This window comes from Cavia porcellus, unplaced genomic scaffold, assembly GCF_034190915.1.
Source record: "Cavia porcellus strain 051 isolate PalLab524CR breed Dunkin Hartley unplaced genomic scaffold, mCavPor4.1 scaffold_2, whole genome shotgun sequence".
Classification (NCBI taxonomy): domain Eukaryota; kingdom Metazoa; phylum Chordata; class Mammalia; order Rodentia; family Caviidae; genus Cavia; species Cavia porcellus.
Window position 1 is genome coordinate 116,917,612 of NW_026947485.1, and position 72,089 is coordinate 116,989,700.

General features: G+C 39.1%; 2 protein-coding genes and 3 pseudogenes across 2 annotated transcripts; 1 reads left to right on the forward strand and 4 right to left on the reverse strand.

The window, feature by feature from the left end:
* Positions 1–5,935: 5,935 nt before the first annotated feature.
* On the reverse strand, positions 5,936–6,851 carry LOC106025621 (olfactory receptor 5B12-like; annotated as a pseudogene).
* Positions 6,852–8,980: 2,129 nt separating this feature from the next.
* On the reverse strand, positions 8,981–17,977 carry LOC134475264 (uncharacterized). The gene is made up of 2 exons (XM_063245251.1): positions 17,410–17,977; positions 8,981–12,020 (listed from the first exon to the last, which is right to left on the reverse strand). Exon 2 carries the CDS (start codon positions 11,951–11,953, stop codon positions 10,079–10,081), a length of 1,875 nt encoding a protein of 624 aa, XP_063101321.1. The 5' UTR covers positions 11,954–12,020; positions 17,410–17,977; the 3' UTR covers positions 8,981–10,078.
* Positions 17,978–25,139: 7,162 nt separating this feature from the next.
* On the reverse strand, positions 25,140–36,325 carry LOC106025620 (olfactory receptor 5V1-like; annotated as a pseudogene).
* An 8,665-nt stretch (positions 36,326–44,990) lies between these two features.
* Positions 44,991–45,940, reverse strand: LOC106025618 (olfactory receptor 5V1-like; annotated as a pseudogene).
* An 18,295-nt stretch (positions 45,941–64,235) lies between these two features.
* LOC106025617 (olfactory receptor 14I1-like) lies at positions 64,236–65,186 on the forward strand. The gene has a single exon (XM_013143257.1). It carries the CDS (start codon positions 64,236–64,238, stop codon positions 65,184–65,186), a length of 951 nt encoding a protein of 316 aa, XP_012998711.1.
* The last annotated feature ends 6,903 nt before the right edge of the window (positions 65,187–72,089 follow it).

Sequence of the window (72,089 nt, forward strand, 5' to 3'; positions counted from 1 at the left end):
AAATTGAAGATAGGTGGGATTTAGTGGAAATATAACAGACAAGATTTAGTGAATGTTATTTCCTTGAAGTCACAATTCCAGAGGGTCAATTCCAGAGCATGGTGAAAGCCATGTTGCTGTCATGCCGTCTTACAGGTGGGTCTTACTGTTTTGGCACTTTGTGCTGATGTAGAATGTCCATAGCTATTGTCACATCACTATATCCCAGAGAATCATTCTAGTTGATAAAGTAGTGATACTATGGAGTTACAGACAAGGAAAATACTTAAAGCAACGATTACAAATTCAGAAAACTGATCATTAAAAATGAAAACCTCAGAATTCAAGGAAAATCACAGAAATATTGGTGGATCACATTGGTCTTGGTGAAGAGAAGCCTGAAAAGAGCACTTATGTGCATAGCAGAGTAGACCAGACCAGAGGCCTATGAGCCAGCTGTGACCTGGGAGCACAACTCGGGGTGATAATGAGCCATAGTGCAGATGACAGCAAATGCCCACATAGTGGACATGACCACCTGGAATGCAATCTCCACTGCTCAAAAAAAGCATATTCATAAAAATCTGTGCAGTGCACACTGTCAGAGAGACGGTCATACTGCCCGTCTTGGAGCAGTAACTGAGATGCTGTTGAGGTCCAGTAGAGATAAACTACTTATGAAAAAGTACATGGGAGAATGCAGATGTGTGTCTGTCTACAGGTCACCTGAACCCAAACATCTGTGAGATTCCCAACATGAGGCAAGTTTTCTGCTATGTTTTCTGTGCCCTTAAACTTTATTTATTCCCCTTCAGGTCTTCTGATGAGCTGTATCTCATCAGACCATCAGCAGTGATGTACTAAATATCTTACATGCTACTTTCATGTTTTTTTAAAATTTTGCCTTTTCTTTCTGTCTACTCAGCCAGCGTGTGTACAGGAAAGAGTGCATGCTTACTGTGGAGACATGGCAAGGTTGAGCTAGGGGACTCCATAACCACAAACATCAAGTTTCAGCCATGTTGATGTGTAGGTAGAGAGGAAAAACATCAACATGCATTTATCACTAGTGTAACAGCTTGTCTTGCTTCTCAGTGACTCCAGGAAACCTCACGCCCCTCTAGAAACACCACAGACTATTGATCTCAGAGGATTACATCACCTAAAGAGGAGACACAAGATATTAACAAGAAAATCACAGGAGATTTCAGTGATAGACCAGAAGCCCAGGCTGATCACCTAGTTCAGCCAGTAGGTTCAACAGCTTCAGACACAGAAACAGCCCAGTTGCCCCACTGGAGCTGGAGGAGAGGCAGAAAGTCAACCAGGTAAGAAACTGCATCTCTGCCTGGGTTGTGCAGGTACCTCTTGATTCACCCAGAATTCTTGCTTGGCTCACCAGAAAAGTGCTATCCCTCTTCAAGAACACTTGTGAAACTCATAAATCATGGCCACTTCCTGAGGGGTACATTACTCAAGATAAGGACACAAGGTTAGCAAGACGCAGGAAACCATGACACTTCTAAGAGGAACTGATGAAATTCCAACAATAGCTGCCAAAGAAGGCAGATCTGGGAAATGACAAAGAATTCTAAATAATCTTAAACAGTTAGTGACCTTAAAAGCACACCACACAAGTATGAAAATTAGAACTATAATACAAAATCAAAAGGAGAAGTTTCATGGATAAGTAGAAACAACTAAAAAGAAGAGAGTCTTGGGCAACAGGATCAGTCTGGGAAACACTGTTGAGAAGGACCTGTGGGCTCCAATGATATGAGAAGTTCGGTGACCTCCACCCAGAGTGCAGGACATGATCCTTAGATGGACAAGTAACAAAGGAGAGAAAAGGAAGGCAGAAATTCAGGGGAACCATGGACCACTCCAAAGATGCACCAAATACACACACCGCAGGGTAGGAATTTGGAAAAGGAGGAATTACACAGAAACCCAGTGAGCACACATAAAAAAATAGTGGAAGAAAAATTCTGTCCTGGAAATGATGCCATCATGAAGGTGCAGAAAACCAGGAAACTCTAACCAAATGTCACCCGGAGAAAAATGCAATCACACACATAATGAGTAAATTATCAAAAGTCAGAGTCAAGGGGGAAAATGAGATTGCAAATCTAAAATAAACCCCAACCATGTGGGAATTCCAAATGATCATCAGTGAACTCTGCAGCAAAAATCTCATTAAACCAAAGACGGTGAGCTGATAGTCAAGACCTTGGATGGAGGAAAACATAACTTTCCAATGAAACATGATTGACCTAGCAAACTATCTCTCAGATATGACAAAGAACAAACTATTTCCCAGTTCACAACAGCTAAGAGAGTTCACAGGGCCAGCCTTATAGTAATGTCTGAGGGCATCCACAAGCTGAGGCTCTAAGGCCATCAGAAACACATTCTGGATAGTCAGACAAACAATTTTACAATAGGGCAATGTTTAAAGGACAGAAATATTCAGAACTATAACAAAAATTATGAGAGAATGTTTAAAGAAAATTATGCAAATTCTCACAGCAATAGATAAAATTTGGAAGAGGAGATAAAAGTTTATTTCTGTGCTTAACCAAACAGCTTCCTTAAATAAATATAGACTGTTGTATGTGTAACATATTGCATATCAACATGGTGGTAAACAATATGGGACTTCAATATATTCTACTCTGACAGAGGCTTATTCTGCCTACTTTCAAGCTGTCTATTCAGAGAAGCTAAACACTGTTTTAGACTCAGGATGGGCCCCACAAAGTTGTCCTTTTGTAAAATGTGTTTACATTTAAATGAACAGTCTACACAGCGAGCAATCCACATCAGGATATCCAGAGGTAAGACAGAGTGCTGCAAGCTGCTGTTACCTGGGGGTGTTCCTCCATAACAAGACCACCCTTGCTTCCTGGCACCTCTCCTACTAGAGCCTCCCTCACCTGACCTCCACCTCCCTGTAGAAGCCCAGATCTGGGCACTTCTTTTTTCTCCAGGTAACTGTTCTCTGTCCAAGTCTTCTTGAGTCTCTTGCTGTGGAAATGTGTCTCCTGTGTTCACACATAATACAACATTAATATTTTTATATGTGAATCTGTCTTCCATCCATGTGATGAACTAAAATCATCAATCTTACATAATTAAAATGTAAATTTCTTACACTTCCAAGAAGATGTAATTGAAGATACAATGAAAACAAAGTTAGAACTGAAAATGCTGCACTTGGGACAGAAGCACTGCTGCTGCATTGTCCAGGGAGCCCACTGGGATTATTAACCAAGCTCCAAAACAAACTACGAAGTTTAACAGAAGGGAGATGCTTTGTTTGTAAAGAGGAAAAGAAAGGGAGGCAAGGAGAAGATAGGTAGCTACCTATCTTAGTTACTTTTTACTCATTGCTGAGACAAAATACCTGAAGCCCAAAGTTGAGAAAGGAAAGGCTTATTTCTTAGTCTTTTTTTAGATTTCAGTCCATACTCAGTTGCCTTAAAGGCAGGGTGGCATGGCTGGGCCACAGTTCATGGCGGCTGCAAACAGCAAGGCAGAAACCAGCAAAGAGCAAGACACACCTTCTTCCTGCCATTACATTACATGCTGGCGCCACCCCTAGGCCAGTGTAGGACACACACCCCCAATGCAAGTGCTAGACAATGAACCAATCACAAATGCACAATGCAAATGCATGAGGCTTGGGGGCCACCAACATAAACCATGACATTCTGCCCCTGTCCCTTAGGATTCATGTATATCCTTTATACAAAAGACATTTAGTCCATTTCCAAGAGTTTCCAAAGTCCTAACAGTTTCAGCATTGCTGAAAAGTCCAAGCCCCAAGTCTATGATCTATGGCTAACTCTTAACTGTAACCCCCTGTACAAATGAAACAAGGTTAAATATTTCTGAAATGCAAAGGTACAAAATAAACATTACTATTCCAAAAGTTACAAACAGGGGAATATAAAGCATTTGAAACAAAGCAAGTCCAACATCCAGCAGGGCAAACATTAAGTCTTAGACTTTCCTGCTCAGCATTTGAAGCAATCTCATTGCAAGCTCCAAAAGACTTAGGTGATTCCACCCTCGTGGCACTTCCAGGGATTTCAGCTCCCACAGCTTTTCTCTTAAATCATTCTGCTCACTTTTTGCACCTTTCCTTGGGTGATTCACTTCCTAGCTTTCCCACACTTCTGGGGTCTCCACTGCACCTTTGGCTTCACCTTTACATCTTAACAAATTGCCCTCTCAGGGGCACACTGCTTGGCCTCCCAGGCCCTTTGCATTCGAGGTGGAAGCTGTCTTACTCTCAGAATTTGTGCATTTTCCTAGCACCTAAAATCAGCACCTTGTGGATGCCACCAAGGTCTGTTGCCAACAGGAGCAACAGCCAGGCTTTTCTCTCTCTTGGTTGTAGGGGTAAATTGCCTGGATCATTGTTCTCTGTGAACCTGATTGTGAAGAAAAGCTTCTCTATGTTGCCACCATTCTGAAACCTCATGAGGCCTCTGTCACTATTCTGGAAACTCATGTGGCCTCTGATGCCATTCTGGAGCATGGTGCTCTGCAGCTTTCTCCTCTGAGCAATTTCTTTCACTTTTGCATTTTTGAGGCTGCAAAGAGTTGGAACCCACTGCTTCCTGGGATGCCCCAGGGCCATCTTTCTTATCTCTCTGTTTCTCCTCAGCATTCAAAGTCTGAACCCTATCTTTACAATCAACAGCCATCCTAGAATTTTCCTTCTGGCCAAATTCACAGAGTTGTAAATTACCCTGCTGCACCCTTTGCTCTTGATTTGCAACATAAAGCTGGCTAAAAGCCCCCAACAATAGCCATGCCACAAATCAACATTGAACTGCTTTGAAATTTCCTTATCCAGATTAATCAATCAAGTACACAATGCAAATTAATCAAGTGCACAATGCAAATGCATGAGGTCTGGGGGCCACATAAGCCATGACACTATCATAAGGATGATTCAGGATAGGGATCATCAGAAAGATGGAAAAGCCCTGGGTTCTCACAGATTTTATAGAACCTGAGTGAAATTTGTCCCTACCTGAAACCCTTAAGAACTGGCATAGCCTCTTGGTATCTCTGTCTGACTCTATTTCTTCCAGTGATCTGTGTATGACTTATTTCTGTCTCTTTGTTTACTTTTCCTTGACCTCCTCTCAGGACTTTATCTTTGGTATGGGATGGGCAGAAAATTGGCAAGAAGTGCCATATGCATGTTCAGCACAGAGATAGCAAGGGAGCATGTGGGAGACTACTGTACTCTATAAATACAAGATAATATAAGGACTCTGGAGTGGACTACATATTAACATTAAAGGTGAGAGCATGTGCATACACAGGTATGCACATATATACACACATTTGCATATAGGTAAATATGCATTTTGGATGGCATGCTTAGTTTGAGTACTTACTGTCTGAAAGTTAATGCCACCACTTTTGCTGCCCTTCTGTTCTACTGGAGATGGGAGTGATTTATCTGCTGTGTGCAAGGCTTTTTCTCTATGTCCTGCCTGTCAGACCTTCTCTTTTGGTTCCTTCATGCAAGTCCAAAGGTCACTTGGTGCCTTTTTAAAATCTAGTTCTTCTCTCTTTTTCTACTGTATCTTTGATCAGCTCCATTAGAGTTTATTTTAACTCCTTCTAGTTAGGATTAGGTAGAAGATCTACAGAGACCATTATTTTCTCATCTCCATCCTTTTCCCTACAAAACCATGTCACAATGAAAAGCCAACAAACCACATAAAAAATCTGTAAGACAGATACAAAGACTAAGCCTTCACTTTAAAGATATACAGTTAGTTCTAACTAAAGAAATACCTATCATGTCTGTGCATTTCTAACATCACCAGGTAACTATGTCCCACCTAGAGAAACATTTTTTCCTAAGAATTTTTCCTAAGAATTCACTTCAAATAGAGTAGTGATTAATTCTGCTTTGCAATCACTTTTACTGTGAACTTCCTCTACCACACACAGCCCTTGTGAGGGCCCTTTTCACCTCCATATTCCTCAGGCTGTAGGTGACAGGGTTGAGCACAGAGTGATGACCTCAGAGAGCACAGAGATGAGCCTCTCTGTGGTTTTGACTGGAGGAGGGGTGGGTGTAGGTGAAGATGGCTGTGCCATAGAACAGGCAGACCTTCACGAGGTGAGAGGCACATGTGAAGAAGGCTTTGCATTTCCGTTCTGCAGTCTGGCTCTTCAGGCTGGTGGAAATGATGTAGACATAGGAGATCAAGGTGGTCAGGAAGGAAATTAGCCCAGAAATACCCCGCACCACTAAAACAAGCATTTCAGCCACATATATGAATGAGCAAGACAGGGCCACCACTGCTGGGATGTCACAATAGTACTGGTCTACCAGATGGGACCTGCAGAAGGACAGTCTGAAGGTGGATACTATGTGGATGGTGGAGTTGAGGAACCCAACAACCCAGATTTGCAACACCTGCTGGACACAGCGATCCTTGCTTTTGATGACAGAGTAGTGAAGAGGAAACGTATAGCCAAGTACTGGTCATAAGCCATTACAGCCAGCAGGCAAACCTCAGTCCCAGCCAGGACCACCATGAAATACAGCTGCAGGGCACAACTAAGGAATAAAATGCTGTGGTCCTCAGTCATGAGGTTCTGGAGCATCCTGGGGACAGTAGTGGATGGGCAGAATATGTCTAAGAGGGACAAGTTTGCCAGAAAGTAGTACAATGGCATGTGCCAAGGGCCAGGAGGATGTCCCTGTTTCCTGCCAAGGTGACCAGGTAGATGATGGCAAAGGCCACAAAGAGAGGTTTGCACACCTCAGGGAAGTCAGAGAACTCAATAAGGACTAAGTGAGTCATCGTGATGACACTGTAGATGTCCATCTCCTGTGTCCAATGTCACTCTGGAGGAAAGAAATCAGTCAACTCAGGATAAGAGGGCAACCAAAGACTTCAGTGCTGAGAAATTCTTAGAAAACTATTGATGTGTGGTTGGTGATGAATAATGTTGGTCCTAGTTAAGTAAGAAGTTTAAGCTTTTAAGGTACTACACTCACATTTCTTGACATATTTATTCTGGATATTAATCAGGCAGAACGCCTGAGAGTACTCTATAGACTCATGAGAATTGGTCTGTCACCATTCTGAGTCTTCAGAGTTCACTCTCTGAGTTTCAGAGATTTCACATTTTACTGAAATGCACTTCATTAGATCTTATATATCTCAATGTGTGCAGTTTTACACATCCTCCTGTTACTAAAATATTTGAAGATAGAAATAATCTACTGAATATTATTGTGCTGCATATTTTATGTGTTTGAGTATTATATACATTATTTAGTATTTCACAGATATTTATTGTAGATGATGTGTGCATGTATTTTTAAAAATAATGTTTCAAAATGGGAAACATAAGAATGGAAAAATCGAAGTCATTGCAGGCTGAAGAGCTGCAAGAATGATATGGCACATATTCAGAGTGTCTCGGTTGTAAAGCCACAGTACAGAATGCTTTGGAAATTCAAAATCATATTACTGAAATAAAAATATTAGCATTTACCTTAACAGTGCACAAATCAGAGTGTAAGAAACTTGCTAAATGTCTATGAATTAGTATTCTGTGGAATTTTTCTCTAACTTTAAAAACAACATTTCTCTTTAAGATGATATGTATGTGATGGTAAACTCATGGACAAAATTTGGTTAGGAAATAAAATGAAAATCTACTCTGTACACACCCCTTCGAGAACATTACGCTTGGGGAAAATTTCAGTGCTTTCTATTTCCAATTAAAATAGAAAATTAATACTAATGATGCTTAAAAACTTATTAACCTAAAGGAGCAGGAGTACACCTACTCTAGATTAAAGAAGATCCTAGGAAATATAATATCTGCACATGATTTTTGTGACTACTTGGTATAAGTGTGTAATGATAAGCATTCAAATATAATGACAACCAACATGATGAATGTATATCTAACATTATATTTCTACTGGAAATTGTCTACAAAATGAACTTTTTAATTCTTTTTCATTTATTCTTTGTGTATGGTCAGTGATAAATATGTTATATGCTATGATTTACTTTTCATTAAATAGTTACTTCAAGTTTTTGCTATATTAAGAAAGTAACATTAGCCAAATGAGCAAAAATATCATACATTGTTCTTAAATATGAACAAAATTAAAATTATATTATATTTATTATTTCATCACCAAAGATATATTACTATAAATAATAGAGATGATATTACCAAGAAAATCTTTCAGCAAGAATAATACAGGATGATCCAGCCTATTGATTGGAACAGTTAATAAAAGTAAACTCATAACTTATATTTAGTACCTATGATATTATATTAGACCCACTTTCCCTAAGGAAACCTTACAGCAAGGAGTCTAGAGGGAATAATCCTCTCTTGTCCAAAAATCCAAATTATTTCCAACATATGAGTGAGGAACACAGAACCAATAAATTTAATGTAAATCAGAGGTGATTTATTTTCATTGTCATGGCCTAGGAAAAAGTTAAAGGAAGATTTTTCAAAATTGCATGGCAGAAAATAATAAATGTATATATGCTAAATATTCTGTCATTACATGATCAGTCTTTCAACATATGTTTATGACATCAAATTTTTATGAATATGCACTTCCATGGTAGATTGAAAAACTTAGGTGCAGTTTCATTCATGATCACATGCTTTCAGTTTGCAAGACCATGTACCACCCAGATAAAGAGCCCCACTAAGAACAGTTTAGACTCGCAGTGGGTAGAAAAGCAAATCCACTGAATCTGTAAAATATAACTGGGGATTCTATTGAAAAAATGGTTAAATAATAAATATCTTTATTGACAACTAACTACAGACTTGTAGTTATATCATCAAGGTTAGGGAATATGAGCCAAGGCTGCCCAGTTTAAGTTTTCTCTTTCTAATTTATTAGTACATGTTTGTGATGTGTCGGTGTCGATCCCGGCCGGCAGGAAAAAACACACGACACGAGTAGTCGGCGGACAGCCTCTGGTTTATTTTCTCTCTCCGTACGCCCTGTTCCGGGATCTCGGATCCCGCCTGAGGGAAGCCTCCTCTGGTCCGTTCCCTACGGCTCCTTGTGTGCTTCTCTCAGCAGTCCCTCTTCTTGGTGTGTGTTCTCGCCCCAGGGGTGGTGTCAGCATATATATGGACACATCGACCAATCACATCAAAGTAGGCAAGACGAGCTGATTGGCCAGCGTCAGCTGTTGCTGGGCAGACTAGCTTACAGGGCGTGTTGTTTACTAGCTAGGGAGCAGGAAATGGGCGCCATCTTGGCATACTCGATGGGAGGGGTAATCTAGCTCAGGCTTCACTCCTCACCACAGGCCTCATATCACTCGGTCGACGGGAGGGGCAATCTAGCTCAGGCTTCACTCCTCACCACAGGCCTCATATCACTCGGTCGAGCTCCCAACATCTCCCCCTTCTTTATTTATTAAGATAGTGTGGTCTGTGGGTCCATGTGAGGTGTCTGGGAGTGGGCCTATTTCGCAGGCCGAGGCATGAGAGAATGTAGAGGTCTATACCCTGCTGTGCATCACCTTGTCTCGTACATATCCTTGCGCCAGGACCATGCTCAAGGTGAGTGGTTCATTTTTTCGCAGGGCCAGGCTTTTGTGAACCGAACCTGGATGCATATAGACATTCATTCCTGCCTTCCCCTCAACCCTCGAGGCGGATGGCACTGCAGTACCCTTGGTCTCGCATCTCAATGCCATAACTCTCACTCCCTAGAGGACCCTCGGAGTAGAGCCTGTCTTAGGTTGATCAGGAGAACTTCTCCCGTCTTACCCGTCGTTGGCTTGCCCACTCAACTCTTAAAGCTTATATCTTGGGGGAGACACGGAGGGGTCAGCCGAGTGACATCTGAGGAACCGCGTAATTACTAATTACCAACCATAATCCCCGTTCACTACAATCACTAATTACTATTTTCTAATTATCAATGGGAACACGCCTTAAGCGTGGGGTCCTTCTAGTCTAAGTTCGCAGCCGCGACGGGGAAGGAGACGTACGTAATAATACTAGAACATCCGTAAGAATAATGGCGAGGGCAGCCACGTACTGGTTAAAGGAGCCGTGCCTTTCTAGCCTGAGCCCAGAAAACGCTAGGTGTGGAATCCCCTTGACTCTGGGCCAGCAACATCATCAATGTCATATGTGTCTTTTGGGTCGCCCTTATCGACCGCAGGCACCTAAGAGTCACGAGAGTGACAATCACAAGAGCAAGAATGATCCCATACGCAAGGAGTGACGAAGGTTTGAAGAAGGAGCCTATCTGGCTTAGGACATCATCAAAAAAGGAGGCTGTAAGTATAGGCACCTCTATCTGATCTAGCTGCCGGATAGTCATATCCAGGCGCACGCTAGCGTTCCAAAAGGAAGAATTATAGGTGGTGAGAACATAATCCTGAAATTGCCTGTAAGCCGAACGGTTGACCTGGATGGGGGTAACGCACAACTGGGTGAATGCCCATCTGGCGTCACATAAATTGTTAGCCACCTCCCAGAGTCCCTGGACTTCCTGAGCGATTAGGTCGATCTGCTGCTGTAACGCCATTATGGCGTTGTGCTGGAGGAGGTTGACTTCTTGTTGCTCCCTCAGCGCCAGGGAGGTGGTGTCCGTAAGATTGGTAAAGGCCTGAGCCGTCAGCGTAGACTGGGTCAGAGCAACGGCAGCCGTCACAGCCGTCGCAGTCAGAGTCACGAACAGTGCTGTCAGGGCCGCTGTGATCCCAAAATCTCTCTTACGTCTGAGCATGGGTAGTTGGTCCTGCTGATAGACGGGATGAACCCAAACAGATTCGTTAAAGGGAACCCACATCAGTGGGGGTCGAAGAGCCAACATAGCATACGGGAAAGACCCATTCCAGCAGTTCCCTGTAAAGCATGGTTGGTTACTGCACTTAAAGGAGATGTCAGCAGAGAATACCCATAAGTAGGGCGGTTTTACGCATGCAGCCTCAGAATTAAGGGTGACATTGGTGGTTCCATTAGAGGCAGAAGCGTTAATAGCGAGCATGGGTCTTAAGTCCATGCAGGCTCCGGTGGAGAGGCACAACCAATTTTCATTAAGGGGGAAGGGGAAGCTTATTGCCCACTTGTTGTTCACTCTCAGGTAGGACTCCCACCAGGTCAACGCGAATATGTTGTTACTACCGGATGGAGGAGAGAACCGGGACCACCAAGACATGTTTAGATGAGTCACTCCCACGCCGTCGACAGTACAGGGCTGCCATGAAAGTTGTGACAGGTCCACCATCTGTCTTTTTCGGCTTGGGGACACACGGTATGGGCATGTGGGGAAATCGGGACGGGTGTGCATGGCTGCTCGGGGTTTGCAGGTTGAGTTAAAAGTGATGACTCCGCCGCTAAGTGTGCCAGCTTTAAAACATCCAGGCGAATGCAGGGATGGGACAGACAACCTCACCGTCAGGGAGGTATTGTACCATTTTACAAGGAGGGGCAGGAAGCTAACGCAGGATCCCCGGTGACACGAGGGGTTACTATTAGTGGAAAAAATGACCACGTCATTGGTGATGGGAAGGTCAAAACGTATGGGTCTGATGGTTAACGGTATATCTGGTATGCAAGGCAATCTGGCGGAGCAGTTTTTTGCATACAACTTTGGGAGAGAGGGGGCTGTGGTGGAGATAGCGGCTAGCGCTGGCGGATGATGTATTGCTGCCCACACCAAGTCTGCTCCTATTTCAGTAGTGGTGGTGAGCATCAAAACCAGAAGGAAGGGGGCTGCCGGAAGGCGGCGTGGCCTAGCCACTCTGGCTGCACCGTACCCTAAAAGAGAGCCAATTACTATCGAGAGCATAATCATTACTGTGTCCCATAAGTCATACGGTATTCCTCGGTCGAGCAGCAATATCCTGGTCGGACCGATCTTGATTAGGCTGTCCGCTGCCGTTGAGTTTTGGAGTGTCTCCTGCATTATGTTTCGTTGGATTCGCCACACGCGTCAGCCGTTCTGGGACCCACAATGGTTCTCGTCCTGGTTCCTGCGGGAAAACACAAACCGCACCTCGGTTCCAGCTAACTACTGGATCCGGGCCCATCCATTGTCCCGTCAGGACATCTTTCCATTTCACCCATCCCCTATTGCCAGGAGATGGATTACAATGTTCCATGGCCGGGGAGTGATTGTTGTTATTCAGGTTCAGAAAATTGTATGTGAACAGTGCCATGGAGAGCCGTGCCTTTGGGGGCAGGCCCTGACTTATTCCCCCTTTTTGTTTTTGTAGAATATCTTTAAGGCTCCTATGAGCCCTTTCAATAATTCCTTGACCTTGGGGATTGTATGGGATGCCATGTTTTAATTGTACCCCCATTTTTTCACAGAACTCATTAAAGGCTCTGCTTGTATAAGCTGGTCCATTATCAGTTTTTAATATTTTTGGTTTGTCCCATGCGGCCCAAGCTGTCAGGCAATGATTGATTACATGAGACACCTTTTCGCCAGTTTCAGCAGTCGCAAATATAATATGAGAGCAGGTGTCCGTAGAGACATGAACATATTTAAGAGATCCGAATTCTATCATATGTGTGACATCCATTTGCCAAGTGTCGCCAGGAATCAATCCCCTGGGGTTAACTCCCGTTGATACGACGGGTGTGTATGTGGCGCAAGAGCCGCATAACCGTACGATGTCCCGCGCGTCAGCCCTGGAAATGTGGTACTGGTTGGCTAACGTCCTGGCGTTGACATGAAATCTGTCATGGAACAGACGGGCTTGTTCTATTGAAGATAACATATTGAGTATCCACAACGGGCGAGTGGCCACGTCAGCTGCCGCATTGCCCTGTACCATGGGCCCTGGCAGGCGCGTATGTGCTCTTATGTGAGTGATGTATATTTTGTTGTGTCTATTTATCAGCAGAGTCTGGATAGACAAAAACAAATTAGTCACTTTGGAGGTTGGCTTAATCGGGCCCGCAGTCTCAAGGACCTGCATGGCATTAACAACGTATTTTGAATCAGAAACAATATTAAGGGCCCCTGGGAACTTCTCGAGGACGGTTTGTACAATTTGTAACTCTACCACCTGTGGTTGATCTGGTTCAAATTGTATGCTGATCGGAGGCATACCTGAGACCACATAAGCCCCTATCCCGGTTTTTGACCCGTCCGTATAGATCGTTGTTGCAGGAGTAAGTGGTGTGGACGCGGTGATTTTTGGAAATATCACCGGATGTTGAGTAACAAACTGTAATATGGGGTCCCTGGGGAACTGGTTGTCTATCTCCCCAAGAAAAACACATCTCAGGATGGCCCACGTATCTATACAAGCAGTCAGGATTTTTATTTGAGAAGCGGTATAAGGTACCCGGATAGCATGGGGTGCAGAGCCAAAATGTTGGATAGCCCTGCCATGTGCCTCCAAGGCCAGGGAAGCGACCGTTTCCGGATAATGTTCGATAATCTTGGCAGGTGAGACCTTAGGGTGCACCCACAAAAGTGGTCCCTTTTGCCAAATCACTGCCGTAGGTTGAGAAACGGTCTGCAGCAAGCAGACCTCAAAAGGCTGTTCTGAGTCAATTCTCCGCAATGCAGCTGTACTTAGGGCTTCCTCTATCTTTCTCAGAGCAACTCTGGCTTCCGGGGTGAACTCCCTGGGGGAGGCAATATCCGGGTCTCCTTTCAGGAGGTCGAACAGGGGCTTTAAGTCCGAGTTAGGGATGTGTAAATAAGGTCTGATCCAGTTTATATCTCCCAGTAGCTTTTGCATGTCATTCAAGGTCCTTAGGCTATCTGTTCTGATGGTTACCTTTTGTGGAGAAATCGATGTGGGGGAGACTTTGGTGCCCAGGTAGGTCACTATGTCTCCTCCCTGAATCTTGTCAGGGGCAATATGTAAATTTGCCTTTCTCAGGGCCCTGACCAATTGGCCAAGCATATCCTCCAACTCAGTCACATCTTTTGCACTGATTAGCAAATCATCCATGTAATGAATACATCTAATTCTGGGGAAGGCTTCACGCAAGGGGGCCAGTAGAAAATCAAGATACATCTGACACATGGTGGGACTGTTGGCCATACCCTGGGGTAATGTAACCCACTCGTATCTCTGATCAGGACTCTCTTGGTTAATGGTGGGTAGGGTAAAGGCGAATCTGTGGGTGTCCTCTGGATGCAGGGGGATTGAGAAAAAACAGTCTCTAAGATCTATGGCATAGACTGGCCAGGACCGAGGGATGGCTGAGAGGGCTGGTAGTCCCCTCTGGATCGCCCCCAGGGGCTGCATCTGTGAGTTGACAGCCCTCAGATCATGGAGCAGCCTCCACTTGCCTGATTTCTTCCTGATAACAAAGACAGGGGTATTCCAAGGGGAGGTTGACGGCTTTACGTGTCCCGCCTGAAACTGGGTTTTGACTATCTCAGTTAATGCTAAAAGCTTCTCCTTGGGTAAGGGCCACTGAGGCACCCAAACTGGATTTTGAGATTTCCAGGTGATCTTAATTGGAGCGGGCAGGAGAAGTTTCTCAGTGACCCCTAGGAAAAACCCAACCCGTGTCTACCTTCCCTTTTTTCTACAGGTACGGGGGATGTCCGGCCCTGCAGGGCTGCGCCCAGGCCCTTGCCGGGGACATATCCCTGATTTTTGAGTATCCCTTTGGCTTGGGGAGAGCAGGTGGATGTAAGAGTGACATCCATCTGGGTGAGAACGTCTCTTCCCCACAAGGATACTGGCAGCTGCAAAACAAAAGGTTGAAAATGTCCTCGGTGACCTTCCTCATCACCCCAAGGCAGGGTCACGGCACTAACCTGGGGGGCAGCCACTATCCCCAATCCTTGGAGTGTGTTGTCAGCTGTGTTGGTAGGCCAACTAGGAGGCCAGTCTTTCTTGGAGACGATGGAACGGTCTGCCCCTGTATCTAGGAGTCCTGTTATCTTTTTTCCGTTAATCCTGAGCGATAGCATGGGCCTTTTATCAAGAGTCATATGAAGTCCTTCAAAAATTTCCTTAGAGGGGCCAAGTCCCTGACCCCCTCTAACCCGTTGACCGGACCGGGGTCTCTCATGGAGACTGGGGAACAGTAAAAGTTGTGCTATCTTATCCCCTTCATTAATTACTATGGTCCCTATATGAGATTGTACCATGATTTTGATGTTTCCTAAATAATCTGGGTCTACAACTCCAGGGATCACGGTAAGGCCCCGGAGGGCTGTGGAGGACTGTCCAATCACTAAACCAACTAGCTTGTCGGGTAGTGGTCCTTTGGAGGTGGTTTCAACCACCTGAACGCCCATATCGGGTGTTAATAGGAGTCTGGAGGCGACACAGAGGTCCACGCCTGCTGGCCCGGGGGTGGCCCCTGTGGGGGGGTGCCATCTTGTGTTGTCCTGTCTAGGGAGTGGGGGCCCGTCCGTAAGGAGGGCCCCCTCTGGCCGTTTTTTTGCTCCGTAGTCTCCCTGCCACTAATACGGTTCCCCTGGGCATCAAAAATAGATCTGCAATCTTTTGCTTTGTGAGAACCTTTACCGCACCTTTCGCAGGTTCCCGTTCGTCTGTCTGATTCCTGTCTCTTGGATATAAACTCCCCCTGTCCGGTCTTGGGGCAGTTTTTCCTTATATGGCTGGGATCCCCACACTGGAAACATCCCCTGGGCTTACCAGGGTGATTGGTCTTCTGAGGCCCTGTCTGTTGTAAGGCGGCGGCTAAAAGGGCAGCCACGCCTGAGTTGGATAATGGCCCCCCTATTTCTCTACAAATTTTAATCCACGCCTCTATGTTTTTACCTTTATGGGGTGCTATGGCTGCCCTGCAGTCCTTGGTGCACTGTTCGAAGATTAACTGTTTAATAAGAGGAGCAGCAGCACTCGGATCTGAAAAGAGTCTGTCAGCTGCCTCCTGCATTCTGGCCACAAAATCCACAAAAGGTTCTGTGTTGCCCTGAACAATTTTAGAGAGGCATTGTGAGGCCACCCCTGTGTTGTTTACCTGCTTCCAGGCGCGGATGCCTATGTTATGTATCTGTTCATACACATTTGGAGGGAATCTAGTTTGATCTTGAGCGTACTGACCCTTACCCATAAGCATATCCTCATTTTGCCCCCTATGGCCCCTAGCCGCATTTTTTTCAGCCTGTTCGGCGGCAAACTCAGTATACCAGGCGCGCCAATCCAGAAAAGCCCCGGGGGCCAGGCAGGCTTTAGCCAGTTGGGTCCAATCACTGGGCGTCAGAAAGCCACCGGCAGACAAATTCTCCAACATAGTTATAGTGTAAGGAGCAGTAGGGCCAAATGTGGCAACCGCATTTTTAAGCTCCTTAATTTGCTTGATCTCCAGTGGTTCCCAGTAATTGGGTCCTTGGCCTTGCGCTAGGAGCACCGGATAAAGCCCACATTGTTCATACTCATTCGCCCCTTGAGGAATCTGTTCCATTCTAAATGTCCATCTACGAAAATACCTTCCCTGGGACCTTGGCATTTTTTCACAGGGCGGTGCCTCCCCATGAGATGTCTGTCCCTCCCTATCACAAAATTGTATCTCTTTGTAACATGGCCGACCAGTCTTTGGGGCACAAGATGGCGGGTCGCCAAGCAGACAAGATGGTGGCCCTACATGTGACAACGGTCCAGGCCACTCCCTCCATGGGGGGGGTGACGGAGGATGGCCCCAGGCCGCCATCTCACCACAGGAACCGGTGTTTGGGACCTCCCAGGGTGGCGCGGAAGGCTCTACGGCTTTCCGTTGGGGAGTGCTCAGGAGTTTCCTTCCCTTCTCTAGGTCTGTCTGCATCTTGACTAGGTCTCTACGTAAAGCTGCAAAGGGATTAGGGGGGTCACTTGCCTCATTGTCCTCGCCTTCCGAGGTATCTGAGCCCGAGGAATCCGAGGCAGGGGGTACCTCTCTCTTGCCTCGCTCTCGCGAGCGCCTCCGCACGCTCCCTGCGACGGACCCCTCTCGGGAGGACTCCGAACGGGCCCCTTCAAAAGCTCGGCGGGCCTGAGAGAGCCCATCTGCGCTATCCTTAGCCCCATTCCTCTCCCCTTTGAGGCATGAATGAATCATCTCCCAGAGCGGCCGAACCGAAAGTGGGAGTCGGCGCTCCTCTTCTGCTCTTTCTAAATCCTTACCTAATTTCTCCCAGCAAGGCAGGGACAAGTGCCCCGTCGGCAGGAACCAGGGTGCCGCCTCATCTACTTGTTGGAGAAACTCCGTAAGTGTCTTGGAGCTCATTGATATACCTGAAATCTTGAGCAGGTCTTTCACCGCTCTTACCAGTGACTTGGAACTCTTAGTGGGTAAGTTGCCCATGCCTGTCACTGAGGAGTCCGTTCTCACCGTGTGAGGCTAACCTGCCACATACACGTGAGCTTGAGGGGAGTCTAAAAAGCCCTGTAGGTGCGCGCCACCCAGAGCCCAGGTTTATCCCCTACTCACCTGTCCTGCAGAGCAATACTGGAGCGTCGTCTGCCTCGCCTCGGGGGTGATCAGTTCCCCGTACGGGCCACCAAATGTCGGTGTCGATCCCGGCCGGCAGGAAAAAACACACGACACGAGTAGTCGGCGGACAGCCTCTGGTTTATTTTCTCTCTCCGTACGCCCTGTTCCGGGATCTCGGATCCCGCCTGAGGGAAGCCTCCTCTGGTCCGTTCCCTACGGCTCCTTGTGTGCTTCTCTCAGCAGTCCCTCTTCTTGGTGTGTGTTCTCGCCCCAGGGGTGGTGTCAGCATATATATGGACACATCGACCAATCACATCAAAGTAGGCAAGACGAGCTGATTGGCCAGCGTCAGCTGTTGCTGGGCAGACTAGCTTACAGGGCGTGTTGTTTACTAGCTAGGGAGCAGGAAATGGGCGCCATCTTGGCATACTCGATGGGAGGGGTAATCTAGCTCAGGCTTCACTCCTCACCACAGGCCTCATATCACTCGGTCGACGGGAGGGGCAATCTAGCTCAGGCTTCACTCCTCACCACAGGCCTCATATCACTCGGTCGAGCTCCCAACAGTGATGCATAGTGCCTACTTTTATCATGGTGGTTTGGACACGTGCATGACAAATCCTAACTCTTTTCCCATTCCCTCCTCCTGTGCTTGCCTTTTCTCTCCATCTTTGTTCTTCCTATCTGAAAAAGATCTCTTTCCCTGTTTTCTTTTACCTCCTATTTTGTTTCATTTATATCTTGGATTCCTATGTAGGAAAAGTCATATGTTGTTTAAACTTGTGTATCCCTGGTTGTGAACTTGCAGTAGGTACCCACAATCTCTGTCTATTTCCTGCAATAACACAGGCAAATCTTCATCCCCATACCAAAGGGTAACTGGTTCCGCCAATTTTCCCATCTCCAGAAGCCGTAACACTTGTCCCTTCTCCATTTTATCATAAACTTGTACCTTTCACAGATATACTTCAATCATGGTGACATGTCAGTAATATAGCAAACTCAAGGTGAACTTGTGGCTTATGACCTATTATTAACAGTTTTTTTCATTTTTATTTTTATCATTAGCCATTTTTTTTACTTTTGTAACTGCTATGCTAACATTAAAATGCATGCTCAATAATAGCTTATCTTTATGGATTTTAAGAATTCCAGCAGAATGACTAATGTCCCATTGATGCAAAACATTTAAAAGCTTCCAAAGGCCATTATCAGTTTTTACTTTCTAGAAATTCCCATCTTTATCAATGTTGAGAGACAATGTTGTTGTATGTATCCCACAGTCCCACCTGGGTGATAGGTAACGTGTAAACTAAGAGTCAGTATCTACACTAACATGCCAATTATGAAGTCTGACAAAATGAGATGCATGCGTTACATTCATTTGCCATAATTCATTTGCCTGGAGGTTTCCAGGAATACAACCTTCTGATAGACTTGATGTAGGCAGAATCTGGCATTCTAGAGAAGTTTGTACAAGATGAAACACCTATGATCTTTAATATTTATAGGTAGAGGTAAGGGGTCAAGTAGTATTGAGGCAATCCTTCTACTGGAATGGAGATTTCCTTTTGCTGGTCCAGAAAGGCTGGAGTGTGACCTTACAGGATCTCCATAAAAAGATAAAATCTTACTCTAGCTGCCTACAGTCACACACACAGACACAAAACATGGAGCATGATCTGGAGTACTTTTATAGTAGCTGTCTACAAAAGATCAGTGACATTAACTGCATAGGCGGGATCACCTGTTAAAATGTTAACAAGTCCTATCAGAGTACATTCTAAGAAAGTAATTACAGAAATGAATGCTGACCTTTGATGTGAGAGTATAGATATAATTTTCTAGTGATGTTGAATAATGTGGTAAGCAGCAACACCAAAAAAAATACCCAACCATAAAATTAGTAGAAGTCTACAAAGAGGAATTGTCTGAGTATTTCTGGGTAAAATATATGAATGATGACAACATCTGTGTAAAAACTTATCGGAAGGGTAATGATCATCAACCAATCCACTATAATCCTCAAGAGCTCTCTGCCAACCTAAGGAAGTTTACAACAAATGAGTGCGATGTGCCAGATTAATAGAAAGAACAATACAGAGTCAGTTTTTAAAAATAGTGTGCTCCAGGAAGGACTTGGTGAATTAACACACCCATTGCATAGGCATACAGCTGAAGGCTTTTTTACAGCTGGTTAGAAAGATAAAGGTATTCAGAAGTTCGACATTTTTTGTTCACCATTTGAACAAAAAATTCCAGTAGGAGAATGAAGAGTAGTCAACATGATTAGCATAAAAAACACACTCAAGCTGATTGGTAACATCTGCCTATTGTTCAAAGGAGTCTCTTATTTGGAGCTGAAAGTTGGGGGGGGGGTAGCAGGAGATTTGAAATGTAGGTATCCTTAGAATTTTTTATATAGATTTTTTGCTGATATGTAGGTATACCTAATATTGGGTGAGTTCAATTAATATCCCTCAATAATTTCTCAAATTTTTAAAAAATTTTATTTAAAGAGAAAAAAAAAACAATCAAAAAAGAGTAGTTGAGAATCATATTCTCAAATTTTCATAATATTGGTAATGATGTTAAAGAAAATGTGCCATGTGTACCAGGTGGAATATCATTCCATCCTAAAATGGAGGAGGTCCTTTCCCTTTCCCCAGCAAGATTGCACCTGGAGGACATTCAGCTATGTGAAATGAGGCAGGTGTAGGAGGACAACTCTCAATGATTCACTTACATGTGGACTTTTGCCAAGTTCATGAACCTACAAAACAAAATTAAGGTTACCAGATTGTAGCAGACAGGAATAGATGGAGAATCTGGAGATATTGGTCAAGACTCTAAATTTTCAATCAAAAAGAAAGAATGAGTTTTAACAATTACTTTTCTTGTTGCTGAGACAAAATACTCAACATCCAAATTGAGGAAAAGTTTATTTAAGCTCAAACTTTGTAAAGGTTTAAGTCAGTAGTTCACGGGATCCAAGGCAGGTTAGCCTGACAGAGAAGAAACAGTCCATGGAAGGCAGAGGCTGCTGCTGTGAAGCAAAAACCTCTCCGTTTTATCTTTTCTAGGTTACTCACCTTTCAGACTGTGACACCTACCCCCAAAGTGGGCCTTCACATTATCCACACCCAGAGCCATGCTTAACCAATCAATGGATCAAATGAGTAATCATACACCCTTAATCTGTAATCCCATCATCACATGTCCAAGATACAACCAATTAAGAGAAGCCCTACCAGAGAGGGCGTACGGGTTTCGAGGCACATCTAGACATAAGCTTTAAGAGTCATAAACTGCACAGAATGAACATTGTACATAATTGGAATGTATATTGAACATTATTGAATTGCTGAAAAAAGGTAGATTGCTTCAACATGGTGAGAATATTGAAAGATAGTTGTTAAATTGCTTCATTAAACATTCTATTTTGAAAAACATAAAAATCACACTGCATCCCAAAGTTAGATACAATTATAATTTATCAATGAATGGCTTAAATAAATTTGTTAAAAACTAGAAAATCTAAAAATATACAATTTCCCATAGAAAATTTCTTGAGTTTCATGGTTGAAACAGTCTAACTCATCATGATACATATATTGACAATACACAAAAAGAAATAGCAATATAAAATTTGTGAAGTTACTAATAAAATAATATATTCCATATAGAAAGGCAAAAAGAAGAACAAGAGTGATGTGATTTTGTCATTTAAGCCTGGAAATTAAAAGTCAATCATAGATTGACTGATTGTTTGTTTTTTAAAGTGGAAGAAATAAACCTGGTCAGAAAATCTGATTACAAATTTAAATAGAAATTATTAGGGCAAAATTAATATATATTCCAACACAAAAGATTCAGAATTGTTAACATGCTACCTTTGCATGGTGTTAATTAAATATAAATTTGAAAGTGATGTTTACATTGAAAACAATTAGGTAAATGACATAAGTGCAGACATGTTTTGAGAAAACACATGGATATGTTATGCAAATTCATTGGGGCTAATAGTTCTATGAATACAGAAATCAAATCAGTTTTTTGTCTTACATGCATAGAATTGTACTTGTCACTTATACCTAGATAAAGATGGAGAACATATGTGGACTCCTCAGTGATGAGACATAGACAGTTGAGGAAGTTCAGACAGCAGGGCCGGGTGAGCCAATTCCAGACTTGCAGCAGGCTGAGCTCTGGATGGCTGGAGGTCAGCGGTGCTGACCACTTCTGCTTCTGTGAGAAACAGAAGTGCAGAGATGCAGGGAGCCTGGTGCACCTGCTGCTCCAGTACCAGATGTACAAGACAGTGCCTCAATGCTGAGGATTTTCCAGACATTCTCTAGAGGAAATGGCTAGAGAATGTGCGACTCAGCACTGAGACACAAGAACAATATGCATTTTAACCACAAGGATGCAGGTTTAGCTCTTCAGAATAAGAAAAATAACATGGTTTCCATTAGGAGTGGATCCATCTGAAGATGATATCCCCAGAATTTGAGGAACATCACAGAAATATTGCTGGATCACATTGGTCTTGGTGAAGGGAAGCCTGAACAGAACACTTGTGTGGACAGCAGAGTAGAACAGACCAGAGGCCCACGAGCCAGCAGCAGCCTGGGAGCACAGCCTCGGGATGCCGATGAGCCCATAATGCAGAGGACAGCAAATGCAGTCAGGTAGTTTGGACTTGGTTTGAACTTAAATTTAGTTGAGTCAAATTCCTAGTCCAATTTTCTAAGAAAATTAATTTCTTTTCCAAAATTTATTGCAACTTCTTAGGGAATTTTTCAGTGAACATCCTCCTACAAACAGAGATTTCCTTCAACTAGTACCATACACACTTTGCCATCCTATTTCCAGCATCTTCGTTGTGCAAAGCAGGAAGAGTCAGGAGGGTTTCCCCCCATATCCTATTGCTACAATTCACAAACTGCAAAACAACAGTGGAGTAGCAGTAAAGTACGATAACTAAGCTACCACATCTGAGGCTTGGCTCTGGAAGTACTGGTGTGATTCGGCTATGTCATCTCAGATGACTGTGACAGCCAGTGAGTAAGAAAGGGTGGAATAATTAGAAACACCCCATGGTTTTATTTATTTTTAAAGGAATATAAAACTATTTGTTGAGCCCTGCTTATCATATATTTACAATAAAGAAAACAATGTACAATAGGATAGCATTTTTAGTACTACAAAGTTATTTTCTTGGCTTCTCTGAAGCAGTAATCTGCATACTGAAAGTAATGAGCTTACATGCAAGTAACAAGTTGGGGTCAAGAAAAGCAGGAAGGTTAGTAGTTTACATTAGCCATTTGTTCCTGCAGGTCACTCTAGCAGGTCCTGAGTTGTGGGCACAAATTATCATGCAGTAGGTATTCATCTGCCATTCATGCACCCTGACTTTTGAGTATAGATTTCAACTTGTAAAGGAATGAATGGGTCATGAGGAATCTTCAGTGTTCCCTTAACAAGTCTTCCTGAGATAACAGGAAATAGGTTTTGACTAGTTACCTTATTTGAATAAGTTTCTTGTAGTGATACAATTTTCTTTTGAGGAGTTTTGTGAGTAACTGCATTTTTGTGACAAAAGAGATATAAATGTATATACCTCTGATTGGCTGCTTTCCAACTATCTAAAGTTTCCAATCAACTAATTTTCTTACTAAATGAATCAAATTCTGATTCTGTCAAGCTATATATATATATATATATATATATATATATATATATATATAAATATACACAATATATATATACACATATATATATATATATATATACATTTATATTAGCATTAGATCTAAACAACTTTACCTTCTTAATGCAAGGCAGAATGTATCATCCCCCAATCTCACTCTCATATTGCTTGATTTTAAGATCTTGAGTTCTTCCCTTAGCATTACTATGAATTTACATTAAAAATAAAATATTGGAATTCTTGAATTTTAGGAATGTTTTACAACAAATCTTTCAGTCTAGACCAGGTTTGATTTATGTCAGACTTTATGAGAGTCACATAATTTCTGTTTGTGAGTTTTTTTAACAAAACAAAAACAACAAACATGACAACAATAATGCAGAATTTCAAAACAAAATCATAGGAAATTAGCAGTAGTTAGTTTCTGATTGTGAAAAATTAGATCACATAGAGTTTGTGTACCAAGCATGTAATGTAAACACAACATGATATTCAAGAAAATGAAATTATAAATAAATATTTGAGTATATGATACCTAAAAAAGAATAATTGCTTGAGCTTTTAATATTTTATCTAATTTTATAAGATATTCCATTTAATGAACCCCATGCATTTTTTGATACAATGAAAATTTGATTCTTCCATGCCCAATGAAAACTATTAGAATGAATAGAAGTATCAAAATTGTCACACTTACTTTTATAATATAGTAAGTACTTCATTTTATTCAAGTCTGTAGAGATTTTCAAAATTAGTACCAGGCAGTAACCCCAAATGTGCTAGGAACAAAGTTAATATTGTGGAGAGCACATAGTGGAACAATGTTGAGTGCTGTAAAATGCCAGTGACATGAGACTGTATGTCAAAATGCCAGTCCTACAGCTGCAGAGTCAGAGGCACACATGACAAGGTGACTTTTGGAAGTGAATAAGAGTGATGACAGTCCAAAGAAGAAAAACTTATCACTAATTAATTTACAAGTGCTTCATGAGTGATGTGATCACTTCACCAACTGAATATGGGAAGAAAAACACAGATAAATGGAGGAAAGGAGACACGGAAAGCCAGAGAGAAAATTTACAATCAGAAGCAAAGACAGTGGTCACGTCCTAACTGTGGTCACTAGATCAGGAGCTACACTTTGGGAGAAGCCAGAATGCTAGGAGTTAGGGAAAAGGGTGAAGGAAATTAAAAGAATTTGGTGTATTATATATATAATCAGAAGACTGGAATTAAAATGTGCATATTTATTAGATTACAGCTCTCTAGGCACACTGAGTGGAATTTGAGAGATCTGAGGCAAAGCAATCTAATTTCATGGATTTTTAATCTGAGTACCTGGGGATGTATGTAGAGAAATTCTAATGTAGCTGATGAGAGGACATGTATGGTGAAGAGAGAGTTACTTGAAGTTTTGATTATTTTTAGACTAAAATGATGGTGGGGGAGCTAAGGAAACTAAGTATCTGAATCAGAGACTTCAGAATGTAAAACACTTTCCTTAGTGGGTGAGACAGGCAGTCTGACAGTGGACGTGGGCATCAGAGAAGTGGCGAAATACAAATAGAAACCAACCCTGAAAACGAGAAGGAAACACAAACATAAGGAAATCTTTGAGGATAGGGGCTAAGAAGTGAAGGAAAAGAAAGCACAGGAATATCTGTGTGCAGGAAATAAGATACAGACTTAGAATAAGGTAAAACTACGTGAGTGTCATTAATGCACTGGAGCGAGAGGCCTGGGCATGAGTGTGGGCAACAGTTGTAAACTGGCTTACAGCATCTCTTTATAATTCTTATATCATGTAATTACTAAGAGACCTATGACTTTCAGAGGTGTCTCTTTTTGGATGCCAAATTTTAAGCTCCAATTATATGGAAATATACATGGATAAGCATAAATAGTTAAATGTATGACTATAAATCTCTATGTATTCTTAAATATGTTAAGAGGAAATGATTCTCCTGTAAATTCTTCTAATGAGTTCATTCTAAGAGCACTGAGTCATTCTTATTTAACTCTGAGCTTGCTGTGAGCATGTTTCACATATAATCCATGTGAGGCTATAGATGATGGGGTTGAGCATGGGGCTGCTGGCCCCATAGAGCGTGGAGATGAGCCTGACTCTGGCAAGGGAGTGTCATGTGAAGCAAGGGCAGAAGTAGGTGATGATGGCTGTGCCATAGAACAGACAGGAGGTGGGAGGTGCATGTGGAGAAGGATCTGCGCTTCCCTTCTGCAAAATGGATCTTCAGGATAGCGGAGATGATGTAGATGTAGGAGATCAAGGAGGTCAGGAAGGCGCTGGTCCCAAAGACTCCTCTTATCACTAAAGCCAGCATTTCAGCCATGTATGTGGATGAACAAGACAGGGCAACCACTGGTGGGACGTCACAATAGTACTGTCTACCACACAGGACTGAAGAAAAGGCTAAAGGTGGATGCCAGGTGTTTTGTGGAACTGATGGCCCAGGTCCCCTTGGTAATGCTGGGGAGAGCAAACCTTGGTTAGGATGACAGAGTACCAAAGGAGGAAGCAGGGTTATAAGTCACGACAGCCAGATGAAAGATCTCAGTATCATGTAGGGCCACCAGGAAATACAGCTGAAAGGAACAGCCAACGAAAGAAATGCTGTGATCCTGAGTTACGAGGTTCTGGAGCATCTTGCGCACAGTAGTGGATGGGCAGAATATGTCTAAAGGGACAAGTTTGCCAGAAAGTATTACATGGCGTGTGCAGCTTGGCCTCAGTGCCAATGGCCAGGAGGATGGCCCCATTTCCTGCCAAGGTGACCTGGTAGATGATGGCAAAGGCCACAAAGAGAGGGAAGCACCCCACAGGGAGGCCAGAGAGCCTTTCTACACTGGGGTTTTTTCAGGGAAGAAATCCGCGAGCACAGGATAGAACAGCAATCACAACGGTGCCTCTGAGGACATCTTGGAAAACAACTCTGAGTTTATTTATAAATTTTAGAACTTAAACCACTGTATTCATTTTATTTCTTGACATAGTTATCCTCTGATCTTCATCAGGGAGAAGACACCCTCTCAATACTAGAGAGATCTGTCACAAGTCATCTCCCCTATCATCATTTTTAGTTTTCTGTGCTGTTTGGGGTTTTTAAATTAAAGAGAGCTGATGATGATACTCTCTTTTTAAAATATTTATTTATTTATTTATTTATTTTTACAAGGAACCATATACTTCTTGGCCAAAGAAATGTTAGTATGAATGAAGAAATATTGTGTTACTTGCTTTGGATCATCAAAGTCCTATTTTATGTTCAGACAAACTAATATAAAGAAACTAAAATATCATGAAGTCACAGATCATAAACATTAATTACGTAGCTATTTACTATCGATCAGCAGTGTTGGAAGATGATACCATAGTATCAAATGCCCTTAATGCAAGTTCAACTATTCCATTCTCAGAGTAGAAAATGTTTCTTAGCCCTAAACTGTTAACATTTTCTGTCCAAAACAAAAGTCCTCTGCCATTACAGGCTCTCTTTTTTTTTAATTTTTTATTTAAAGAAAGACTAAACAAAACAGAAAATAGGTAGAAATAATACTTACTTACAAAGAAAAAATAAAAAGTAAGAAATCACCAGTTGATGATTACATATTGTCCTCATACAAACAGTTGTTCAAGATACAAAAGTGAAACATACAAAGTAGGGATTCAAACAGTGAGACTGCAAATGGTACTGTTCAACTATCCAACAAAAATAGGTAATGTGGTTATCAATCCTATACACATAAACATACATGTTTGTCTATATCTTCATTTATGCTGAGATTAAACAAATCATAGCAGGCTAAAATCACTCTGAAAAAAGAATAATAGTATTGCTGGATTTCACATCATGACACTACTGGATCAGCACTGGGTACTGTAGTGTCTCTTTTTCTTCAAAGTATTTCTTCATTTCATCATGTGTTATAAGATCAGTTCTCAGAAACTGTTTTTAGGTTCTATGTATGCATGAGTCTTAGCATATATTTCTATCCTTTCTATATTAGAGGGAGAAGCAAAACAATGCAAGACTAAACAAAATATATTCCAATAAACACATGAAATGAAAAAGACATATAAGACCATTGTACAAGGAGTTCTACCATATTTCCTGTATTTCTCTTGTTATCTGCAGTAGAATTATCTATATCATAAGATATATTATAATTGGATATAGCAATACATAACAATATTAATAAAAACAAAACTTTGTAGATAGTGTAAAACTTCAAAAACAAGTAATAATCAAATCAGAATGAGTGTCATAGTGAATCTTGTCATCTTCAGTGTAGTTTCCTATATTTTCAGACTTGATACTATCAATCATAACAGTTTTGAATGAAATCTATCATTATCAAACAGCAATCAAACAAACCAGATATAACTAACATCAGTCATGATAAAATGGCATAATTTATACAGAGCTCCAGTTTAAGTTAATAGAAAGTTAAAGATGATTACTATACTATAACCTGTTATTAGTGGGATAGCTGTCTGTGCCCTTGATCTAGTGCAAGTAGACAAACTGAGACAGAATAAAATTTATCTAAGCAGAGCAATGCAAGTAATTTGTCTTTTAAATCCTGATACACTATTAATAATATCCTCTGCTATCTTTTTAAAGACTGTTCCTCCCTTTTCACTCTCCCAGAGTGCACTGTGCATTTTTGGGTCTCACCCACACCCTCAGTTTTTAGATTGGGGTGGCAACATGCTGTTCACCTACGTGGTTCCGAACCCTCTCCCTCCTGGACTTGATCTCTAGTTGTATTCCTTTACCTATTAAAGCCTGTATTTCCAACCTATCTACAAATACTAGTCGAGTTGCCCCTATTACTCTATGGTTCCCTGTCACATAGAGCATTCTTTTCTCATATTTGATTTTTGGTCCATAAACCCTTCTGCAGGTTAATTGTATTTCCTGTAAAGAACATCTTGGTGGACCTACCTCCTGATCTACTCTACTTGTGTTTCTCTTTTTTTTTTCTTTTTGGTGTATCAAGGCCATCTATATTAGAGATTATAGCCAACCTTCTCTGCACCATTTCTGTTGTGCTCTTTTTCTGCCATTATTTGTCTGCTTTTCTTCTTTACTCTTTCGGCTCCATTCATTGAGGCCTCTCTGCCACTGTTCCTGAAATCCTAGTACTTTTCTCTCTCTCTAGAATGTCCTTCAGTATTCTCTGTAGAGTTGGATTGGTGGTCACAAATTCCTCCAGTTCCTCTTTGTCTTGGAAGCACCTTGTTTGTCCTTAATTTATAGAGATAGATTTTCAGGGTACATCAATCTGGGCTGTAGGTTATTTTCTTGCATGGCTTGGAATACTTTGCTCCAAGCTCTTCTTGATTTGATGGTCTGTGCCCAGCAGTCTGCCATGATTTTGATGGGTTTTCCTTTATAGGTGAACTGCTTCTTTTCTCTGAGGACTTTTAACATTCTGTTATTATATTGAATTTCTGGGATCCTGATTAATATATGCCTGGGTGTAGCTGTTTTGGTTGTAGGTGGCTGGAGTTCTGTATGCCTCATACATCAGAATATCATTTCCTTTTCCTGTGTTTGGGAAGTTTTCCTTAATTATTTCTGTGAATAGCCTTTGTAGTTCCTTTGTTTGTACCCCTGCTTCTTCATTCACATTCTTTATTCTCAAGTTATAAATCCTCTTGTCATCTTCCAGCCTTTGTATTGTTATGCCTGTTTCCTTGTTAATTTTAAGAAATTTTTCCTTTCATAGCACATATTGCAAACCTGTCTTCAATTGTTGATAGTCTATGCTTAGTTTCTTTCAAGCAATTTTGCCAGCTTTCAGTAGAGTTTTTTATTTCCTGGTAATCTCTTTGAACCTGCTTCATGTATTCTATATTTTTGTTTGTATTCTTCATCAAATGTTTCTCTCCTTTTGTTGTGTTCCTCTATTCCTCCATCTGTGTCTTCTTGAGAGGTGCTTAGCATTTCTTTTATTGATCTACTTATATCTTGCTTTACTCGGTTAAATACTCCACTTTTGAACTCATCTATGAGGTCCTGAAGATATCTCTTTATGGCCACTGATGCAGTGTCTGATATTGCATGTTTGCTGTCCTCAATTTCCTTTGTATTTGCATCTCCTGGATCAGTGTTCTCAGGGTTGGGGTCTGGGGACTTTTTCTTGTTGCTTCCTCTTTTCCTGTTTTTGGTTTCTACCATACAGACATATAGCTGAGGTCCCAGTCCCTTTTCTTGTTGGTTATAGTTCTTCTGAAGCACTCTGGCTAGGTAATCCTGTCCACTCCAGTGTGTTACTGAGGTGCAAACAGGGACAGTGTAAGCTTGCTCCTCCCCTCCAGTTCAGTCAACCTGCTGAAGCCTTCATGGCATTAGTGTGGGCTGCATGTAGGGAATTGGTTTTGGAAAACTTATTGGGTCTCAGCCAGGTGCATGACCCAGGCCAAGCATACTCCACCAATCTTGTCTGGGAAGGAAATAGCTGACTGAAATCACTTGTTCTTGCCAATCCTGCCCTATTCCAAAATGTCATCCCATTGGTGCCCTTTTTCCATGGAAGGATTTTATTCCTGGCACTCACCACAAGTCAATGCAGGTCCCTTGCCAGCTCCATTCTTCATTGGGCTTACCAATCTCCAACTTCAATGCAACTACACTTCAGTGTGACTACAGTTCCAGTGAGTCAAAGTGGCGGGAATTCAGGTGTACAAGAGCACAGATTCTTAGCTGCCTCAATAGTAGAACCAGGATTGCATGTTTGACTGATTCTTTTTGCTTTAGTTTCTTCTTGGGTTGAGAGGATCAATTTCCTTCTTTTTGGGACTCCCATATGATATGTTACTTCAGCATATGAGTTGTCTCTCTCAGGGAGCCTCTGTATTCTGCTCTTATCTACCCGCCATCTTTACCAGCAGTCAATGATACTTTCACATCCTGATAGGGACAAGTGTCATGTGTCCCAGGTCACTCCACTGTGTGATTTTTATTCTCCATTTCAATACTAGTATTTTAAGAAGCTCAATCTGTCTATGATATATTTTGGGCTATATATCATACATATTTTGCAGTATATATCATGCATTCATTGTCACACAGATTATCATGGATTATCTGAGTCAGAAAAGGGCTATTCTTATCTCTTTAAGAACTAACATCACCCAAAATTAAGGAAGGGATTTATTTAGCTTACAGTTTGTGAAGGTCTCAGTCAATACTTAGCTGGTTCAACAATAGCTTACCCTGTGTACATAAGGAATTCCAGTGGAAACACACAACATTTGATTACTGCAAAAAACTTTGAAAGCTCCTTCTTGCCTGGACAAGACCATTATCAGTTTTTACTATCTTAGGAACTCCCATCTGTGCAAGTGCTGAGAGACACTGTACAAGCCCCACAGTCCCAGCTGCATGGTGGGAAGCATGTGTAAAATGAGAGTCATTACCTAACTAACCTGCACATGCTGAAATCTGCCAAATTGGGACAGAGGTGGCACATCCATTTGCCATAACTCATTCCTTGAGACTTCAAGGATCATAGACTTCTGACGGAATTCATGTAGGTAAAGTCTGGCATGGTGAACAGATTGCACAATGTACCATGCCTGTGATCAGCTGTGATTTGGAATGTTTAAAGATAGAGTTAAGGGCTTCAGTAGTATGAAGAAAGTAAGCATAAGAAAGCCTCCCCTCAGAAAAATGTGTGCAATGAGTCAATTGGCATGAATATTGCCTTCGGTTAATATGCGAAAACCAAAGTGTAACCATCCATGACCTATATAAAAGGAAGAAGTTCTGTTGCAAAAAGGTTTCTTACAATCACAAAATCAATTTGGAAGCATCTAGAATACTTTTTTTAGTGGCTGTCTCAAAATGATTAGTGACACTAACAACATAGGCAGAATCACAGAAAATATTAGCAGGTTCTGCCAGAGTATATTCTAATAAAGGAATTGCAAGCAATGCTGACCTTTGAGCTAAAAGCACAGGGGTAACAATTTTCTAGTGATTTTGCATACCCCAGAAAGCAGCAAAACTACAAAGACATTCATGCATAAATTTAGTGAAGGCAAGCATTAGAGGAATTGTCTCAGTATTCCTAGGTAAAATAAATGAATAAAAATGTAACTGTGCAAGTATATCAGAAGTATGTTTGTCAGTCATCCAATGACATCTTTAAAGTGTATATTCCAGACTAAAGAAGTTCACAACAAATGAGATTAACAGGAAAAACAATACCATCAGGATCAAACCCTAAAATTGCTATGCTGCAGTGGGAGCTTTGCTGAATTAACTTAGCAATTTGATGGACATATGGTCTGAAGACTTTTTAAAAGCTGGTTAGGAAAAAAAAACATTCAATAGGTTGATGTTTATTGTTTAGTATTTAATCAAAAAATCCAGAAGTAGAGTGAGGAGTAGGCAATATGATTATCGTAAAAGGCACAGTTAGACTAATTAGAAATGCCTGTGTATTTGCCAAAGAAAGTTCTATTGTTTTCACTCTTAAGGGCCTTATATGTGAGGGTAGGAGGAGAATTAAAATATGGATCCCTTGCAATATTTTGTATAGATAGTTCAGTTGATATATAGTTATACCTAATACTGGGTGAGTTAAATTAATGTCCCCCAATAATTTCTGAAAATTTTTTAACATTGATAGTTCTGCTAAAGAAATTGTGCCATTTGTATCTTATAGGATACTATTCTGTCCTAAAATGAAGCAGGTCCTTTCATGTTTCCCAACATGAATGCACCTGGAGGACATTCTACTATGTGAAATGAGGCAGATATAGGACAAACACTCAATGACCCACTTACATGAGAAATTTTCTAAAATTGAATTCACACACCTACAAAGTAAAGTTAGTATTTCTAGCTTGGAGCAGGCAGGATTCGATAGGGAATTTGTAAATATTGCCCAAGTGAACTAATTTTCTATTAAACAGAAAGAATAAGCTCTAATGAATGTCTTAATTTCTCTTCCCATTGCTAAGACAAAATACTCAACATTCAAGTTTTAAGTCGGAAAGTTTTATTTCAGCTTATTTTGTAGAAATTTCATTCCAAGGTAGGGCGGCATGGCAGAGGGTCCAGTCAGAGAGAAACAGTCCCTGGATGGCAGAAGGAAGCAGGCATTGAAGCAAATCATCTCCATTCTGTCATTTCTGGGCTGCTTGCCTTTTAGCCTTTGCTACCCACATTCCCTTCCCGTTTCCACAACCAGAACCATGCTTAACCAGTTTGTGGAGCAATTTAATAACCATGCACCTTCATCCTAGCATCACAGTGTAATCGCAACATCACATTATTGTAGATCCAGCTACTCTGCAATAGCCCTACCTATGAGCCATGAGGGATTGAGGGTTCATCTAAATGCAAGCCAGAATAGTGTTCAATTTCACATTTTGATGCAATGTATATTACTCAATTGCTGAAAAATTAGTAGATTTTAAGTGTTTCCTGCCCCAACATGTTAAGAATATGGAGTGATACAGGTAGTTAATTTGCTTCATTTAAACCTATTTATTTATTTATTCATTCATTCATTCATTTGACTTTTTGAGACAGGGTATCACTGTGAAGTTCAGGCTGCCCCTGAGCTAATTTTGCATCCCAAACTGGTCTCAGACTTGCAGTGATCCTCCTGCCTCAGCCTCACAAGCACTGGGATTAGGGGTAACCCTCTATTTTGTAGAAAATAAAGGATCACAATGCATCTCACAACTAGATACAATTGTTATATGCCAAAAGTGATTTAATCAATATAACTATTACAAACTAAAAATCCTAGAACTATAAAATGTCCCAAGACAGAATGCTTCAGTTTTGTGATTGAACTTGACAAATTCAAAATGATACGATACTTCAAAATGCACAAAAAGAAATGGCAATATAGAATTTTATGAAGATATTAATAAAATTAATATGTTTCATATGGTAAGGCAAAAAGAATAAGAAGATTGACATAATTTTGTAATTTAACCTTGGAAATTAAAAGTGAATCTGCTTCTTTATTCAAAAATCTGTAGGAAAATAGACCTGGAAAGAAAAACTAAATGCAAATTTACGTAGAAATTTTTTAGAGCTTAAATAATTTCTGTTTCAACTGTCAAAGATTCAGGATTGCTAATACCCTAACATTATATGAGTATTATTTAGATATAAATTTGAAAGTGATGATTGCTTTGAAAACATAAATTACACACATACAGACATATTTTGAAAATGTGTGAGTATGTTAGTTAACTTGGTTGTAGCTAATACTTGAATGAATACAGGAATCAAATCAAGCTTTGCCCCATACATACACACAGTTTTAATTGTCAGTTATATCTGGGTAATGTTGGAAAACAGACATAGACTCCTGAGTGATGAATTACTGACAGTTGAGGAAGTTCAGGCAGCAGAGGAGGCTGAGCCATGTGCAGACCTAAACCAGGCTGGATGACAGGAGGTCCACGATGCTGAACACTACTTGCTTCTGTGACGAACAAAAGTACAGAGACGTGGGGAGCCTGGTGCACCTTTGGTCCCAGTGCTAAGCTGGTGACAAATGAACAGCAGCGACTCAGTGCTGAGGATTTTCCAGGAAGGAATCCTAGATAAAACATCTGGAGAATATGTGATCCATTTCTGAGACACAAAAATGATACATATTTTTAAGTACTAGGATGCAGGCTCATCTCTTTCCAGTTAGAAAAATAATATTGTTTCTCCTATGAGTGAACAGTATGAACTGTTGGATGAGAAAAATTTACTGCACATGCAAGCATCACCTGGGTTTTCAAATACAGTAAGATTTCTTAAAGTTTTATAGTCCAAATGATATTGCAGTACCCATTTCACTTTTCTTGGATGTTCTAAATAATGCTGTAGTGGGTATAGGATTACAGATAGAGATTGGAAATCCACATTTCTTTCCTTTAAATATATGCTCAGCAGAATTACAGAATCCTAAGAGAGTTTTTTATTTATTTTTTGAGGTAGCTGTGCAATATTTTTCAGAATTTCTAAACTAACTGATATTCTCTCCAACAATGTACAAGTATTCACTTTTCCCCACATCTTCACCATCACTTATAATGAAGTCTCTGAGGTGTGATCAAACCATATTTAATATTTATATTACAGAGGTGTTTATTACAGTAAAATCATGTTCCTATTAATCCCTTCAAAGTAATACCCTCCCTTCATACATATTCATCTTATGAACTTGTCATTTTATTCAGCAGAAAGCTCCTGTCCTGAGATTTTTACTTCCACTCTTGTGGCTCCCCTTGTGTCCTCAATCAGATCAAACCATTTAACTCTCATGGTCCTTTTGACCTTGAGGAAGAGCCAGAAGCCACATGTCTCCAATCCAGAGAATGAGGTGGGTAAAGACACCCTGAAAAGTTTTTATGAGCCTCACTTAAAATCAATTCATCTGAGACAAAATATGAGCAACACAAATAAGATACAGCTTTCAGGAAATGATGTTGGGAAATTTTTATTCACAACAAGGTTGATGAAACAGGAACTTTATCCCACATCCCATAAAAGTTCAATTTAAGAACTTCATTTAAGACTTTGTACTGTGTAACTCCAATAAGAAACCATATGGAAATTTCTCCCTATCATTCAGCTGAACACAAGAATCTTGGTTATCATTCAGAAAGCACGGGCAACAACAAAAACTTTAACAGCACAAATGTAGGTCACATGTATAGTGTCTCAGAAATTGAGTATCAGATATACAACCACCTAGGTTACTTCTCTCTCATTATTGAGACAAAATACCTGATGCCCCAGGTGAAGCAAGGAAAGATTTAGTTTATGATTTTTGGAGGTTTCAGTCCATATTGAGCTGGTCCCAAAGCAGGGTGGTATGGTGAAGGGCTGCTCATGGTGGCCTCCAAGCAATAAGAGAAAAGGACAAGAGGGAGGAGTTCACCTCTTTCCTCCCCTATATTGTATGCTGGCTCCACCCCTGGGCAAGTGCAGTACCCACACCACCAATACCAGTGATAGATAACAAACCAATCACAAATGCTAGAATAAGGCACCTCCATGACTGCATGAGGTTTGGGAGATTATCTAAACGCAAATCATAATATAACATACAAAATACCCATCTAAAAATAAGGCATAGATTTTTACTTCACCATAAAAAGTAGCAACAACTAAAATACATAACGTATATGCAGATTCTAAAGTAAAAATACACAACAAATAAATTCAATCACTTTCAGAAGATATTTTAATATTTATATTTTAGTCAAGAAAGCCCTTGATTGATAATATCTGCTGAACATCCTGCCCAGAGCAGGATTAATCTCCCTGTTGTGTAGACTGTAGATGATAGGGTTTATGAATGGGGGCACCATGATGTAGAACATGGATGTCAGCAGATTCTTAAGGGATGGCTCTTTTGCAATAGGACCTAAGACAGCTATTGCCCCAGAAGTGACAAAAAAAAGGAGAACGGCCAGCTGAGGGGTACAGGTGGATAGGGTTTTGTTTCTAGCTTCCACAGAATGCATCTTAAACATATTTGAAATTATGTTAACATATGACATACACATAAAAGAAAAACATAGAAACACAAAACACATGCTTACTGCAATGATTATAAATTCAGAAAACTGGACATCTGGTGATAAAATTCCCAAAATTTGAGTAATATCACAACAATATTGCTGGATCACATTGGTCTTAGTGAAGGGAAACCTGAACATAGTGCCTGTGTGAATCACAGAGTAGACCAGACCAGAGGCCCACGAGCCAGCTGCAGCCTGGGAGCACAGCCTTGGGATGATGATGAGCCCATAGTGCAGAGGATGGCAAATGGCCACATAGCGGTCATAGGACATGACTACCAGGCTTGCAAGTTCCACAGCTGCAAAAAGATATAGAGAAAAATCTGTGCCGCACACTCTATCAGGGAGATTACCTTATTGCCAGTTATGGAATTCACTATGGCTTTCAGAACAATAGCTGAGATGCTGCCAAGGTCTAGGAGGGATAAATTGCTTATGAAAAAGTACATGGGAGAGTGCAGACACGCGTCTGTCACGATGAAAGTGACAGTCACGAGATTCCCTGTCAATGCTCCCAGATAAATCAGTAAGAACAGCACACCTTGCAGAAGCTGGAGCTCCTGGGAGCCTGCGACACCCATGAGGTGGAATTCTGTGAAGACAGTCAGGTTGTCCATTCTGCCAGCCTGCTGTGCTCTGCACAGAGTCGGAGGTTACAGTGAGCAGAGGATGCTACAAGAATCAGGGCTTCAGTCTTCAAATTTAATTTATTGTTCAATAAATCCTAAGTATTTTGTGCTAATATGGAATAAATGACATATCAGAAATTATATGAAAGTGTGATTAAAATACGCCTTGACCTTTCTAATCACACATCAATACAAAACAGTATTTTTCTTGTAGTTCAAACAAATACACTCCTGCAACAGGATACGTCAAAGATAGGGGGATTCATTTGTCTTTTCCTGATCCAGAAAACAAATATTTTTTTCAAATGAATAGATAAATAAATCTCTCTTCTCACTAATTTTGATTTTGTGATATAGTGCATTTGCCATAAAAATCTTACTACTGGTTTTGTTACAAGGTTGCTTATATTTGTTAAGTGCCATAGGATGTATTTATGTTTTGTTTATTGTGCAAATTGTACCTGAATAAATCCCTAAAAACTATGTCTATTACTAGCTCCCATTATTGCTTCTACTATCTTTGCTGCATTTGATGGTTGTAGACACATTAAAGTGTAATTATGTGGATTTTCTTTCTATTTCTAGCCTGGACACTTAGCATGCTGTCTGCCAGGTTCATCCAAGGTGTCACAAAGGACAGGATTTACTTCTTTTGGAGAGTGAATGGTATTTCATGCTGTGTTCACATTTCACCATCTTTCTTTATTGATGGTGGACATGGGAGCTGGTGCATATCACTTCTCAAATGTCAGGGACAATGCTGCAATGAACATGGTTGTGCACATGGGTTCAGTGTAGTGATTCTAGCTCACTAAACTTACAACCAGAGGAGAGGGTACTCGGGCCACAGGAGAATTCTGACTTTTGACTTTCTGGGGAGGTTCCACATTGTCTTCTGTGATGACTATCCCTATCAGGAGGCTGAAGCGTCTGTGATAGAAGCCAAGAGAAGACACCCACGATGAAGGTGAAGACTGGAGCTCCTCTGAAGGAACAGAAGTGAGCCTCCCTTCTTTGTTTCTCCTTATTCCTTTCAGACAACAAACCACTCACACCCTCGAAGCTACTCCCCTTCACAATGGGTTTTCAATTTGTAGGCCAACCTAGAACTGTGCTAACCAAATTTAACAGGTGTTTCATATTCAAGTTGATGCAATTAGTTAACTGTTACACACATGCTTCTTTTTATCTTTATTTGGATGCATTTTATCCCTAATTATCCTGGTAGAATTTCTAGTACCATGATGACTAGCAGGAGAGATTTGGCATGAAAGATTGTTGAAGTTTGGTAAAGGAATTTCTGAGTCTTGAGCTTACCTATGGATTTCATCATGTTAGTCTGGTGTAACACATTTATTGATTTTCATATATTCAGGAAAATTTGCCTTCCCAGTTTAAATCACAGTTATTAATCAGTTTTTCCTGAGGGAGCTCAGGGTCACATATGCCAGCTTGGCCCAGGAAGAGAAGAGGGAGGTCAGTATAGAGGGCAGGTCTGCCATGTATGAGGCCACCTTGAAAGGCCACTGCTGCTGCTTGCTTTATACAACCTGTGCACTGTCAAACTGCCTATACCTCAGCAGAGAGGGAAGGTATCAGGCATGCTGACAAGGATCCTGCTCTCTGCGCACTTCAACTGGGTGGAGAAAGACATTCCCAGGGGACAGTGACAAAATTCCAATTGCTGACAAAGCTAAAGAATGTTGCAGGCAGCAGGCTGAATTGATGGACCTGAACTTTCTGATGATTTCCAGGATGAGACACAGTGATGCCAATAGTCATTATGCTCTGTTCTCTGAGATGAACAGGACCTTGTCTCTGTGAGTAGACCCCAGTGACTCATCTGCAGCACAAGAATGGAACCACAGAAGTGACTGAGACCAGGCTCTGTGGGACCTCTGTTGGCTATTTGAAGAAATGTGACACATATATCCTTAAGGGTCACATGGCTGTGAGCACAACCTTTTACTTGATTGAAACCAAATAGTATTTTCTAGAGCCCATTTTCTGGTCAGCTCTATAAGATCCTCACTTATATTACGTACATGCAATAAGATATTGTTTGAACCTGCATGCAAGTTCACAAAAGATCTTGTGACATCAGTTATAGCACATTCTTTCCTGACTTTTCTGAGACAGGTATTTTTGTATTGTGAGTATGGGGCTTTCAGGATTTACACTAAGAATGTTGATCTAGTGATTCCTTTGAAGACCAATTTGAATACCTGGTGAAATCTGGACTTTGAACCTCCCATCTAGGCTCCTATCCAGATCAAAATCATAGATGCTGAAACTCTCACAGACAAAGAGCATGAATGGCTCCAAAATTTCCACATGGCTATGGAGGATCAGAAACACTGTCAACTTGACCCTTATCTTATGTAGTAGAGAGGCAGAACTCTCTACAAATATTAACAACTCTCTGATATTATTTTATTTATTTATTTTTTGTATCAGGAATCAAATGCATGCCCTCATGCTTGCCAATTAAGCTGTGTCGCTGAGCTATAATCTAGGCCTTCTGGTCTTATATTTGTAAATTATTCTAGGAGAAATATAGATGTCTTCTTCTTTTCTTTTTTTCTCCCCTTCTCCTCTTTTTAATTTTAGATTCCAAGGAAAACTGATAATCTTCTTTATGTTGACTTTCCTTGAAAATATTTAGTATTCTATGAATTTTGATTGTAAATAAACTAAGAATAAAACTGCCACTGTAGAAGGACTGATCCAAAGGGACTGGAGTTTCAAAGAGGAAGATATTCCCCAAGCTCTCTGTCTCTCTTTGGTGGGGAGTCAATGAGTGTTTCATGACACACAGTCTCACTGCTAGTGGATCACTCATAATCACCTGGATGTTCATGACTATACTTGTATCCACGGACCAAAAAAGTCAAGGGTTAAAAGAAATGGGTGCTGAAGCATTAGGTATACATACATTTCTAATAATTTTATCATTTGAATTCATCTGTTAATTACCATATTTAGAGGGCCAACACCTAGAATATCATCATGTTTATTTATTAGAGGGCTATGGTATATATAAATTCCCTCCCACATGAACAAGTTCTGGATTCCATATGCCAAGACAGAAAGTCAGATTTAATAAATTTAAGCATTCAAGTGAAAATGTAGGATAAAGTACTGTCATTTTGTGAGACATAAGACTATTATACAATCTGAGTTAGACCTGGTTCTAAGTTTCAATCGGGATGTTGTTGACTCATTTCTCATAACCCTTGACACAAAATACCAGTCACATTACTAGGCACAGGCATAAAGGAATATGAGTAGTTAATATACAAGTAAAAATACATCCTAAAACATTAATTTCTCTTGTAAAAATGTCAGCATTTTATTTTCAGTGTGTTGGGTCCAAACTGAAATTGAGAACTCCAGAGACTCTTCAACATTTGGAGAAGTTGACAGTGACATAGGAGAGGTTTACTGGTTTAATTCTTTTTTTTTCAGTGATGGAAATATTTTCATGACTGGTGATATCCAAGCCTTTTATGTTCCTGGAGTGATTTTTATCCCTACATTTCACAATGGTTATCTCTAAGTGTTTAGCATTCTCCCAAACCTAAAGGAGCATGGGGAAAGAATAATATCTTTCAGATAGACTTAGTGATTTTCCTTAAGTTTATGAGAAAAAGGTGGTAGAAAATAAACTAATTTCATTGATCGAAATGATAATCTGAACAAAGACATTCCTCTGAGTGAAATTCTGTAACATACTTTTACCCTATGGCATAGAAAGGAAACATGCCGATTTAATCCTTTTCTTCCACAAGAAAAAAGATGGGTTTTCCTGGAAGAAATGGTTCAATAGATGAAAGCAAGGGAAACTCGGGAAAAAATGCGATGAATTTCCACTGTAAGCCAGAAGACTTTCAGCTATGTGACTGTATGGACAAGTTTAATACAGGGAACTCCTTAAAACTGCCAGACACTGGAGGAAACAACTAATTCATTAAGATTGACAAGCCAATACTATTATTAAAAAGCAGACAGCAGAAAAAAAAAAAAAACTATGGGCAGAAAGACAGGCAGAATATAATTGGAAATACAACAGGAAAAATTTAGTGAATGTTAATTCAAATCAAGTCATATTCCAACACATCAATTCCACAGCATGGTGAAAGCCATGCTGTTGTCATAACATCTTACAGGTGGGTCTTACTGTTTTGGCACTTTGTTCTTATGTAAAATGTCCATAGATTTTATCCTAACATTATGCCCCAGAGAATCATTCTTGTTAATTAGGTAGTGGTAGGCTAGGGTTATAGGCAAGGAAAACACTTAAAACAATGGTTACAAATCCAGAAAACTGAGCACTGAAAGATGAAAACCTCAGAATTTGAGGAATATCACAGAAATACTGCTGGATCACATTGGTCTTGGTGAAGGGAAGCCTGAACAGAGAGCCTATATAGATTGCAGAGTAGACCAGACCAGAGACCCACAAGCCAGCTGCAGCCTGGGAGCACAGCCTCGGGGTGATGATGAGCCTGTAGGGCAGAGGATAGCAAATGGCCACATAGCAGTCATAGGGACATGACCATCAGGAACACAAATTCCACAGCTGTAAAAATTATATATAAGAACATCTGTGTGGTGTACTCTGTGAGGAAGATCGTGTTACTGCCTGGCATGGAATTCACTGTGGCTTTTGGAACAAGAGCTGAGATGCTGCTGAAGATAACAGGAGTTGCACTCATTATAAAATGTGCAAGGAAGAGTGCAAACGTGTGTCTGTGACATTGAGCATGACAGTTGCAAGATTCTCTGTCAATGCTCCCAGATAAATCACTAAGAACAGGCCACCAGAGAGCAGTGTGCAACCCTAGTTAGTGAATTTGTGAAAATGTTATCAGTTCACTGGCAAATGCAAGGAAATTCTGGGCACAGTTCCTTTTATTTGAAATAGCTTTCAGAAAAATGATTATCGTTACACTGTGTATATTCTGAGTTCACATTGTGTGTGTGTGTGTGTGTGCGTGTGCATCTGTGCACAGAACAGCCATATATGTATGTGTATGTGTTTTAAATTAAATATTTTAAACTGTATATATTGATAACCAGGTTCAAGTATTTGAAAAGCATCCAGCTTATTGAATACATTGCAAATTTTTACCTCTGAGTGATTAAAGTCCTAAGGTTCTTTTTTATAATTGGTAATTTATGACAAATACCTGTTGCTTTATGTATCTTATTATTATTGGGATGAAGTTAATAGGGTGCATATAGAACTCCATCATGTTAATGTCATCAACAAACGTGCCTTTCAGCCTTTTGCTTACAATTTCCAATCTATATTTACCCAGCTGGAACAATACTATGCAATTCAAATCAATGAGATACTAGAAAGTATGATGGGCATATTTTCCTGTGCGTCATCACCCAGTCAAGAGACATAGGCTGTTAACAAGTAAAATCACAAGAGTTTTCAGTGATGGACCAGAAGCCCAGCCTGATCACCTATTTCAGCCAGCAGGTTCAACAGCAGCAGCAGAGACAAAGACAGACCAACTGCCCCATCAGAGCTAGAAGGCAGACACAAATTCACCCAGGAAACTGCAGCTCTGCTTGCCTTGGGGACTGCAGTTACCCCCTGGTCCACCCAGAACTCCCACCTGGCTCACTAGAAAAGTTCTACTCCTCCCCAAGAATACTTGAGAAACTCAAGAAAATACGGCCACCTCCTGAAGGGTACTTTCCTTAAGATATTGACACAGGTTAGCAAGACCCAGAAAACCATGATACCTCTGAGAGAAACTGATGAAGTTCCAACAATAGCTCCCAAAGAAGGGACATCTGGGAAATGACAAAGAATTCTAAATAATCTTAATCAGTTAGTGATCTTAAAAGCACACCACACAAGTATGAAAATTACAACAACAATATATAATCGAAAGGAGAAGTTTCATAGAGAAGTAGAAACAGTTGAAAAGAAGAGCATCCTAGGTGACAAGATCGTGGGCCCCAATGATATGAGAAGATCAGTAACCTCCACCCAGAGTGCAGGACATGATCCCTAGACCGGCAGGTGACATAGGGGAGAAAAGGAAGGTAGAAACTCCAGGGGAACCATGGACCACTCCAAAGATGCACCAAATACACAAACTGCACTGTAGGAATCTGGAAAAGGAGGAATTACACAGAAACCCAGAAAGCACATGTAAAATAATAGTCAATAAAAAATTCTGATCTGGGAATGATTCCATCATGATGGTACAGAAAACCAGGAAACTCCAACTAAATGTCACCCAGATAAAATTCACCCACACACATAATGACTGAATCATCAAAATTCAAAATTAAGGGGAAAAATGATATCAGCAAGATCTAAGAGAAACCCCAAACATGTGGGAATTCTAGTGATCATCAATGAACTCCACAGCAAAATCTCATTAGACCAGAGACGGGAAGCTGATATAGTCAAGACCCTGGATGGAGGAAATCATAACTTTCCAATGAAACATGATTGACCTATCAAACTGTCTCTCAGATATGAAGAAGAATGAACTATTTCCCTGTCCTCAACAGCTAAGGGAGTTCTTAGCCAGGGGGCAGACTTATGGGAATGTATGAGGGTGTCCTAAAGCTTAGGCTCTAAGCCATCAGAAACCTAAAAATTATGTGTATAAAACTCAAATTTTAAGAAATACTGAGCCATGTTCTGTATAGTCAGGGACTGAAACTGAGTGCAAACCATTTTACAATAGTACAATGTTCAAAGCACAGAGATATGCAGAACTATACCAAATAAATTATGAGAGAACTTTTAAAGAAAATTATGCAAATTCTCACAGCAATGGATAAAATTGGAAGGAAAATAAAAGTTTATTGCTGTATTTAATCCAAACTACCTCCTTAGATAAATTCAGACTATTGTGTGTGACATGTTCCATATCAGCATAGTTGTAAACAGTATGGGACTTAAATATATTCTATTCTGACAGAGGCTTATTCTGTATAGTTTCAAGCTGTCTATTCAGAGAACCTGAACATCTTTTTAGACTCAAGATGGACCCTGCAAAATTTTCCTTTTGTAAAACATGTTTATGTTTAAATGAACTATACAGTGAGCAACCCACTCCAGGAAATCTAGAGGTAAGACATAGAATGCTGCGAGCTGCTGTTAACTGGGGATGTTCCTGCATAACAAGATCATACTTGCTTCCTGGAAACTCTCCTACTGAGCTTCCCTCACCTGACCTCCACCTCTCTGCAGAAGCCCAGGCCCTGGCTCTTCTTGTTGTTTGCTCTGGGTAAGGGTCCTCTCTCCAGGTCTCCTTGAGTCTCCTGCTGTGGAAATGTGTCTCCTGTGTTTACACAAAATACAACTTTAATATTTTTACTTGTGAATCTGTCCTCCATTCATGTCATAAACTAAAATCATCAGTATTTCATAATTAAAATGTAAATTTCTTATACTTCCAAGAAAATGTAATTGATACAATTAAAACAGAATTAGAACACAAAATGCTACAACTGGGAGAGAATCATTGCTGATGCACTGTCCAGGGAGCCTATTGGGATTATTAACCAATCTCCAGAAAAAATTATAAGATGAAGTTTAAGAGAAAGAAGACAGTTTGTTTGTAAAGAGGAAAAGAAATGGAAGGTAGGAGAAGATAGGTAGCTACCCTAAGAATGATTCAGGGTAGGGATCACCAGAAAGATGGAGAAGGCCTGGGTTCTCCACATATCTTATAGGGGGTGAGTGAGCTTTGCCCCTACCTGAAACTGCTAAAAACTGACTCAGCCTCTCAGCATCTCTGCCTGAAGCCATTTCTTCCAGTGATCTGTGTGCAGTGTCTTTCTGTCTCTTTGTTTACTATTCCTTAATCTACCTCTCAGGACTTTATCTTTGGTGTGGGATGGGCAGTAGATTGGCATGGAGGTCTCTATGCATGTTTAGCACAGAGATAGCAAGAACATGTGTGGGAGTCTACTGTACTCTATAAGTGGAAGATAAAATAAGGATTCTGGAGTGGAATATAGAGTAACTCTAGGGGCGAGAGTGTGTGCATATGCATGCATGCACATACATATACTAATACACGCACTTGCGTATATGTAAATATGAATATATGGATGGGTTCCTTAGGTTGAGTACATACTGTCTGAAAGTTAGTGCCATTGCTTTTTCTGCCCTTCTGCTCTATTGGAGATGGGAGTGATTTATCTGCTGTGTCCTCGGCTTTCTCTTTATGTCCTGCTTGTCAGCTCTTCTTTTCTGGTTGCTTCATGCAAGTCCTAAGGTCATTTGGTACCTTTTTTCAAGTCTAGTTCTTCTCTCTTTCTCTACTCTGTCCTTGACCAGCTTCATTAGAGTTTAACTCCTTCCAGTTAGGATTAGGTAGGAGATCTGCAGAGACCCTTATTTTCTCATCTCCATCTCCTTTCCCCACAAAACCATGTCACAATGAAAAGCTAACAAACCACATAAAAAGTCTGTAAGACAGAGACAAAGAATAAGCCTACCCTTTAAAGATACACAGTTAGCTCTAACTAAAGAAATACCTATTGTGTCTGTGCATTTCTAACATCACCAGGCATTTATGTTCCATCTAGAGAAAAAATTTTTTACTAAGAATTCTTCCTAAGAATCCACTTCAACTAGAGCACTGAGGAATTCTGCTTTTTACTATCGCACTTGCTGTGAAATTCCTCTACCCCACACAGCCCTTGTGAGAGCCCTTTTCACCTCCATGTTCCTCAGGCTATAGATGACGGGGTTGAGCATGGGGGTGATGACCCCATAGAGCATGGAGATGAGCCTATAACTGGCAGGGGAGTGTTGGCTGGAGGAGGGGCGCAAATAAGTGATAAAGATTGTGCCATAGAACAGACAGACCACCAGGAGGTGGGAGGTACACGTGGAGAAGGCTTTGCGTTTCCCTTCTGCAGACTGGATCTTCAGGATGGTGGAGATGATGTTGACATAGGAAATCAAGATGGTCAGGAAAGAAATAAATGCAGAGACACCCCCCACCCCTAAAACAAGCATTTCAGACATGTAGGTGGATGAGCAAGACAGGGCCACCACTTGTGGGATGTCACAGTAGTACTGGTTAACCAGATTGGATCTGCAGAAGGACAGGCTGAAAGTGGACACTGTGTGGATGGTGGAATGGAGGAACCCAGCAAACCAGGTCCCCAACACCAGCTGGGCACAGCGAACCTTGGTTATGATGACAAAATAGTGAAGGGGAAAGCAGATAGCCACGTACCGGTCATAAGCCATGGCAGCCAGCAGGAAGACCTCAGTTCCAACTAGGCCCACCAGGAAATACAGCTGAAGGACACAGCCAACAAAAGAAATGCTGTGGTCCTCAGTCACGAGGTTCCAGAGCATCCTGGGGACAGTAGTGGATGGGCAGAATATGTCTATGAGGGACAAGTTTGCCAGGAAGTAGTACATGGGTGTGTGCAGCTTGGCCTCAGTGCTGATGGCCAGAGGATGGCCCCGTTTCCTGCCAAGATGATCTGGTAGATGATGGCAAAGGCCACAAAGAGAGGGTAGCGCACCTCAGGAAGGTCAGAGAGCCCGATGAGGATGAACCGAGTCACCATGGTGACATTGTAAAAGTCCATCTCCTATGTCCAATGTCACTCTGAAGGGAAGAAATCAGCACACACAGGTTAGGGCAGCAACCACAACACACCGTTTAATGTCATGGAAAATGGCACTAAATTGATTTGGAAATTTTGGGACATGAGCTACTGTAATCATGGTATTTCTTGACTTAGTTATCCACTGATTCTCTCCTGAAGGATACCCTGTGCGTGCTAGAGGGATCTGTGACAAGCCATCTCCTCTATCATTGTTCCTTGGGGTTTTAACTTTCAGTGAGAGCTGATGACAGCATTCTCACCTCCTTTAGGGACCTGCCTCATTTTTCACGTCACTCCACTGTGTGACTTTTATACACTCTTCCAATTCTAGTATCTCAGGAAGCTGAACTTCTCTATACATTTGGGGCTGTATGTTATATATTTTATATTGCATATCATGCAGCCATGCATCACTCTGATTATCATAGAATATACATATATGCATATCCATGTATATATATATTTTTTTAAATATTAGGAATTATACAAATGGAAATTTATAAATAGTGATCTGAAGGACTGTATAAATGCTATGTTACTATTCAAAGTATCTATGAAAAAGACATAAGGAAAAAGCACCTTTATAGTTTTGAAATCATATTATTAAAATGTCAAAATTACTATTCGCCTTAGTAACTCACATAATCACAATGTCCAAAAAATTAATTGAAATCTGAACATCAATGTTCTGTGAAATTTTTTGTCATTTTGAAAGTTTTTTCTTGTATGTGATAGCAAATTCACAGATAAAATTTGACTGAAACATAAAATGAAAATGTATATTCTATACTCTGGAGAAACCATACAATGCTTTCCTTGTCCACTAAAAATGTAAACAATACAAATAATACATAATGATCTATTAGCCAAGTAACATGTATTTCCTTTCTCCTTTCATTTTTTTCTTGTAAGATATAGACAAGAAATGCAAGTTTACTGGTAACAGGGGTGCAAAAAGGTTACTTTTATCTCCTTGGACACCACTGTTTGTGCCATAATTTGCAGAAATTAAGTTTTTTGACAGTGTCTTCAAATCATGAAACATAAGAAAGAAAATTGTGATAATAATAACAATGTGCTTATACAATTTGCAGTTGATAAAAATGTTTAATGACCAAATGACAATTATTGAAACAAAAAGTAATTGTCATATCTGTTCTGGGGTTTTCAATGTTTATGATTTCAGGGAACTATTATATTTTTGTCTGCATTTCTGCACATAAATACTTTTAAAATAAAAGATCAAAATGTGAGCAAATATAACAAAAGTAACTTATTAGTATTAAAGGTTGACTTAAATTCTCAATTTTATTTTGTTAATAATTAACAAATAACTTTTTAAAATTAAAAATGATATGAAATAGTTATAATGTAATTAATATATATGTTATGCATCATTATATTATCAATATGCATACAATAAAAACTGTACCAAATTTTTCTAAGTTTTGCAATTGTTTAATATTCTTCAATAAAATGTATTGATACATTCTATTGATGTCTTGATCAATAGAATGAAGAAATTTTCATATAGTGATGGAAATTATATGTACATGAACAATCTTATGGTAATGTATCTATATCTCATACATTTCTGCTATAATTAGAAAAATATAGTGATATTTCTCAACAATGTACGTTTAGGGAGAATTTGTGGAGTCTGCCTTATTAACCTGGAAGACTAGTAGTTCTTACAAGAGATACAGAGAAGCTCCTGTGAAACGTATCTGGTTTGTATGATTACTTAGAACCAATGCTAAGTGTAAGTACTCAAATAGTGTAATGAGAATCAGCACAAGAAAATGGGTCCCTCATTAATTTCAAAGGAAAGTTGCCCAGAATTCAACCATGCTTATTAAATTATGATTTGCACTCTCATTTATAGTTTGTCCTAAGAGTGTTACACAGGAATTTTTTCTTTGCAGAACTTACTAATAAGTTTTTGCTCCTTAAAGAAATATAACACTAACCAAATAAGAAAAATAACACATGTGGATACTAAAACCAAACAAATTTAAACTATGTTTTATTTACTATCACAATCAAGAATATATTATTTTGAAAATAGAAATTAATATTACCAAGAAAAATTTTCAATAGGAAGAACAGAAAAACAATCCAGTCCATTGACTGCAGCAGTCAATAAAAGCAAACCCGTTGCTCTTATTTGGGACTCAAGTCACGATTTAACCTCCACTGTACATTATGGCCACTTTCCCTAAGCAAATTTTGTAACAAGAATTCTACAGGGAGTATTATTCTTTTGTTCATAAATCCAAAGTACTACAAACATTAATTAGAGATGATGCCTAATAAATTCATAAAAGTTTAAATGTAATTCTAAAAGACAGAAGTGACATTTTAGGTTGTAATATTCTTGGGTACCTTACAAGGAAGGTTTTGTGGTAATCACATGGCCAAATTAGTACAGAGTGAGTAGGTTCTTCCAGGCATGGAAGTGCATGCCTGTATTCCCAGCATTTGGAAGGTTGAGGTAGGAGAACAGCAATGAGTTTGAGGCCAACCTGGGCTACATGATCAGTACAAGGCCAGTTTGAGCTACATGGTGAGATTATGTATCAAAAAGCTAAAATGAACAAACAAGCAAGAATACATTGGTGATATACTAATTATGCCGTAATTATAGTAATCAGTCTTCCAAAATATGGTTATACCATTAAATATTTTTATAAACATTCATTTTCATGACAATAACAGACATTAACTAAATTTTAATTATGACATCATGCTTTTAGGATGTGAAGGCTGCATGTCATCCACATAAAGAACCAAAATGAGAACAATTTAGATTCAAAGTGAACAGAAAAGCAAGCCCATTGAACCTGTAACTCACAAGTCAATTTTGCACGGATACACTGATTAAATATGAAAGTAATCTAAATAAGACATGTATTATTAGTCTTCAAATTAGATAGCATGATTTATTTATTCAAACTTTTAAAAATTAATTGCACCTTTATTAGTCTCATTTCATATATACATGTATGTGTGCACATGCATATATAAATCTGTTTTAAATTAAAATTTTTAAACTGTGTATATTGATAACTAGGCTGATATAGTTGAAAAACATTTTAATAATAGAACACACTGAAATAACTTTTGTTCTGAATTTTTGCTTATTTTGTAATTTATCACTTTAATTTTGTTTTTTTTTTTTTTGTTTTTTTTTTTGTTTGTTTGTTTTTTTTTTGTCTTTTTCGTTTTTGTCGGTACCGGGGACCGAACTCACGATTGCCTGCTTGCAAGGCAGGTGCTTATGCCGCTGAGCTAAATCCCCAGCCCCCTATCACTTTAATTTTCAACAGCTCAAAAACGCTATGATTGATAATTTGAAATTTTGCTCTCTCTCTCTCTCTCTCTCTCTCTCTCTCTCTCTCTCTCTCTCTCTCTCTCTTAGGTTTTACTCTACAATTTTTGTAGTTTATGAAGCATATTTTAATCTATGTTTTATATATGACTTTAAATTTTGAGGGTTTTGAACAATATATGCTAATGTGCCTATTTCACCTCCCCTCATATCATTATCACTAATGCTGAATTATGTCTAATTCAGTTTAATGTTGTATGATTGGAAATTGCAAAATACTTACTTCAGAAAACTTCTCTCAAAAATGGTGCTTACATGTAATTAAGGACTTTCTCTTCCCATCTAAAGCAATGTAGAGGACTTAAACGTTTGAAATGTTTTCTGTGACTTCACTCTTCCAGCTCAGATTTCCAAAAACTTCAAGTTGATCTGAACATTCCAAAGGAGCCATCCTGTGTCACAGATTCACCCAGAGAGTATAAAATCTGACCTCATTTGAGTTATTTTCAAATTGGAGAAGGAATTCCACTACAAATATATTTCCTTTTATAGAACTTCTCTAGATTTTAAAAATATGAGAACATGAACCAACTGACTTCTAGAATCAAATAATTCTTTGTTGTTTTATAATAGGAAAAATCAGGTCAGTGTGCAGTTTCCCGGAGTTGATGTCACCAAGGGTTGACATTTCCCCTCTCCTTGCAGTTTCCTGTCTCTTCAGAACAGTTAATTATTAGGCTGCCTCTCGATGTGCATTTTATATGTTATTTCTCAGGAAGCACTCATAAGAGAATCACTCAGGACGACCTGATGTCTCCCCTCCCGGGACAGGAGATACTAATTTTCATCACTACATGGCAATAATTTCCTCAGTGCAGTTTTTATTTATTCATGATAAAATTACTGTTTCCCCATGATCAATTAAAATATGAGTAAGCTTTTTCTAGGACTTTTATTAGTTCACTTATTACATTTATTTTTTACCCAAAGGTAAGTGGTTCCTGTGTATGATGTAAGGTATGGATTTAATTAGGTTATTTTCACTCCACTATCCATTCTCCTAGGACCATTTATTTAAAAGTTCATCTTGGTCTCCAGCAACCTGGGTTATCACCTTATCATCTACTCCCTTTTCATATGTACTTGATTCTTCTGTTGGACTTTCTGTTCATTTGACTGATCTCTGCTCACATGCCAGCACCATACTACTTTAACACAGAAGTTTCGTATGTCTTTAAACATTTGTTCTCATAGCTTTTCATTTTCTGGATTCTTGCACGTACGTTTTCACTGTGAACTTTGTTATAAACATGTATATCTCTACTTTTAAAACAAAAAGAGAAAGAGGCTTGTGAAACTCATTCTGTTGGATGTTGAGTGTCTACAGTAGTTTTTCACCAGCTCTCTGAGGCCTTGGAATCCGTGAGTTACTGGTGGGTGAGTAGGAGAAGAAGTGATCTCAGAAGACAGGAGAGACTGAGGGGCGGTCAGGCCTGTGTTTGCAGGAATCCTCTCAGGAGAGCAGCAGGGTCCAGGAGAGTTGCCTGTTCTCCTCCAGGGACAACACCTCCAGGTCCCACTGGGTCCACCTCCTAAGGTCCCACTACCTCTCAGGTCAGCACACTGTGACCAGTCTCTGAACACCCAACCCTCTGGAGACACACGCATGTGAGCACTGCACAGCTCCCTCATCCTGCAGCTGCACCACATCCCCCACCCAGGAAGAGGAGGAGGTGCTAGTTCAGGGAAGCTGGTTTAAGAGGCCTCCTGAGATCAGTGCCCACCCCAGGTGATGACTGTGTGACAGGGTTATCGGATCACCGTCAAATGCAAGGAAATTCTATGCCCAGTCCCTTTTATTTGAAAGGATGTTTAAAAATAAACGAATACTGTTAAGTGCTGTGTATATGCTGTGTGTGTTTATGTGTGTCAGAGTGTATGTGTTTTATATATATATGAAACATAAGGCTCATAGAATTTATGCATGTTTTATTAGTCTTCAAATTAGAATGACTTATTCAAACTTCTAAAATTACTTTCACCTTTATTAGTCTCATTTTATATGTGTATATGTATGTATACATAAGTGTGTGCATATGCATATATAAATTTGTTTTAAATTAAATATTTTAAACTGTGTATATTGAAAACTAGGCTGATACATTTGAAACATATCTGAATAGTAGAACACATGGAAATAATTTTTGTCTTGAATCTTTGCTTATTTTGTAATTTATCACTTTAACTTATTTTCTGATTTTATTTATTTTTATGTTGGTGTTAGTTATATGAAGATAGCACTCATCATCCAAATAATAGCAATAAATATGCTTTTAGGTCTGTTGGTTACAATTTCCAGGCTACTGTTTATCCAGCTGAAACGAAATAATAAGGTTCAGATTAATGAGTTTATGAGTTGATATAACTTGGGTCTAGATGTCCTCCCAAAGCCTCATGGGGTCATAGGTTGGTCTTTCTTAGAGATGGTGCCACTGGAGTTGATTTATAATGCAATGCTAGGATCAAAAGCACCAGAGTTAAGAATGTGAGTTCTACCCTCCCTAAGCAGCCTGAAGAAAATATAGGAGACAAGAGATAGAAAGTACTGTGGTCATCCCTTATTTGCTACCTTCTGCCAATAATGAAAAATTTCCCTTCTGCACTGCTGTCTGCCATGCCAACCTGCCTTGGAGCCAGCCCATTATGGACTGAAACTTGTGCAAACTGTGAGCTAAATAAATCCTTTCTCCTTTAACTTTGTATGTCGGATATTTTATCTCAGCAATGGGAAATATAACTAAGATACTAGTATATGTGTAATACTTGTATCAATAACCATAATAGAAATTTTTGCACAAATAAAAAAGTTTATTGTGAAATATAGCAACAGTTGATTTATTTAACATTGAAAATGAGGAACAAGAACTATTTTAAATAAGTTCAATCCTTTCATGAACTTATATTCTTATTTTTTCATTTGTTTTAGCACTGATCTCCTCTTTTTTCTTTTTATTGTCTTGTTTCTGAAATAATCACAACCCTTGAATTATTAAACAAAAAGTTAAAATGGAAAGCTTGTTTCATTTTCTTATTTTTCTTAACTTCTTCTTGAGAGATATATGGCATCTTTCAAACAGGCATTAAGCAAATGTAGGAGTTCTGCAAGCAAAGGGAAAATAAAGGAATGCACACCCCAACAGCCAGCAAAATGGATGCCGCCTGGCCAGTTTAGAGGAGCAGATTTTATTAAGATAAAGACCAAAGAAACTCAGATTGTATATGCTTAGATTATATAATGTGTTTGCTTCTTATCCTTGTATTTTTATCATGGGGGCAGGGAATGTTTCAAGGCATGCACCTTCCACCAAGAGACACTGTTAACAGATGCGTCCAGGATAAAAATGGAGTCAGTGTGGCCTGTCTAATTGTCTACCTCTCAAATGCCCAAACCAACTCTCAAATCATGAAAAATAGAGCAAGTGACAGTATATATTGTACACCACTGACCTCTAATAAATCACACTGTTGAACCAGATTCTACTGGTAGTCAAATCCTCTAGGGTCTGATAGCCAGTTGACAGCTTTGGGTGTTTTGTTTTGTTTTGTTTTGTTTTGTTTTTGATGAATCTCCAAACTGAATTTCATAGCAGTTGTGCTAATTTACATCCCACCAACACTGGATAAAGTTTCCTTTACCCCTGCAGCCTTACTAGCATTTGTTACTGTTTGAATTCTTGATTATTACTACTTTTTCTGGGGAAAAATGGAATCTCAGCATTGTTTTCGTCTGCATTTCTCCAGTGGCCAGAAATCTGGACTGTTTTTCCATAAACTTATTGGCATAATGTTAGGGGAAATAAATCAGACATATAAGTATAAATATCACATTGTTTCTCTTATGTGAGTACCCAAAATATAAATAAAGAGGATAATAAAGGATAAGATTTTTAAAAGCAGAGAATTGAAGAAAAAATAGAAATAAAGTTCTTTCAAATGGAAAGGGGAATGAGGGTCTGGGGAGATGTTAGAAATGAGATGAGCCACAACGTCGGAAGTTGCCAGGGCTGGGAGGTCAAAAATACCCATATGAAATCACAGAGAAATCTCTGTTTTTTAACTGTATATTCTTGTTTTCTCATGGCTATAAAGATTTTTCAGGTTTTTTTGTTTATTTCTTATTTTTCTTTATTCTTTCTTTGTTTTACTGCTGTCTTCTTCAAATCAGTCTCCAAAAGTTTAGGCAATTTTTCTTTGTCCTTCAAACTTTCTTCTAATCTCTTTTTCTTTTATTTCTTTATTTTTCCTCTATTGCATTTAAATATTCTCCCAGGGGATAAATTTGCCCAAATGAGGGCATGTTTATAAAAAAAAAATAATTTTCTGGTCTCTTTTAGAATTCGTTATATAACTATAAATCTTTGTTTATATGGTTAAAGGTGGCAAGTTAACAGTTTCCATAGTTTAATCATTAAATACGCTGTGGTAGATTCTGTTGCTATTACTGATTGTATTGCTCTAGCCAAGGTGACATACTTGTTCTAATCAGTTGTCTCTTTGTAAGCCAAAAGCAAGATAGTCTGAGGGTCATACAAATTACTATAGTTCAGTACAAAGAACCAAGGGCTAGGTCACATGGGCAACAACTTCTCATTCCTAACAAATTGAAGTAGAATCTTTGACAGCTTGGAAAGCCAAAGGCCAGCTGTGTCGAAAAGACATCTGTGGAAAGTAGGTATTTCCTAAGGATTTTTTGATTCTAGTAGCAAAGTAAACTACCATAAACAATTTATAAGCATCATTTCTGGGGGAAAAAAGTTTAAAAAATTTAAAAAATGAGAAGACATAGAAGCAGCATAGAGTTCCAGACATCGAGCTTGACCAGAGCAGGGGAGCAAATCAAAAGGCACACACATGAGCTCTCTGACACGCTAACCATAGAGTTAGTAAGGCAGATAAATGAGGCTCTAGAAAAAAATATCTAAAAAGAATTTCTCAGTTAACTAACCAGCATAATAAAACAAATGGCTAGCTAATTTACAGTAGGTAAAGATTTAAAAAATATAGAAGATATAAGGTAAATAATGGAAACCATAAATGTCCAACAACAGAAAGAAAATGGAATCAATGAAGCAGATTCAAACAGCTATCCAGGAGATTAAATGTTCCCCTGAAAATATACACGGGACTGAAAGTAAGTAAAGACAATATGTCAGGTGTAAAAGATAGGTTTGTGGTTATTGATCACGAAAAGTAATACTTCTTAAAATAACAAGAAACAATAAAAATAATCAATCCAACAGCTTCCAGATGGTCAAAGAAGTACAACATAATAAAACCAGGAGATAGTGCAAAGAACTAAGAGACACTAAGATAATAGATGGTCCAGTGTAGCAGAGGACTGAGGAGCTGTGAATCTCAAAATGCATAGCTCATCCTAAGTGATGTTTTATTTTTCCAACTCTTATTCTTGAAAAATAAATATTACAGAACCCCAGTAACAAGATATCCTGTTACACCTGGTTCACTAAATCATTGCATTAAAGAGACTTACTCTAAATTATGTGAAAATTATGTTAAAAAACTCACTTTGGAACATTTTGGGATTTGTCCTAAAGACATTCTCACATTGCTGTCTTCCAAAACTTTTTAATCTCAACTGAACATTCTCTACTCAGTAATAACTAACTTCTCATGCTCCTCTCCCATGTTAGAGAGAAGATGATTAGCATACAATTCATTGTGATAAATATTTTTGTTTATTATAGACTTTTATTTAATATAGAATATTTTATTTATTGTAAATAAATAGTGTATATAAATAAGACTGTAGATTATCAAAGTTCTGGATTGTGAACAGTAAGAAGATCTGCCTAAGCTAAACATCAGGACACAGTTTAATGCTCAAAACAAGGAATTCAATTAAATACATGCAATGGTTTGTGAAGTTCTGAAATTTGTATGTTTTAGATAAAATCAGGTATACAGTTCTATGCCACTGTTGTTCTCTTATAAAAAGTAATGCTCATTCATGACATGATTAATTTTAAAATATTTTATAAATGTTTCTTCAAGTATCATTCAAATTTGGAAAAATATGTGTTATTTGTATTTTATATTTTAAGTAACTGAAATTAAAGACTACGAAGGGGCTCCTGGGCAGCTCTGTTAACTGAAGTTCAGGAACAACATGAGAACTCAAATTTTCTTGTACAATCCTTATTTTTGCTTGGCAAAAATGAAATAATCTCTAGGACTGTGAAGACATCATAGGATAATAGGACCAAGAAATTTGTACTACACACCGAACAAGACCAGTTGTCATCTACCTCTGCATAATGCCATAATATACAATATTTGTTATAAAGTAATAGTGTGAATGAACTAGCAACGTCCTGTAGGGAAGTTCTTTTAGAGTGTGGTCTACAAAAATTCACTTTCCTAAAGCCAAAGCTTTTGAAATAGACTGATTCACTCCATGGCTTAATTAATTCTCTAGTTGCATAATACTATTTTTCTTATTCACTGAAATACTAAGCTCCAAAACAAAAAAAAATCTAGCTCTACTCTGAAAAAATCCTTCAATTTCCCCTTATGTTGAATAATAGTTCTCTATCACTAAGTATTATTTCTAGGCCTTGTGATAGTTTGCATGTGCTTCATTCATCATTTCAGGTTTAGCAGAAAATATACTGGAGAAAACCACATGAGACCCATATACAAACCTTGTTTTACCATCAAAAATCTTGAGACCCTTACTAAGTTAAATGACTAACCCTAGATACTATTTACAATAGTAATAGTAATTAGATAGTACCTCTTCATATAACAATCAATGATGGGTTTCTTTGTGCAGTTCCACTGCTCTTTTTTCCAACTTTCATACTCATTATCCTGAAAATCCCATGCATAAACTCATTCTTTCCACTTTGTGAAGCAGACCTCAACTCCTCTTTTATGTCTTCATGAGATGTGACCATACACACAGTGAATGCTCCTGTCATCCAATAGAAAGGCAGGAGCATAGGAATATGACGGTGTTTCCCCATCCATGATCACTGACCTGGCCCTGTGTGACTTTTAGCTCTTGCCCAAAATCAAAATGACCATGCAAAGGAAACTCGTTGAATAGATTCAAGTCAAGGCAGATGTGACAGTACAACTAAATACATTCAGAAAAGAAGATTTCCAAAACTGCTTCAGAAGAAGCAATAATGATAGGATGAGTGTGTTGGAATCCAGAGCCCTCTGGCTCATGCCAAGTGAACATATCAGAAGACTGGAATAGGCTCTGCACCAGGGGTCTTCATGAGAGACCCTGCAGAGAGAAAGACCACCTGTCTTACCCCTCCACTGTGTCTGTCTTTGGACTTGTTGCTCATTCTGTTATGATGACAGATTTCTATAACGCATTGGGGAAAACTAAATTTTTCTAAGTATCCTAGTATTCTATTTTTGCTCAGTGCTACTAACTTTTCAGTGTCTTCCTACATCCTGATTTATTTGAAACTGAGAAATAAACCACAGCCTTCCAGGTTACTTCTGATTGTCACTTCAACAGGATGCTTCACTAAAGTGTAACTATGTTTGAAGCATGGATCTTAAAATCATTTGAACCAACTTATGTTCCAGTGTATGTTTCATATGAAAATGGTACCATCACTCCTTTGTCTCATTTGTGGTATCATCTGATTACTTTGCCATTGGTGGCAGGTCACATGGCAACCCTGCAGATATAGCCAACCCCACCATCTTCACAGAATTTCTCCTCCTGGATGTCGAGATCTCCCAGTGGCTCTGCCTCCAACCTGGACTGATGATCTCAGTGATCCATGTGGGGGCTCCTGCTGGGCATCTGCTGAGCATTCTTGCCATTGTGATAGAACCAAGAGCATGCTTTCTAATGTTCTTCTGTATACAGAGTTTAGCCCTCACAGATTTTGGTTACATTTCTGTTACAGTTCTCAACTCACCCATAAATTGTCTGACATGAAGGAAATGGGTTTGTCTCCCAACGTGTGCCACTAAAAGCTTCCTATTTTCTTTAGATCCACCCTGTTACTGTTTTCTTGTGCTCGTGTCCTACCCCTGCTCTGTCATGCTTTGCCACTGTCAGCACTAGGAGCTCCCCACGACCTCAGGGCTTTGCATGCAGACTATGGGGCTCTCAGGCCTCTGGGATGGGTTATTCTGCTGTCCATAGCCAGACTGCTCTGCAAAAGTCCAAAGGGATCCATTACTATTTCTGGGATAGACTTAAGTCATAAGCATCTCATCTCAGGCCACACCGATTCCTTACACTTGCATTTCACTCTGTTCTGTCAACTTATTCACTTCCAGTGGCACCATGTCTTGTTTTTATTTTCACTGGTGTGCATTTGCAGTATGTAATGATTGTTCTCATCCTGGTGAGTAGGTGTGTATACATCTTTCCTCTTCTTTGAATCCCCTTCCCATACACTCCCTTTCTCATCTCTCCATGTCTTGCTTCCATTCTCTTTCCAAAAGATCTATCACCCTACTTTGTAGTATTTATAACTTTTTATGTATCTTTTGGGTTTCTCATGTAAGAGAAATCATGTGATATTCAAGCTGTGAGTCTGATGTACCTCATTTAACTTTTAACTTAAGGCTCAATCATTTCCCTTTAAATGACTCAGCTTTACCCTTCTTTATAGCAAATTTGGCACCCAGCACACATGGTGTTAGTGAGGCCCAGCATGCTAGAGCAAGACAACGCCCCTGACTTCATCAATTGCAGCCCACACAGCCTCTCCTTCACGCTGATGCCTCTTGTTCCTGACAGTTTTGCCTGGCAGATATTTAGGTTCCTGGACTCTCTGGCTTCTTGTGGTCTCTTTTGCACCTTTGGGTTACCTCTCAACTGAAAAGATTGTATTTAGCACAATTCGATCCACAATAGATGGGTGTTGCCAACTTCTACAGTGCATGGAAAGCATCTTTCTTCTTCTTCCTGTGCAGACTACATGGTGTTTTTATAATGGCACCAATCACTACAGCAACCAAACCTTCCTTGTTAAACTTTACTTTAAAGAGAAAAAAGATAATGAAACCGAGTTTCAAAACAGGTCAATAAGACAGTTACAATATTTTTTACATTGTGCATTTTTGTCTTTGTAGTAGTTTATTCAGAGTATAGGACATAGAGATGGTAGCTTCTCTAAAGAATATTAGCACAAAACATTCTTTTCAAGAAACAAAGAGAAACCAGCTTGATTATCTTGTTTATATGTGTATTTTTTTTTGTTTTCCCCTTTCTTCCTTTCCCCCTTCCCCTACCAGAGTTTGTGTTTTCTTTTGATCAATTTTTCCCCAATTCACAATAACTATTGTACATTTCAGATCTTGTGTACTTGTTCAGGTTATCACACTAGGGAAACAATGTGATTTTCACATGAATGGGTCTGATTTATTTCATTGATGGATGGTTCTGATTTGCATTCATTTACCTATAGTTGTCTCCAATTTATCCTTCTTTGTGACTGAGTAGTACTCCATTGTATTTTTTAAAAATCACATCTTTTTATCCATTATTTGGTTGATAGGCATCTGGTTTGTCTCCAAGATCTATTATAAATTGTGTTTCTACAAACATGGGTGCACATATAAAGCTGTGCTATGGTATTTTAAATTCTTCTGAGAAAAAACCTAGAAGGGAAATAGCTGGGTCGAATAGGACCTCTAATCCTGTTTATTTTAGGAATCTCTTCACTGATTTACACAGTAGTTTACCAGTCTACACATACCCCAACAATGGAGAAGAGTTCCTTTTTACCCACCAGCATTTGTTATTGGTTAATTTCTTGATGATAACCATTCTTTCTGGGGTGAGATGGTATCTCAGTATTGTTTTAGTTTACATTTCTCAAATGACCATTGATGTTTAATGTTTTTTCATCTATTTATTTGTCATTTATATTTCATCTTAGAAATATATATTCATCCACAATGCCCATTTTATTTCTTTTGTGTTGGCTCCTGCTTCTTCTTTAATCCCGATAACTCTTAAATTATTTCTCTTTGCATTCATTTTGCAGTCCTTAAATTGTTATTTCCTATTTGTTTGTTATTTTTAAGACATCTTTTTTTTCACCATCACTAGTTGAAATCCTGTCTTAAAGGTCTAAAAGTCTATCTTCAGTCTCTTTCAAGGATTTTGCCAGCTTTTCATCAACTTTTTAATTTCCTGGATATCTCTTTGAATCTGTCTCATACATTGTAATTCCTTTCTATATTGTTCATTCATGGTTTTCATCATTTTCCTGTGCTTCTCTTTTTATCTATTTTCTTTAGATATGCTCAGCAATTCTTTCATTATGCTTCATTATCATTAAAAATTTATGTAATTTATTATTTTGCCTGAGACATTATTTCTGATTTTATTTCTTTTACAGCCTCATGAAGTTGTTTCTTTACTTGACTTGCTATCTTTTGGGAATTTCAGGTGTATGACTTATGTTTTCTTCCATTCTTGTATCTACCAGACTTGTTCTGTGTAGGCTGAAGGTCTGAGATTGCCTTTTGTTCCATCATCTTATATTCTCCTGGGTTTCTTCTCAACAAATTGATTGTGGGGTCCTGGCACTTCCCACATTGACAGCCCCTCCACAATGTAGGGGAATGGGAAAGGCACCTGGGTTTCTCTGACCCTAGGTTTACAAGAAGGTAGCAGGGGATGGGGCGGGATTCTCCAGACCCATGCAGCTACACTAGGGCTTCCTTGATGACCAGGGGTACATGGTGGTAAGGGCTGATTTTGTCAGCCTGGGTGTCTACAACAGGACTCCCATGAGGGTGGTAGACACACAGGGTCAGTTTCTTTGATTCTCCCAGTGGGTAAAGGCTGCCTCAAGGAAGGAGAAGTCTCAAGTGTTGACCTGTAGTGGCACAGGCTTACCTGATTGTGTCCCTGCTCATGCTGGCCGCCCACAGGTAGCAAGCCTTCTGATGGCAGCTGTACTTTCTTTCAATTCTGCTGTGAACCTAAAATTGCTCTTAGTAACTAGTTCTGTTAACCACCAAACTGTCCAAATCACGCAGGGTTGTCTCACACAGGGAGGGAGTGGGGGGGTTATATTCAGAGATGCCACATGAGACGTGCCTTAGGGCAAGCTTGGGTTGCTTGAATTTGGTTTGATATAAACCAACTCTTTAGAACCAGGAACTTTTCCTTCTGCTCCCCACTCTTGCCAAATGCCGCTTGGGTTGCACCACACTCATGCTCGCTCTTAGCTCTTGGCTCCTGCTAAGTGCCATCTCCCTTAAGCCACCATCATTATTATCTATTGAGAGCTCATCAGCCACAATGAGATGTTCTCTGACATTTACAAGATCAGGGAGATCGCAGACAGGCTGTGTCTGATTGAGACCAGAGAACTCTTGCTGAGGGTGCTGCTGTCATTAGATTTTTGTGCTGCTCCCACCCAGTGTTCACAACTCTGCAGGCCATGGCCAGGAAATAGGAGCAATTTCTTGAGTTGCTCCAGTGTTCTTTGGTATGGCCTTCAGTGGTACAGCCCAAGACACTGAGACACACAACACAACTGTTTCTGAGGAGAGATCTCCCAGACAGTGGAGCCTATGGATTTGGTTAAACAAGGGGGAAAATGTCTTGCATTGATATAGGACTGGAAAGGGCAAGGAGAGTTGTATTAATACCTTTATACAATATTACTGGTATTCTCCATTCATTCCGTAGTGACACAAAACAGCATATGATTTTTAAAAAAATAATAAAAGGTAAAAAAACTAAAGCCTTATGAATGAAGATTTCACGCTCTGATTTTAACTGTTTGGCTCAGTATAGGCCATGTGTGATTTTGTAGCATCTTGTATTGGTTCTCTGGATACCGCCCACACACGGGCTGATACCCCTCTTCCAGTCACAGAACACTGATTGTGTCAAGACCACATTTCAGGGATTTTCTTTAATGTAAGTAAATTAACTTTATAATCAACTCTGAATTTGAAAATTCATTGAATTTCCATTGGTGCATAAAATATAATTCCTTTTGTTAAATGTCTTATACACAAAGTACTTGTTTAAAAACTCTATCGGAAATTTAATTAGTCTCAGTAGTGTAAGTAAAGAATCTAGGCCAATCAGAGGCTTGAGGAAACCTGAGCTCCCCAGAGGATGAGGTCAGCAGGTCCCCAGACCTTGTTAGAAGTGTGACCCCCACACGTCCTTAATGAAGACTGAGCAGAATCACGGGTATTTCAGAAGCAGGGCTGCACACATGGCTCACACCGGCATCTCCCTGAGAAGTGAGTTTGCTGAAGAAGCACAAGCAAGAATCTCGTCGTCTCTTAACATTGAGCAAAAGCAACACTGCTGTCAGTGAAGTTAGACTTGTAACTTTACTGCTCAGGTAAGTTTGCACGTGTTAATTTATATGTTTCTATCAACAATATTAATGTCTAAGTCACACACAGCACCTGAGAAATACATTCTTCAACATCTGAAGACGACATAACTACTTTTCTTTACATAGTATATGTGTGCTTATAGAACAGACAGACTGCTTCATATTCTAGTGTTTATTTTAGGTCATTATTTCTTCAAATGTTCTCTTGGGTTTTGTGTTTCATATGTGGTGCAGGTCCAAGCCTAGAATAGAGCATCAGGACATCTGAAGTTAATATTTTCTTCATCTGGACTCAAAAAGATAATTGAGAAATCTATAAGCTAATGAAATTTATGAGGGGATTTTATGAAAATAAAACCATGTAAGCAAACATAGTCATTCAGTAACAAAAAATTTTGAGATGTCTAATATGGTCATTATCAAAATGATAATAAATCTATAAGCTAATAAAATTTATGAGGGGATTTCATTGAAATAAATCCATGTAAGCAAACAGAGTCACATAGTCCTTCATTATTGAAAAAAAGTTAAGATGTCTAGAATGAAAAATTATGATAAATATTTATAATAATAATTTCATATTATATAAAATAGGGGCTGGGGATTTAGCTTAGCGGCATAAGCACCTGCCTTGCAAGCAGGCAGTCATGAGTTTGATCCCTGGTACCGATAAAAAAATGAAAAAGACAAAAAAAATATAAAATAATAATGCTGATTTTTAGATATATTATTATGTGTCACCTATTTTACAATTCATGGGGAATTAGCCATCACACTCAATCTATTGTCCATATTTGAAAATTGTGAGCCAAACAATTTCAACATATCACTGAGAAAATGACAGAAGGGGAATAATCCCTGTATTTCCTCTTGTTGAAAGGATCAGGACACAGTGTGAAGGATGGAAAAATGAGGGGAATTCAGCTTAGGGAAACTTGAGCATGTGTTTTCACTGAAGAGGAAGGACATGCAATAAGAAGAGACAGAGAAAGGGAGCTGGGGTTCTAATGACCCTACCTGTCATTTTGATGAAGGAATTAAAAATCACTACAGTGCAATGATTGACACCGTGTAGCAGCCACACCCTCATCTGTGAGCTGTGGATTGGAGATTGATTCTGTACTCAAAGGATTTTCTCTTAACAGAGCAATAAGGCTAATAGAAGAAACCACATGTAATTCAGAGAATTAGCAGGCAAAACAATTCCTATAGGATGTTTTAGTAAAACATTGAAAAGCCACATGAACGGGGCTGGGGGTTTAGCTCAGCGGCATAAGCACCTGCCTTGCAAGCAGGCGGTCGTGAGTTCGATCCCCGGTACCAATAAAAATGAAAAAGACAAAAAAAAAAAAGAAAAAAGAAAAGCCACATAAACATAAAACTGTAAACAAATCATTATTATCATGCACATAAAATGCACAACTGTAATTTCCTTTATTACAAATGTCAATGAAAATATTTTCAGTATTGTAATCCTTCAATTCTGTTTTTCACCAGTGAAAAAGATTAATACTGAGATAGACCTCTCAGTAATTTACTGAAGTTCAATAAATTACTGAGTAATTTACTGAAAAGATAATTTGTAAATAGATCATTTATTATTTGAATGCTTCAGAACAAGCACAGGTAAATAAATTCAATATAAAATAATGATTTAAAAATAATGAGATTTTAACAAAAGATATGAAAGCAAGCAAAGTAGAGGTCTGGATAGAAAGTTGGCACCTAATTAAATATTCATATCCATTCTTTAGAGACAGTTTCTTTTAGGAAGACTACCTCAATAAGTTTTTTTTGTTACCTTTTTATAAAATACACAGACAAGGTAGTACAAGAGGGGGATAGTCCATATATCATTAATGGGAAAATAGAATTTTTACATCCCAAAGAAATAACATCTTGAATAGGTATCAGCGCAAAGAACAAAAAAAGATTTCACACACAGAACTGGAAGAACTTCTGGAGTGAGAGAACAGTGCAGAGTGACCTTCCTGATGTCATTTGGATGAAACTCATTGTCAAAGGAAGCACAGGGTTGTGCATTATACTTATTAGGGAAAAATTAAAGAGTAGTTAGTCACAGAAGGCCACAGTCACATATATGCTCCACCCTTGGATCTAGAGAATGAGGAGCAGATGTGGGATTCCCAGCACCAGGGCTTGTTGCAGAAGCTCTCATAGAATAGGTAAGGGATAGACATTCAAAACTGAAGAAAACGGGAAAAACTCTTGAGGTGTTCCATAGAATGATCAACTCTTACATATGTTGAATAAGTAAAAGATTGCTGGGATGTGATTGCACTTTAAATGTTTTATAGCTTAATTCTCTCATTTTATGATTGTGGAAACTAACAGAATATGTATCAGCAGTCTGGATAAGGAAACTGAAATAGGAAAATGTGCATTTACTGCATTTCAAGACAATTATATCCTTTTCCTCTTTCTGAGTTCCTATTACAAGCTGCACTGTACTTCTAAAGAGTGGTCTACATTCTTCTCATAACATCTTTTTTCACCATAACATCAACTCTGCGGAGATCACGGCAGGTTGGCAGACATGGACAACCTCACTATCTTCACAGAATTCCTCCTCATGGGTGTCACAGGCTCCCTGGAGCTCCAGCTTCTGCAAGGTGTGCTGTTCTTACTGACTTACTTAGGAGCACTGACGGGGAATCTCATAACTGTCACTCTTATCGTGACAGACACACGTCTGCACTCTCCCATGTACTTTTTCATAAGCAACGTGGCCCTCATAGACCTTGGCAGTATCTCAGCTGTTGTTCCCAAAGCCTTGGTGAATTCCATGACAGGCAGTAATGCGATCTCCCTGACAGAGTGTGCTGCACAGGTTTTTCTGAATATCCTTTTTGGAGCAGTGGAGATTGCATTCCTGGTGGTCATGTCCTATGACCGCTATGTGGCCATCTGCCACCCTCTCCACTACAGGGTCATCATCACCCCGAGTCTGTGTTCCCAGGCCATAGCTGGCTCATGGGCCTCTGGTTTGGTCTACTCTGCGATCCACACAGTAACTCTGTTTAGGCTTCCCTTCACCAAGACCAATGTGATCCACCAATATTTCTGTGATATTCCCCAAATTTGGAGTATATCATCCTCAGATGTCCAGTTTTCTGAATTTGTGATCATCATTGCATGTGTTTGCCTTGTCTTATCATGTAATGCCTTTATAATTATTTCATACATTAATATATTTTCAACTGTGCTTAAGATCCGTTCAGTGGAAGCCCGTAACAAAGCCATATCTACCTGCACTCCTCAGCTGTCCATTCTCCTGATGTTTTTCATTTCTGTAGCAGTGGCTGTCTTGGGTCCTATTGCACAGAAACCATCCCTGAAGAACCTGCTGACTGCCATGTTCTACACCATGGTGCCCCCATTCCTAAACCCCATCATCTACTGTCTGCGCAACAGGGCAATTAATGCTGCTCTGCAAAGAGTGCTCAATAGATATTCTAAACTCCCAGTCAAGGGTTTGCTTGCATAAAAAATTAACAATCATTTGAAAGTAGTTCAACAGATTTAGTGTCAAATATCTTGCTTAGTTTTTTTTTTTCTCTTTTATGCACATTCACTGAAATGCTAGGCATCTGCTCTACATTGCCAAACTGTTTGGAAAATATTTGGAAGGTAACTGAGTTAGAAGCAAGAAGGGCATCATAGAGCAGGGGCCATGCTTCCTGTGTTCCACCATAGCAGAAGCCTGCACAGTTGAGGGAACCTCAGGTGATGCTTCTGACCCACCTGGAAACGTGTCATGAGTGTCCTGAGAGAAGATCCTGCTGCCTGCATGGTGCTCAATGCTCTCAGTCATCCACTCAGGCTAGGATAAGTGACAAAGTGGTTAACAGGGAGACAACTAAGAACTGAAAGCAAAGTGGAGCCACTGAGACCCTCACCAACCGCTTCTGAGCCTGATAAAACCCTTTCACTCATTCAATGAAAATTAAGACACAAAACAACTGACCTTCAAAACACTGTAGTTTGGAACTTGTTTACTTTCTGTGCACTAGATGAAAGAATTCAGACCATGGTTGATGCATTCAAACTTTGTAAAAAAGAAGCAAAAACAAATCCGAGTGTAGCACGGAGATAAATGGAATGATCACTTCTACTGGAATTTCCCTGGAGAGAAGAAGACAATGCTTGAATTACGTAGTGCACATTTTTCATCAAATGTCACATACACAGTGATTCACCCAAAACCAAAGGGCTTCATTTTTCTGACTTCTAAGAACTGAACGTGCAGCACCTCAGCTGACACTCACATGTTGGTGACATTGTGTCTCAGAACTGGATCCAGATTTTCCTACTTTCTCACCTGGAAGCTCTGTCTGTGAGAACCTCAGCATCAAGGCACCAGCATCTATTTACTGCCAGCCTAGCACTGGGACAAGAGGCACATCAGGCTCCCTGTCTCTGTGCTTCTGTTCCTCACAGAAGCAAGCAACAGTCAGTACCATAGACCTGTCACCCAGAGCTCACAGCCTGATGAGGATCTGGACGTGGCCCTCCCTCCTCTGATATCTGAGTTACTTCAGCTACTTCACTACAATGGTGGATAAACTTTAGCCATTAGTAGAGAAATGTATGCATCGTGAGACTATATTGTTAAGTGAAATAAACTCGACATGCAGCTTAAATATTGTAGTCTCTCTTATGAAAGAAACCCAGAAATTAAAAAAAAAAGCAAAATAAAAGATAAGGTAAGTAATAAATAAATAAGGAGATTGATGCTAGAGATTTAGCTCAGAGGAATAAGTGCTTGCCTAGCAGGCATGAGATCATTATTTCAATCTCCAAAACTAAAAAAAAAAAAATAATAATAATAAGGAGGTAAATGTTTTGCAAAGGTGAACAGGCCCAAAAGGATACAGCACAGTAATCATCTTTAATTTCCTGTTATCTTAATCTAGAGCCCTGCATGACTTATACTGTTTTATCATGACTGATCTTAGTTAAATCTGGTTTATTTGACTGCTGTCGGTATTGACAGATTTTATTCAAAACTGATATGATTGATAGTATCAAGTCTGAAAGTATAGGCAACTACATTGAAGATGACAAGTCTATGATACACATTCTGGTTTGATAACTGCCTGTTTTTGAAGTTTTATACTATATTCAAAGTTGTGTTTTTATTAATACTGTTATGTACTGATATATTCAATTATACTATGTCTGATGATATAGCCAATTCTATTGAAGATGACAAGAGACAACACAGGAACTATGGTAGAACTCCTTGTATTACAGTCTTATATGTCTTTTTCATTTCATGTGTTTACAGGAATATGTTTTGTTTTGTCTTGCTTTGTTTTGTTTCTCCATTAATACAGAAAGGACAGGAATACATGTTAAGACTCATGCATGTGTAGAACCTTAAACAGTTTCTGAGAACTGATCTTATGACTCATGATGAAATGAAGATACTTTAAAGAAAAAGAGACATTAAAGTACCCAGTGCTGATCGTGGAGTGTCATAATGTAAAACCAACAATAATATTATTCTTTGTTCAGAGTGATATTAACCTGCTTGGTTTTGTTCAGTCTCAACGTAAATGAAGATAGGAAGAACTGCATGTATGTTTAAGTGTATAGGATTGATAACCATATTTCTAAGTTTTTGTTATATAGTTGAACACAACAGGTTGCAGTCTCATTGTCTGAATCCCCACTTTATATGCTCTACTTTAGTATCTTGAATAACTATCTGCAAGAGGACAATCTGTAATCATCAACCTGTGATTTCTTACTGTTTATTTTTTTCTTTGAAAGTATGTATTATTTCTACCCATTTTCCGTTTTGTTTAGTCTTTCTTTAAATAAAATTTACCAAAAAAAGACACTACAGTACCCAGTGCTGATCCTGGAGTGTCATGATGTGAAATCCAGCAATACTATTTTTCTTTGTTCAGAATGACTTTAGCCTGATTTAGTTGGTTTAATATCAACATAAATGAAGATATGTATAACAGCATGTATATTTAAATGTAAAGGATTGACAACCATATTACTAAGTTTTTGTTGGATAGTTGAATAGAACTGTTTGCAGTCTCACTGTTTAAATTCCCACTTTATATGTTCCATTTTTGTATCTTGAACAACTATTTGTAAACGTATAGTATATAAACATTAACTAGTGATTTCTTAGTGTTTATTTTTTTCTCTGAACATATGTATTATTTCTACCCATTTTCTGTTTTGCTTAGTCTTTCTTTAAATAATTTTTTTAAAAAAATACAACACTGCTGAGGCCAGAAGTTATTTAATTAACCATGGTTAATTTTAAGACTTCAAAGAAAAATACAGAAAGGTAAGCAAGCATAGAAAATCCTTCAGTCTTTTAAACGAGAGGGCTCAGATATTGCATGTGAGCAGAAACTTCATAAAAATGATAGGAACCATGTGCAATCATCTTGGCAAATCACAATCACTGCTGCATAGGCCAATTAACTAGAAAGATAAGGAGACCACTTTGAAAGTTTTCACCAGCAATACACCATTACTCCCAAAATATTCTTGTTTTACATCAAGTCATTTACATACTAATGCTCAATTTTCAGAATATCAAATTATTTCCTCTGTCCTGAGCCAGTTTGATCATATATAAAATTATTTTCACAAGGCTTATATTCTTACACTTCTTTCTTCTTTATTTAAAGAGAGAAGAAAAAAAGAAAGGACATAAAAAAACAATGCAGTAAAAGGGTACAAATCATACAGTATTTCTAGAAAAAAAATATACAGTACGAAATCGCCAGTTAACAGGCTACACATTATCTTCCCAGAAACAGTTGTCCTTATCACTAAATTAAAGCATATAAAGTGAACATTCATACATTGAAATTGGAGACAGTCCCGTTCAATAATCCAACAAAAGCTCAGTTATATGGTTTTTCATCCTACACTCTCGAACATACCTGCGGTTATATCCCTTAGTCCACCTTACTTTCCTCTTTTTTACAGTAACAATTAGACTTTTAGGGTTTTATTACTCTCACGGTTCTTATTACTTTTTTGAAGAGAATAAAAACAAATGTGACTAAGAAAAACAGAGTCAGTTAGAACAGAAGGGTGGACTTCCTTCTTATAACCCCATCAACTATTTGCCCTACACTTTTCTTCTTCCTTATTTTGAAAAAGCATTCATTCTGATTTAATACAAAAATCACTCTATTTCACTTAACAAAATAAAGCATGCTTTATCAGTTTCACTGAGGAAATATATATATATATATATATATATATATATATATGTATATGTATATGTATGATATAGTGCATATATGTTATATTACACGTATGATATAATACATATATAGATAAGATACAAAGCGTTTATCAGGTAGGCTCACACTGGGGTGACCCAGGGGTGTATAGTGCAAAAGGCACTGACCAGCTGGGGAATCCAGTCAAAAGCAAAGGCCTTGAGCTCACTGCAGAGTCCTGTGTAAGTCCGTATTCAGCATCCTCTAGAAGGAAGAAGAATCTGCATGGGAAGCCTGGAGAGGAACATCTGAAAGTGAGAGTGAGGACTGGAGCTCCTCCAAAGTAGCAAAACAGAGGGAGGCTTCCTTCTTGCCCTTGTTATTCCATACAGGCTACAGGCCTGTGCCCAGGGTGCATTTTCCCTCTCCAGTAAGCTTCTCACCCAGACATACCCAGAACGGTGCTAAGCCAACCATCTGGACATTTCTCATTCAACTTGACACCACAGGTAAGTATTTCACGTTCACACAGTGATGTGCTTACTTAGAAAACTGTGTTTTACCGTGCTTGCCTACCTGCATATAGAACTGTTCCCTTCATTGTTCTGATTAATCTTATATCCATATACCAACTACTGAGCAAAATAAATAATTTTTAAAATTATAGAGCTTACTTTATTTTTTTAATTTCAAAAAGAAAAAAAATAAAAGCAATCATACAGAATTTCAAAACAAAATATTAGGAGATTAACAATGGTTAATACATTGCATGTTGTTATCTTCAAAGTAGTGGCTCACATTACCAGATACAGGCATGAAAATATGATCAAACTGTTATTTTTGATGAACTAACAGAGATTAGTTGAACAGTATAATGATACATATATATATGTATGTATACATACACATATTATATCTAATATTTTTCCTTCTTTCTTTTCTCCTTTCCCCATTCAAGTGTTCTTTCCTTTTGAGCAGTTTCTTCAACTTTCAGTTTCATAGTATCTGTTTTACATCTTGACTCTTATTTACTCTTGTAGTTTCTTACATTATGGAGACAATACAATATTCACAGATGTGAGTGTTATTTATTTCACTTATGAATATGGTCTCAAATTCCATCCATCTACCTACAAAAGCCTCAAGTTTATCCTTCTTTATAATTGAGTAGTACTACTTTGTATAAAAATACAATACCTTTTTATCCATTCTGTGATTAACTGGCATTTAGTTTGTTTCCAAGATTTAGCTATTGCAAATTGTGCTGCTATAAACATAGGTGCAAATGCATCACTGTTGTGTGAAATCTTCAGTTCTTACGGGTAAATACCCGGAAGTGGAATAGTTGGATCAAATGGCACTTCCAATTCTGGTTTTTTATGGCATATCCTCACTGACTTCCACAGTGGTTGCACCAGCCCACACTCCCACCAACAATGGATAAAGGTTCCTTTTCCCCTACAGTCCCTCTAGCATTTGCTATTGGTGGATTTCTTGATGAAAGCCATTTTTTTTCTGGAATGAGATGGAATCACTGTATGATTTCAATTTGCATTTTTTTAATGACCAGTAATAGTGAAAATTTTTTCATATATTTATTTGCCATGTTTATTTCTTCTTCTGAGAGATGCATATTGATCTCTAATGCCCACTTTTAGAATCAGTCTTTGAATTTGGAGAACTTAATTTTTTCCATTCTTTTTATATTCTAGAGAGAAATTCTTTGGCTGAGGGATACTTAGCTAAACTTTTTTTCATATTCTGTGAGTAGTCTTTTCACTCTGTTGGTGATGTTTTTTGATGTGCAAAAACATTTTAATGAGAGTCCAATTGTTGATTCTTTAAAGTACTTCCCATGCAGTTTGCATTTTGTTCATGAAATTTCTTCCTACTGCTACAGTTTTGGTATTTCTACCTACTTTTCCTCACAGTATATTTTGTTTTTGTTTTAACATTTAAATATTTGATACATTTTGCCTTTAGTTTTGTGCTTGGTGATAGGCAAGGGTCTATTTTAAGTCTTTAGCATGTGGAAAGCCAGTTTTTCTGATATCATTTATTAAAGAGGCTATCATTCATCCAATGAAAATGTTTGGTCCCATTCTCAAAGATCAAGTGGCTGAGTGTATTTTTAGTTGTGTCTGCATCTTCTACTCTGTTTCAATGATCTTCAGATCTTTTTATAAGTACCATGTTAATTTTATTACAGTAGTTTTGTAGTATAGTTTCAAGTCTGCAATTATGATTCCTTCAGCCTTGCTTTGTTGCTCAGAATTGCCTTTGCTAGTCTAAGTGTCTTCTATTTCCAGATGAATTTAAAGAATATTTTCTTTAGGGTTGTAAAATATGTGAATAGTATCTTGGTCAGGATTGCACTAAATCTGTATAATAAATTTGAAAGTATGATCATTTCATAATGTTGCTTCTTCCTATTCATATGCAAGAGATATCTTTTCATTTTCTGAAATCTTCTTTGATGTCTTTTTTCAGAGTACTGTAATTTTCAATGTATAATGATTTTACTTCCTTGGTTAGATTGATTCCTAAGTATTTCAGTTTTTTGAATGCTTTTGAGAAGAGTATGATTTCCCTAATTTCTTTGTCAGTAAGATTGTTGTTTGTTAACAGGAATGATATTGATTTTTGTGTGTTGATATATTCAGCTACACTACTAACTTTGATTTTAATTCTAGAGAGCTTTTGTAGAATTTGGGGGGTCTTCAATGTAGAATGTCATGTCATCTGTCAATAATGATAATTTAACTTCTTCCTTTCCTATCCTTATGTCTTTTATTTCTCTGTTTTGTTCTGGATAAGGTTTCCAAACTTATATTAAGTAGAAGTGGTGATACTGAATATCCTCATTTTGTTCTTAATTTTAGGTTCACAGATTTCGATTTTTGTCCATTTAGTATGATGGTTGTTATTGGTTTGTCATATCTCATTTTTATCAGATTGAGGTACAGACCATCTATGTAATTTTCTGTAGGAATTTTATCATGAATGAGTACTGGACTTTATCAAAAACTTTTTTCCTTCATCTATTGAGATGGTCATTTGATTTTTTGTCTTTGGCTCAGTTGATGTGATATATTACATTTACCAATTTGCAAATGTTAAACCAACTCTGCATTCCTAGGATGAATCTCACTTGGTCATGATATATACACTTCTTGAAG

Coding starts and splice junctions, on each gene's coding strand:
- LOC134475264 (XM_063245251.1), bottom strand. CDS start 11,953: ATGCAGGAGACACTCCAAAACTCAACGGCAGCGGACAGCCTAATCAAG.
- LOC106025617 (XM_013143257.1), top strand. CDS start 64,236: ATGGACAACCTCACTATCTTCACAGAATTCCTCCTCATGGGTGTCACA.